General features: G+C 39.8%; 1 protein-coding gene and 2 pseudogenes across 1 annotated transcript; all 3 read left to right on the top strand.

Moving 5' to 3' along the window:
• The first annotated feature begins 14,527 nt into the window (after window positions 1-14,527).
• Window positions 14,528-58,992, top strand: LOC148038133 (uncharacterized). Its single transcript, XM_087669319.1, has 3 exons — window positions 14,528-14,766; window positions 14,897-15,022; window positions 58,159-58,992. The coding sequence occupies exon 3, from the start codon at window positions 58,174-58,176 to the stop codon at window positions 58,933-58,935; it is 762 nt and encodes a 253-aa protein (XP_087525445.1). The 5' UTR covers window positions 14,528-14,766; window positions 14,897-15,022; window positions 58,159-58,173; the 3' UTR covers window positions 58,936-58,992.
• A 1,652-nt stretch (window positions 58,993-60,644) lies between these two features.
• Window positions 60,645-61,460, top strand: LOC148038132 (uncharacterized; annotated as a pseudogene).
• Window positions 61,461-63,107: 1,647 nt separating this feature from the next.
• On the top strand, window positions 63,108-63,885 carry LOC148038131 (uncharacterized; annotated as a pseudogene).
• Window positions 63,886-72,089: the final 8,204 nt, after the last annotated feature.

The following is a 72,089-nucleotide window of genomic DNA, read 5'->3' as shown; positions in this document are numbered from 1 at the left end:
CTCTCTCTCTCTCTCTCTCTCTCTCTCTCTCTCTCTCTCTCTATGTTGTCCTGACTTCGGTATGTGCCCCATGTGTCCCAACATGTTGGTGTGTTGACGTAGAGAGAATCGATATAGAAATATTACGTAATAATATTTATATTAACTATTTATACACATGCATTAGTAATGTATTAACATATATTAATGTATATTAATATATATACTAACATATACTAATATATGCACGTATAATAGTATATATTAGTATATATACTAATATGTAATATGATACCATCCATATATATTAATATATATGTATATCAATATATACATATATCAATTTATTATTGTTGTTATATAAAATATTACTAATACAACAAATATTAATGTATTTTATTTTAATTATTAATATCTTAACTATGTTATTAGTATAATAGATATTATATTATGTAATATAATGCGTATGCATAATTATAATTTTTTATTATATATATCACCAGTCACACACACATACGTACTTTTCCTCTCTCTCTCTCTCTCTCTCTCTCTCTCTCTCAATGTTTTATTTCTTATGTATCAATATACTTTAATATTTATAATAGTGAGAAGTACTGGCGTAGAATTTGTGCAAAGCATTGGGAGAATCTACATGCATCACTATAACCTTCCATGCATATATGCATATTTACTCATACACACATAAACATATATGAGTAAGAAAAAATGGTGAGAGAGAGAGAGAGAGAGAGAGAGAGAGAGAGAGAGAGAGAGAGAGAGAGAGAGAGAGAGAGAGAGAGAGTAGAGGAGAGAAAATGGATATACCTTATAAGACACACACACTTACAAACATGCATGCATGCACATATACAGACACATAAATCCATACATGTATATACATGTGTATATACACACGTGTGTATGCAATTACATGTACATACACATGCATGCATATGAGGCAAAGAAAAATGAGACGCAGGAGGAAATAGAAAGGAGAGACAATAAAATTGATGAGAGGGAGGGAGGGACAGAGAGAGAACCCATTTATGAGACCACATAAATAAACATGCATGCATTAGACACACATAAACATACGTACACATGTATACACATATATGCGTGCACGCACGCACACGCGCACACACGCACACACACACACACACACACACACACACACACACACACACACACACACACACACACACACACACACACACACACACACACACACACACACACACACACACACACACACACACACACAGCATAGGAAAAACAAGAAGAGACAAAAGAAAAAACGTGCCTATGTGTATATGACATATATACACACGTATATACGTATATATGCATGCATGCACACACACACATACAGAGAGCATAGGAAAAAACAAAAGGTTTCGAGGGGTTGCATGTGGCGCATGCCTAGTGTTAGGATAAAGTATTGTAGGATAAGATATTTAGAGATAAGGATATGCAACATGTGGACAAAAGGATCCCATAATGATCCTCATAGTAAATATCTCAAGTATTTAGAATAGGAGCTCACCTACCTCATTTAATATACCATGTATATATACAGATGCGAACAATGAAATCAACAATTGTAGTTTATTCTACTTTTCATACTCTCTTTCCATACATTGTGCATAGTGTCATCTTATCATCTTATCCTCTAGTCTATCGTTTTTAGTATATGGTATCAAAGCACCAGTTCTAGTTGTCTAGCCGATCATATCTTCTTCACTATTTCAAAAATCACAAACCACTTATCTCCTTTCATTACTCTAATGGCTCTCATCAATGCCACTACCTCTTACAACTTTCACATCAAGATTTACAAACTCAATGGCAGTAACTATCAAGTTTGGAAGTTGAAGCTGGAACTCTATTTATCTCAAGATGACCTCTAGAACATCGTCAATGGCAAAGAAGAATGACATGAACAAGAAGGACTGGACAAAGAAGATTGGATGTAAAGAGATGCAGCTGCAAGGATGGAGATTATGATCCATTATGGAGATCAATAAGTGCAACTAGTACCCAAAGCCTAAGATCTTTCCTTGGTCTAACTTCAAAGAAATCCTTGGTAATCCTCATCTCACAAATCCAATTTTCATTAGTCATTTCAATCCTCATCCATTTCTAGAAATCCTCACTACCATCTCATGTGCAATGCTTGTAAAAGACAAGATAGATTTAACAAAAATTACTCAAGAGGACAAGCTCATTTTGTTAGCATTGGAAACTATGACACAAAAGATCAATCAAACACCATCATTAACCGAGCTACAAGTGTCTAGGTACCTCATCAAGACTTGAAAGAAGAATATATCTAGTTCCTAGACTATGGAGGTACTCATCATATGACCTTCCACAAAGAATGGTTGGTGAATTTCAAGGGGATGTCTACTCCACTCAGTGTAGCCATGGGGGACAACATCATCTTACAAGCTAAAGGCTACAGTACCATTCAAGTGGAGGTTCCATCCAACCACAACATTAAGGTACACAAAGTTTATTATGTTCCAAATCTCAAGAAGAATCTTTTTAGCATCAGTGAGCTCACTTCTAAAGCCTCTCTCATTGCTCACTTCTTTATGGACCGCTATATTCCTCAGCTACTTTCAGCTTCTCTCAAACTTGCCAAAAATTAGGCAGGCTTTATACTATTGGTTACTCAAATCTTAAACCTCTTGGTAATGCTTCCACAAATTCCACCTCACTCTCAAGCTCACCTCAAGAGTCTCTTCTAAGGCACTTTCAACTCGATCATGGCTCTCAACATGTCCTCCAATAACTTATCCACAAAAATCTTGTCTTGGGCATCCCATCATCTCTCTCTCAACTTCTCTTCTGACAAGCTTGTGCTCTAAGCAAAGCCACACACCTTCCTTGCTCTAAATCTCACTCGATTACATCTCAACCCCATCAACTAGTACATTCCAACATTTCTCGTCCTATCAATCCTACATCACTCACAAGAGTAAAATATTCTATGATACTAATCGATGATTATTCTAGATATATTGTTGTATATTTTCTCACAAGGAAGTCACAAGTGTTTTCAAAGTTCCAAGAGTACAAAGAAGCGGTAGAGAATAAGCACGAGTTACGAATTAAGGTTCTACGGACAGATAATGGAGGAGAGTACACCTCCAATGAGTCTCAAGAATACTAATAAGCCTTTGGAATTCATCACAAGCTTACCATATTGTATCATCCACAACAAAGTGGAGTTGTTGAACGAAAGAACTGCACTCTGTTAAATGTAGCAAGAGTTATGCTATTAGTGGCACATCTTGATAAAGAGTATTGGGAAGAAGCAATTGCCACAAGCCAACATCATCATTATCTTAAGCTTGTAGGGAGCTTAAATTAGTCCAACCAAGCACCATCAATGGCGCTAGGACAACCAGTCAACAAGCTAGGTTTTTTCAACTCCATACACAACTAATGCCCCTACTCAATCTTTAGCTCCTTCTCTACCTCAGTTCCACTTCCCTAATCACTACCATGAAAGCTCAAAAGTTGAATACTCCTATATCTCTCCATTCTAGCTCAGCAATAACCCACATAAGGCACCTATATTAGCAAGCCAAACAGGACATGATATACTCACAACTCTCTCTATTGATCCATCTTTATTGTGTCCAGCTCCAGAGAGGTTATCTTCACTACCTTCAACTCTTGAAAACCCCCATTTATGATCTTCATATCATTCGGTTCAAAACCAACAAACAATCTTAGAAGCAAAGAGACTTCCTCCTCTACAAGAGTTATTTGAAGATTGGCATGCCTAACTGTAGTATCTTCCATGAATAGCATCACACCCCCTGTTGCCCTCGTTGTTACCAATATCTATCCTCCTTCACTCATTTCCTCTTCAAACCCATTACTCTTTTCAATTCATCTAACTATGATGACGATGAAGTGTTGTCATTTTCCACACTATGCTTCAAGAGCTTGGATGATGTTTTAGACCAAGCAAATATTGCAATTGGCCAAGAGATCCACTCCATGATAGCATTCTCAAGCCACCAATATGTCCTTCTATCACTCAAGCACTTCGAAGCAATGAAGCTTCTTATTGGCAAGCTACCATGACTGAAGAATACAAGGCTCTCCTTCAAAATCACACATGGACATTGGTCCCTCTTCCTCCTGGACAATCAATAATCAATTACAAATGAGTTCTTTGCAACAAGAAGCTCAAACCAGATGGTACCATTGACAAATACAAAGCCCGCTTGGTAGCTCCAAGTTTTGAAGAGATAAAAGGCATACATTATGGAAGTACCTTCTCTCAAGTGTTATTCGTGACATCTTTACGAGTACTAGTTTCCATGGCTACTCAATTCCAATTCCTTTTGCATCATGTAGATGTTAAGACTGCATTTCTCCATGGTGTATCCTAACCATGTTTGTCTTCTAAATAAATCTCTATATGGTTTAAAACAAGCACCGAAGTAAGGTTATACTCAAATTCATACTCATTTAGTACACCATGGTCTTAGAAGGCAAATATTTATGTCCTCATGCAAGGCAACATAATCATTATCCTAGGGCTTTGTGTTGATGATATTCCTATCCTAGCTAACTCATCTAATGCAATGTCAAAAGCTAAATCTATAATATCCTCACAATTTGTAAATATTGATTATGGTCCTATTCATTACTGTCTTGGCATTGAAATAGATCAATCACCTACAAAATCTCTAACTCCGTCCCTCTTCATCTCATTCTCTTTCCATTGCGCAAGACAAAGAAATGGAAACTATATCCTACATGAAAGCACTTGGACACTTAAGGTATTTAATCACTTGTACATGATTAGATTTGTGTTATGCAAGACATATTTTTTCAAAGGCTATTCATCAACCAACATACGAGCATTGGAAGCAACTGAAAAGAGTCTTGAGATATCTCAAGGTCACATCTCATGTGGGACCATGCTTTACTAAAGCACACAATGAGTTTATCTTAAAGGCTTATTTAGATGTAGATTGGGGTGGAGACCTTGATACTAGGTGATCTCTTATAGGACTTATTATCACTCTAACACGTGAGCCCATCTTTTGGACTACCAAGCAACAACAATTAGTAGCTATTTCCATTACTGAAGCAAAATGTCTGGCATGCAATATGGTAGCACAAAAGGTAATCTACATCAAGAAACTCCTTGAATACATTAGTTTCGCTACCACCCTCAGCCAATTCCTATCTTCACTAACAACAAAGCATGCATTTCTTTGGTTTGAGGACCAAAATTGTCTTACACTCCATCACATTAACATGAGATATCATTTTGTACAAGAGTTAGTGGAAAACTCTCATATTATTATGTTCCCTCTTGTGACAATGTTGCTAACTTCCTTACCAAATTAGTTCCTCACTTAAAGCACAAATTTGCAATGCAAATCCTTTGTATGCTCTAAGGAGGGGGACATTATATGAATTCATGGATGGATGTAAATCAAATCTTCATTGGTGTTGTTTTCTTCAGTTGTATACAATTATATATTCTACTTTTTATGGAATCCTTTTGAGGGGGGATGTTAGGATAATTCTGTTATATTTTCTATTTTTTATGAAATTCTTTTGAGGGGGAATGTTAGGATAAAGTATTGTAGGATGAGATGTTTAGAGATAAGGATATGCAACATGTGGATAAAAGGATCCCATAATTATCCTCATTGTAAATATCTAAGATATTTAGAATAGGAGCTCACCTACCTCATTTAATGTACCATGTATATATATAGCTACAAGCAATGAAATCACAAATGTAGTTCACTCTACTTTTTATACTCTCTCTATCTCTCTTTCCATACATTGTGCATAGTGTCATCTTATCCTCTAGTTTATCATTTTCAGTACACTTAGGACCCCCCAAACCTCCACATGTTCACACACACACACACACACACACACTCTCTCTCTCTCTCTCTCTCTCTATATATATATATATATATATATATATATATATATATATATATATATATATATATATATATATATATATATATATATATATATATATATATATATATATATATAGTGTCGACTCTTGTGTATGCCATGTGTGTCTTAATGTGTCGACCTAAATTACGTAATAACATTTATATCATCTAAATATTATACACACACACACACAAATAGAGGAGGTTTCAAGGGTTGCCACATGGCACATTCATAGGCCCTCCCGAAATCTCCACATGTTGTTGATGTGTGTGTGTGTGTGTGTGTGTGTGTGTGTGTGTGTGTGTGTGTGTGTGTGTGTGTGTGTGTGTGTGTGTGTGAACATAAACATGATCGCTATGTTTATATATTATATATTAGTTATAAATCACAATTATTAATATTTTAATTATATTATTAGCATATTTGATATTATATTATGTAATATAATGTGTATACACTATATAATAATTATATATTATACATATCATAACTGCACATACACACACGCACACACTCTTCCTCTCTCACATCTCAATGTTTTTTTTTCTTATGTGTTAATTATTCTTATTAATAACTCTCTCTCTCTCTCTCTCTCAATGTTTTCTTTCTTATCTATTGATATAATTCAATATGTATAATGATGAGAAGCACAAGCCTAGAATCTATGCAAAGCATTGGGAGAACCTACATAACCTAGTTGCATTGCTATAGCCTTCCACAACAAATAAATAGTTGGTCATTCTTACTTCAATGAGCCTCATACTAAGGGTCCTACACACTCCTTAACCTTCAAGAGTGTCATTTCCACCACTCACATAAAAAACTATGATGAAAACCACATTGATCATAGACAAGCAACATCGTGTGTAATGTTGCATAAAAGGACAAAGAAGGATTAAAAAACCATACTTTTAAACCTCGATGCAAAGTACTAAAAGAATACCAATGCGAACATTGAGAGAATCTAGGTGCGAAGCACCTACTAGTATCAACTTGAAAATGTTCAAGAGTATGCAAGTGAATTACTTAAAGTGGATTTAATATTTGCATAAAATTTTGTCCCTTGATACAACTATTTTTGCTTGTGATTGGAAAGATCCACTGTGAACTTTGTATACGACGTGAATCAAACAAGAGTATTCAAGTGTTGTACCTCCCCTAAGACTTTGTTGGGTTTGGTTCTATCACTTGAGTCAAAATTATAACTATCGAGAGTGTGGGAACCAACACCTGAGATAATAAGGTTCCCTCATATGGTGGCATAGACAAGGGGGGTTCTATTTGTGCTTATAATAAAACCATACTAGTCCTAAGGTGGAGAAGAAATCCTTGGCAAGCATAGTGTATCCTGAACAAATTGATAAGGGACTATGTACATCAGCTCCAACTTGCTTAGATGATGTCCCAACTTGGAATTATATAGCATCTTCCAAAAACATTGAGCTTTGCATTCCTATTGACCCATGCTTGTCTTCCCCTTTGCGCAACCTCCACTATATGAGAATAGAGAACTCTATTTGTGTAAGATACTTGCCCCCTAGCTAGGTTAGAGGAGATAATGTTTAGTAGTCAATCGGATAGCCTTTTGAATAGACCTGTTTAGATCCCATAAGATTCATGCACTTAGCTAGTTAGATGACTTCCAACTCCACCTCGTAGTAGAATGTCAAGGCCTCAACCTACTAGGATCGACCTAATATCTATATACTTCCATGATCTGCAACATTCTAGTGCCCACTAAGAAAATGTCACTTTGTAACCCATCAAGGACAAGAGCAGACTTGGTTCAAAGAGAATATGAAATGAGAGGAAGCTAAACATCAACTCCTCTATTATAGCATAGTCATACATCCTCCCCCCTAAAATGTTAGCTAGGGTTTTAAGACTCAATCCTAGGTGATCATAGAGCTTCAACTCTAGCTTATTGATTCCTTGCACCCAACTAATCGGATCTATCCATCCATAGGATAGCATCATTAGGACCATATCTACCCACTTTTCACCCAACACACTCATGTATTCAGTTTGCTAATTATGATCCTACTATGGTATAAGTAGAGATTTTTAAATAACCATAAACACATGTTTCGTTGAATGTCCTTTATGCACGTATACAAAAATAGTTGAAAATAATAATTTTCAAATGTAAAAATGAGTTTTGTGAGGTTTATGTAGCTAGCCTCGTCCAAAACTAATATTCTAGCACCAGGTATTCCGACTCATCCCAAGTTTTGCCCTTGCCCTTACCTAGAATCAGGGTCTATTTGGTGTCTTACCTAGAATTGGGTATATCTGGTACCCATTAAGGTACATTCAGTTGAAGGATACATATGGTAATGAAGAGGAAAATCATGCTAGTGGATCTAGATTGAAGCCTTTTATTGGAGTATCAACACACATATATATATTACAAATAAGAAAAGTTTCTACTACAAGTAGAATCAAGTGGATATCCTTTAGGTTTGTAGTGTTTTTTTTCTTCAAGTGGCGATATTAGAGTTTTGTCTAAATAGTGTTGATAAATAATTCTGATCAAATTTTCAACATCCAAATGTGATCATGGAAGAGTTAGTATTGACATGATTCTAGTGATTTCCACTTAGTTAGAGGGATGCAATGATGGAATGTGAGGTAGAAGCTATGGAATGCAAGAGGGTTGAGAGAGAGAGAGAGAGAGAGAGAGAGAGAGAGAGAGAGAGAGAGAGAATAATATCATAGGGTTATGTGAATACAAAATGAATGGTACACTATTATTTGTTATTGTCACTTATATATGATTATACAATATGTATCTATACAAGGGGTGCCCACTTGGCTATGACCATTAGCCTTTAATCTAACAACCTCTCAGTTAAAGGACAAATGCACCTCTACAGGAGTATAAGAAGAAATTGAAGATACTACCCAATGCCCATCAGTACTCTACGATGTGCACAATTCTCATAAGGTAAACTCTTCATGAGAAGATCTATAGGTTTATCATGCATATGGATCTTGAAAAGCTCAATGCACTTGCCGTTAGGCACCTCCCTAATGAAGTGATACTTCACCTTAATGTCCTTTGTCTTTGTATGAAAGATGGGATTCCATGCTAATTGAATGGTACTTTAACTATCACAATGCAATGCTAATTGAATGGTACTCTAACTATCTCCAACAACACTCAAGTCTCCCACTAGATGAGTAAGCCATATAGCTTTGTTTCGGGCCTCAATCACTACAACATACTTTGCCTGAGTGGTAGATAGGCTGTACATAGCTATGATTGAGAGACCCAACAGACTACACTACTTGTGAAAAGTGAAAAAACATGTAGTAAACCTCCTAAAGTCTACACTCCCTGCAAAATTGATATCTACATATTCAAGAACAAATGCATCCTTCCTTTCAAAGCATATGCACATGGATCTGATGCCATTCAAGCATCTCATGATACTCTTTATTGCCTCCCAACACTTCATAGACAATGCCTGGATGTGAGATACCAATTGGAGATTCTTAAGGAATCTTGGCCATTTTGGCCTTCTTCTCATTTGACTTGGGATTCTCCTCCTGACTAAGTTTCAAATATAAAGACAATGGAACATGGATAGCCTTCCCCCTCTCCATATTGAGACTCTCTAGTATCTTCCTAATGTATTCCTTTTGAGACAAATAAAGTATCTTTTTTGATCTCTCATAACATGCATACGAGAATATGATTAGCATTTTCAAAGTCCTTCATATCAAAGTTTTCATGCAACCCTTTCTTTAAAGCATTCACATCCATGATTAACTTCCTAGCAATTAGTATGTCATCCACATAAAGAATCAAAATCATAATCCTACCATCCCTAACCTCCTATAGACAATACAAATTAGTCTCACTTCCAATGTACCCTTGAGACCACATAAAGGCATCAAAATTTTGATACTATTCCTTGGGAGCACGTTTCAAACTATTTGAGCTCTTAGGCAAGTTACTACTAACTACTCCTTGCCTTCCATAATAAACCCCTCAGGTTGTTGTATATAAGTCTCCGTGCTACAAAGTGGTCCTTACATCCCTAGTCATAGCACTTGGATAATAAGAGGACTCACCACAATCTATGACCATGACATAGCCTAGAGATGGAGTATATATAACTAGTGGTCTAGAAACCCTTGTAGACATGTATAACATTGGCTCAATAGGAGCTCTTGCTATCCCATCTAACTATCCTCTAATAAATGAGGCTATCCACTATCCCATGGCACCCCCATTTCAACATTAGCAAGCTATCTAAGCCTTGTATCATGTGGAACAAGATGTACATTATGCTCATGTACTAGTTGCCCATCCTCTTAGAATACTATTCTATAGATCTCAAACATTTAAATGGGATACTTATGCATTTTATTCTCATTGAAAATGACATAATGGCTACATACTACCTTCTTTGTTTTAGGATCCTACAAGTGATAGCCTATTTCATTTGACTCTCCATAGCCGAGAAAGATATATTTCTTAGACTTAAGATCAAGCTTACTCCACTTATCCCTAGATATAGTATGCATAAATGCCTACAACTGACCATAACTAGGTCTCTTATTAGACCATAACTCCTTTGGTATCTTGCCATCCAATGGCTTGCTAGGAGACTTGTTGGTCAAATGCACTACTATCTTTACAGCTTTAGCCTAAAATCCATTAGCGCCTTTCTCTGCTCAAAAATAGTCATCAAGTGGTTGCCATATCTTGCAGCTAGACCTCAACTAGAATACCATTTCCTTTCAAACTCACTTTGAGCTTCAACTTTTGGGGCCAATGCCACAATGCCTTCCTTGCTTGTCATGCACTTCTTAGTGTGGAATGCCACAATGCCTTCCTTGCTTGTCATGCACTTCTTAGTGTGGAATGCGGGAACCAAGCAATGCTTCTCTTGCTATGCCTTGGTCATTTGCTTTACAAATTCTCCCACAACCATTGGATAACACCAAGAGATGTGTGATTTCTATGACCATGTCAAATGCATTTCTAAGAGCTTCTCATCCTTAATAGTTTGAATTCCAATGTGAGCATGGACATATGCATGTGTGTGTGATAACATTATATCCTCCAGTTCCTTCTAATGCTCAACCTCCACTGCAACATTAGAGAGCATACTATGAACCCTTTCCTAAATAGTCATGTTCATCTTCTCAACCTTTTGAGTAGGATTCTTAGAAGTTGTCAACTCTCTCTTTATACAATAGCTTGTATAAAAGTTCATAAAGGCATGTGAGATGTACTCTCCACCATTATCAAACCTCAAGGACAAGCGTCTTGCCTGACTGATTCTTTGCAAATACCAAGAACTTTTGAAATGCATTTAACATGTCACTCTTCTTGCAAAGAGGATAACCCCAAACCTTCCTTGTGGTATTATCTATAAAAGTGACAAAGTGTGATGTTCCTCCCAATGAAACCAAGGGCATTGGCCCCTGTAAATCATTATGAACCAAATCAAAACATTTTAATCTTTTACTCCCATTGCCTCTCTTATGTGATATTTTTGTTTTCTTTCTAAAGAGACAATGCTCACAAAAACCAAAGCTAGAAGATCTTAGAGATGGAAGATAATGCAAACATCATAAAGCCTTCATTCCATTGATAGCCATGTGCCCCAAATGGTGATGCTGCAAAGAAATAGATGGCTATTTAGTGATAGCTACAACATGGGGTTTAACTCTAGAAACATGCAAAGGATACAAAGTACAAGATTTAGGCCCTTTGGCTACAACAAGAGATCCCTTACAAATCTTCTACACATAATCACCAAAGGTTACCCTATGACCACAATCATCAAGCTACCACTCATTATGTGGGATAATGTAAAATGATGTTCCAAAATCTAGAAGTCAATTTTGAGACATGACATTATCCATAGAGACCAAGAATGCATCACCCTAAGAGGATACATATACAAAACACCACCATCATCCTTGTTGCATGCATTTATCTCCTCTATCTTTACCTTGCTTTTCTCTTCTTATTTGCAATCATCCTCATTTGCCTTTTTGCTTATTCTTTCACTTGCATCAATCCCTTTTTATGTGTCTCTTCTTGTTACAAAAGAAGCATTCTACATCCTTTCACTTGCATCAATCCTTTTTTATGTGTCCCTTCTCATTTCAAAAGAAGCATTTTACATCCTTTCACTTGCATCAATCCTTTTTACTTATTCTTTCACTTGCATCAATCCTTTTTTATGTGTCCCTTCTCGTTACAAAGAAGCATTCTACATCCTTTTTGTTGCGTGGCTTGCTCCTTGACTTGCCTCTCTCATGAGAGTTCTCCCTAGCATTTGACCTTCCTCTCACCATAAGTGCACTGGAGCTCTTTCACCTTGCATTATTCTTTCTATTTAACTCTTCTACGAGAAATATGCTCTCCACATTAGCACTTGTAAGACCACCTATTGATACAAGGTTACTAATGGTGGTCCTAAAGGTATTGCAACTCTTAGGCAATGTGACTAACAAGAGAATAGCATTCATTGAGTCATGAAAGACAATCTTTTGAGACATTAATTGGTTGAAAACAATGTTGAACTTGTTGAGGTGATTACATATCAAAACCCCCTCCTCCATGCGGAGATCATTGAAATTTTTCATCCAATAGACTTGTAAGGCTAAAATGTAATAATAGAATGTACTAGCTCATCCAATTCCTCCATACATCTAGATCCATATTCTTAGGCTTAATCCCATTACATTTGATAGGCATCATCTACTTTTTCTAGACCAATACATTGTGGATTTGCTCTTTTCAATATGGAAAGTTCATACCATCAAGCTTTCCAATATTGAATGATGCCTTTTCTGAAGTTGATTAAGTAGCCATAATGACAATAATATGTCCCACACACCAATGTCCAAGGTATACTCAATTACAAGCTCAAAAGAGACCAACTGATTGTAATAAGAGTGTCCCAAAAAGCCAAATGATGGCTAAAAAGTAGCAAGATGCCAAAACTTAGACAATTACATACTAAGCAACCAAGATATGGTCAATTGCAAGACTAAAAGGATGCAAAACAAGTGTTCACTACAATGGCAAAGGCAATACCATAATAGCTCTGCACTCATCAATGCATACTAATCTTTTTGCAATATTTTTACAATTTCTTGGCTATTAATTTGAGATAAAACAACCTCCAAAATACATATATCTTATTTTTATCATGTGAAATTGATTCTAACTCAATTTGCCTTAATCCAAAGGTTGTATAAAAAGGTTTATGAGATAAAGCACATGCCCTATAACTTTTAAAATACAAAAAATGTAGGAAAATAGCGCGAGTAGCTTGACTCACCAAAGTGGATCAACACATGTTGTGTTTAACATAAATAGCCTCTTGGAGCATTTAACAAAGCACCATAACCCATAGACATCAATATCTCAACAAATCATCAAGTCTCTCTTTGAAGACATATGCTTTTAGTAAGCAAGCCCCTTGCTTCTAGTGACAAGCTGTCCCTCTTGCTTAAGCAAGCTCTGTGCATACATTAAAACTATGTACAAAGAGCTATTCATGAGCATCCAAAGCCAAGCAATTTTGCTTCAATCCAAGCCACTAATGGCTATCCAAATCAATGCCAAGGGCAATTCTAGATACAATGAAGACCATGCAACTACATGGAGGAAAAGGCATAAAAAGAAAGCAATGACATCAGGATATCCCTACAGGTTTTTCAAAGGAGGAGATACAAACATATCAGAGATTGCTTGAGGTTGGATACTAACTTTGTGAGGCTAAACATATAGTTTAGATGTGAGAATCTAGATCATATTTTGGATATCAAGGTAGAGATCAAGCCAATTATTTAGATTGTCAATCTTAGAATAGATTTGAAAATTACCAAGCAAAAAATAATTATTTATTTCAAATCATGCATCAATTTTAGAGCATGAACTAGAAGAAATAGTTGTGTTAGGAGGGCACAAGTAGATCGATTAGGAGGTTTGGATTGATAAGCAAAGAAAATTTGAGGATTTGGATGAAGTTATTGTGGTATAGAAGTTGGTGAAGCTCCCACATCCACTTCGAGAGCATGCTACCACATTGTTTTGACACATAAAAGGAGCTTCATTTTATTATTTCATTAAATAGGGTTTGTTAAAGCTAATAATCTTATTGGTTAATTTAACAAACACCCTTTTTGGGTGACTGGCCAAGGTTGCTTGCGATTATGGTGGGCTTGGATAGGAATATGTTATCCACATCAAAATTTCTATATATGACCATCTGGACTGGAGTGAAGTTGAAAAGTTAAGTTTTTTGGGATTTGATTGGTCCATCTCAAGGATCCAAATTCCTTTGTTTTGTGGAGAAGGCTTGACCTTTGAAAGATGCATCAATTATAAATCCGAAGTTTGATCTCCCACACCTATGCACGTATGCATCAAGGATATATCCAAAGTTTGATCTCCCATAGCTATCTATGTACCCATATACTCAAACCACTTGGACTACAAACCCATTGGCCAAGAAGATCCCATGATGTGGAGTCAAGTTAGTAGTGCGTTGATAGCTCCACCCTCACCCATGACATAGTCTCTTGCTATGCCTTCGACTTACCTTGTAAATATTTTCTTGATATGAATATGAGCTTCTGCCCCCTCAAGATGGGCCATTCTGCAAAAGAGCGTTCTAGTGACGTGTTGAGTTGGTGAAAGAGCTGTGCTGTGCAACGAGTCTAGTGCGCATCTGGAGCTTGGACGGGTCCAAGAGAGGGCCTCGCATGGGTCTTTGAGGGCTGGATCGTCACACTGTTAAGTTCCACGCGGTGCCCGCACGTCTGTCCAACAAACCTTATAGCAAGGTAAAAACAACCCTTCTTAGCGAGACCTCTCTACAAAGTATTATTAATTGATAATGAAAAACAAAAACCTGCTGCTACTATTGCGCCGTTATCGTCGTGGATGATGATCGAAAAGATTCTCTTCAACCAGAACAAGCAAAACGATTGCTTTCTGTGCGTGCCGCTTCCTTCGTTTCTACTCTCTGTGAGCTTGCGGCCTCCTTCCATTCGTGCTTTTTGCGGGTAGAATGCTTCTCTTGAAAAATCGGCATATCAGGTCAATTTCCTATCTCCCTCTCGCTTGACATTTTACATTTTACACTACTGTTAATTTCATCTAGATCTGTGTCTTTGTTTGTTTGTTTGCCTTTCTTTGCGGTAGGAATAGGAAATCGAGCTTTTTGATACGTAAATGTATTCCACAAGAAGGCAGCAGGGATGCAGATGCCAGCATTTTTGGAGAAAATCTGCTGTATTCTCAAAACCGGGGGGTTTGAGCCCTGATTGAACAACAGATGTCTTGGAGTTGTGTAATGCAATGTTTACTGAGATTCGGATTTGATCAACACGATTTGGAGATCCATAAGAATGTGCCTGGAGTAAGCAAAAATAGAGAGGACAATGTCTCACAGGTTTGCACTCTTAACTGTGCAGAGATCAGAACAATCATAGAATGGAGGGGAGTTTGATTGTGTAGCGGGATGATTCTGGAAGTTTTCTGCATTTATGGACTGGCTACACATTTTGCCAACCTTTTTTCCTGGTGACAACTTGGCTTGGCATGGATCTGACAGTGATAAAAAAACCAATGAACAGCAACCTGTAGTGGCCAAGGAATACTTGGCCACTGGATATTGACAATTGACAGTTCATACCCCAAGGGTAAAACAACTATCAAATGATTTCAAGACAGGTCTAACTGAAGAAATTTTAGACATGGGGATTTCCTAGAAAACTTACACATTGGGATCTCCTATAAAACTTTGAAATCTGAGGGTTTTGAACACAGGTGTCCACTGCATCATATTCATCCTCAATAGACTGATGTTGTAGCCAAAAACTGACCCACTTTGAGGTCCCAAACTGAGCTTCAGAAACTTAGCAAGTAGTCTTGCAAATGATTTTTCTTTTTCGGGGTTGGGGGGGTGGGGGGTGGGGGGGAACTGTTGTTGAGCTGAATTTTGAACTCTTGAATATGGACTAGTACTTTCAATAAGTGGGATTAGCATGCAAAAAGGATTTGATTTGTCCTATTTTCTGCCCTCGAGTGAAAAGAGAAGTGTTTTTGGCTGCATGAGGGGTTTGGTTTTAGTACCTTCTGGGATGGAAATCTAACTTGACTCCTTGTTTTTGTGAGAGTGCGTAGCTGAAATGAGAGAAACACAATGTAATTGAAGGAATAAAACTGGCTGAAATTGAAGGTACAAGGCTGAAATATGTCAGGCCCTAAACATCCAAGGAAACAGAAAGGTCTTATCTCATTAGGGATAGAGCATCCAATTCCCACTTCCTGTTGGTGAAGCAGCATGAAGCATCAGTGAGGGTGCTAGTCCAAGGCAGGAGGATGATCAAAATGATGAGGGAGGCTGGCTGAATAGACTGACTAACATGGTGGAGAACAGGCAGTAAAAAATAGCCAAAAGCTGAGCAGCTGTCTGACCAGCCACTGGTGGACCTGCACCAATGCAGGTCAGACCAGTAAAATACAGTCAGTTGGTCATAAAGGTGGCCCCAGCCCCGCCCAACAGTGCCTGCCTGTGAGTAACTGTCCACCCTGCCACATGGCTTTATTGCCTGTCTGGGAGACAAAAAATAAGGTTGCCTAGTGCTGCTTGTATTTGTGTTGAGGAAATACCATTGATAGGAAGAACCTGCGTCTAAAAAGTCTCGGAGGGATAAGGTGACGTAGAAAGACTGTCTTAAAGCTCCTAATATCCTTGTTTGACTCAGATTCGCTGACATGCAAGAGACGACCATTCAAGATACACATGCTTGCCAACATCCTTCTCAAATCCTAGATGTGGTGGAGGGCCAAAGGAGATGGAATGGATCCAAGGGTGGCAGGAAGAGTGCCATTGTTGATGAAGTCCATCAATGAAGAATGCCAACCAAGGAGTATGACCCCCTCTTTGAACGAAAGCATGATGCAATGGGAGGCCACCATAGGCCAATGGGACTAGAGAGGCCTCCAATGGATCACTCCAATTTGAACTCCACTGCCTTGTTGGATACATGTCACAAGGAGACAGATTCTTGCGGAGCCAATGCATAGAGCAGTGAGCGTGCTTTGCAGTCTCATCATCGGGTAAAGGATAGTACAAGCACAAGAAAGGAAAAAAGAAGTTGATGTGAGAGTGTGCAATGGAAGAGAAACACGAACACTGAAATGAAAGAGAAGAGAGAGACAAGAGGAAGAGAAGAGAATGAAGTGATAATTTGCACTGAATTTGAAATGAATGTTGAATACAATGGTGGACTGATTAGTGCCTACATGTAGCCCAAAGCATAAGCGAGGGCACCAAATCAAGTTAATGATGATGGCAACACTGGAGAAGTCTAATGTTGGAGTATGTGCAATCTACAAAAAACCGAGATGAATGATCTATCTCAATTTGGCTGTTATATATAGTGGCAAATGAGCAAATCTGATGTACTTGAATTTGGAGACAAAAAGGATGCAGTCGGCTAGTGTTAACCCCAAGCCGAGAAGGCGGAAGATGTCAGAGTGCAGCGATGCAGAAGCGTGGGACCAAGACTGAGAGAGAGAGAATGAAGAGAGAAGAGAGAGAGAAGAAGAGACAGTGGAAGATGAAGATGCTGTATAAAGTGTGGTGTATACAAAGATATGCAGATATGTACACGGACGCAGTGCACGGGACTGCGTGTCTCCACCTCGACGATGCAACCTGCTGTTCACCTCGAAGTCCGCTGCAGTTTGCATGATCTCCAGCCTGAAATCTGCTAACAGAGATGTAATCTGCACGAATCTCCAGCCTGAAATGTGCGATCAGAAGTGTGGAGAAGACTGCAAAAGATCGGCTATAAATAGCCAGCTAGAATGCGCCAAAAATAGGCAGGTCGGCTGCATTAAATGCAGCCGATTGGTGCAGTACAGTCGGACTGCCACGTGGCAGTCCGACTAGTCAGTCCGACCAGTCCAGACCAGACTTTGAATCGCTAACACCCCCTCTCAGAGCCTGGGCGGGGCAGAAGCCTGAGGGATCTGGCATGTCTCCGAAGTAGAGCCTGGGGAAGCGCCTTCGTAAACAAATCTGCAAGATTGTCCTCCGTCTTGCAGTACTCCACAGCGATGGTCTCATCCAGAAGCTTCTCTCTGATGAAGTGTAACTGCATCTCTATGTGCTTCGTCCGGGCATGGAAAACAGGATTCCGGGCCAAGGCAATGCAACTCTCATTGTCGCATTGCAGCAAAGTAGGACGAGTCTGGGGGCAGCCAAGCTCCTCCAATAATCTCCGAAGCCACACAGTCTCACATGTGGTGGAAGATGCGGCCCGATACTTCGCCTCAGTAGACGAAAGGGCTACCATGGGCTGCTTCTTGCTACTCCAAGAGATAACACCTGCACCCAAGGTAAAACAGTAACCTGTAGTAGACCGCCTGTGGTCCACATCACCAGCCCAATCCGAGTCGCTCCAACCTGCAAGTACAAGATCTGAACCACATGTGCCTGCTGGATAATGAATCCCTAAATCAGATGTCCCCCTCAAATATCGAAGTATCCTATGGGCAGCCTGCCAATGCACCATTTGAGGTTCACTCATGAACCCCGCCAAGAGACCAACAACAAAACAAAGATCAATAGGAGTGTTGAGGAGCCAAATCAATGATCCAATCAACTGACGATAGCGGGAAGCATCTGCCACGGAAGAAGCTGAATGTGAAGTGGCCTTTCAGTTCGGATCCATGGGAGTAGAAATGGTCCAACAATCCTCCATCGCAAAAGAAACCAAGAGCTCCTGTACATATCTCTGCTGAGAGATGAAAATCCCCCTCTGAGATCGATAAATCTCATGGCCCAAGAAGAAGTGGAGTAGACCCAAGTCCGTCATCTCGAACGTCTGATGTAAAGCTGCCTTCGTCTCTTTGACCTTCTGTGCATGATCACCTGTGACAATCAAATCGTCAACATACAACACAAAAAGCACATAACCAGCCTTGGAAGTGTGTACATAAAGCTGCGGATCGGCCTTGGAACGCCAATATCCCAACTATGACTGAAGGAACGAATCAATCTTCTCGTTCCATGCACGCGGAGCCTGCTTAAGGCCATACAAGGCCTTCTTCAACCTGTAGACTTTCCCATCTGAAGATCCAAAGCCAGGAGGTTGCTCGACATAGATCTCCTCCTTCAAATCACCATTGAGGAAGGCCGACTTTACATCCAACTGGTAGACAGGCCATCTCCTATGGCCAGCCAAGGCAAGAACAGCTCGAATAGTCACCATACGAGCAGTGGGGGCAAAAGTGTCATGACAATCAATCCTTGGGCGTTGTGCAAAACCTTTAGCAACAAGGCGAGCCTTGTGCTTGTCCAAAGAACCATCGCTAAGATACTTGGTCTTGAAGACCCATTTGACGCCAATCACCTTCTTATTCGGGGGGCGAGGCACGAGATACCAAGTGTCATTCCTCTCAATAGCCTCCAACTCGGCTTCCATAGCTTTCTTTCATGGTGCGGACTGTAAAGCCTCCTTCACGGAGGTGGACTCTCGATCCTACATAACACGGGTCATGAAACAATAGTTAGAGCAAACAAGCTCCGTAGAATGTGCCTGGTGCCTCCGTGACCACCGCGGACCATCCTGCAGTCCCCACTCCTCAGGGACCCCCTCAATCCTTGAATCTCGGAGTGTGTCATGGGCCCAACGAGGAGGAGGCCGGACCTGTCCTCGTCGCTCTCCATCAGCTGAAGACTCTGGGTTATCCACCGGTGGTAACTCCTCAAGGGTGACCGGTGGAACAATAGACTCTGTATCGGAAACAGAATCGGAATCAAAAGGCGCTGGCTCCAAAGGAACTGTCTCGGGAGCCCAACTCTCCCCTGGATCTCCAAGAATGGGATGCTCCTCACCCGCTGCTATGGCCGGAACCTCCACGAACCGCACATCTCGACTGGTGTACACATCCCGCTTGACGGGATCATACAAACGATAGCCTTGGGACTGAGAGCTGTAGCCAACAAACACCTGTCTTCGGAAGGCTGCTTCGAATTTATCACGATGAGTCTTGGGAATGTGAACATAGGCATCACACCCAAAAATCCTAAAATAAGAAACATCGGGCTTAGTCCCAAAGTAAGCTTCAAAAGGTGACATCCCTTCAACGGCCAAAGTGGGGGATCGGTTAAGGATGTGGACTGTAGTAGCCACAGCCTCGGCCCACAGAAACTGAGGTGTCTGTCGGTGCTCCATCATGGTGCGCGCCATCTCGATCACACTTCGGTTTTTCCGTTCAAGAATGCCATTTTCTTGAGGAGTGTTGGTGTTAGCAAACTCCTGGTGAATGCCTTTATCTGCACAAAAACGAGCAAACTCATTAGAAACAAATTCACCACCCTTGTCGGATCGCAAGGTCTTCAATCGCCGGCCGGATCGGTTCTTCTCAAAGAAAAGCCAATTCTTGAAGTGGGAGAAAGCCTCCGACTTCAACGCCAAGAAATAGGCCCAAGTCATCCTGCTGTAGTCATCTACGATCAACATGAAGTACGAGCTTCCTCTCAAGGACTTGTTCCTCATAGGGCCACAAAGATCCGTAGATACAAGCTCCATCGGGGAAGTAGACCGCCGCGAAGCTTTGTTGGGAATCGCATCCCTATGCTGTTTCCCACGAATGCAGGAGACGCATGGCTGCTGGCTCACCACTATGTCCGGCAACCCTCGAACAAGCTGTCCACGTGACGCCCTCCGAAGAAAATCATAGTTGAGGTGACCAAACCGAGCATGCCATAGCTCTGACTGTGTCTGAGAGGTAAGAAGAAGAGTAGGGAGGGCGGTAGAAGACGTCAATTTGTAGATGCCGTTCTCCTCATATCTTGATGAGAGAACCTTCCTTGACCCACGATCAAGGACTTGCACCGAATCAAACTCCACCAAAAGTCCAAGTGAACAAATCTTATGAACCGAAAGTAGATGATACCCTAAACCTGGCATATGCAAGACCTCTGAGGTATGGGTACCACCACGTCCATCTGGAATAAGCTGCATCTCACCCCGTCCTGCAATAGACACCGAAGAGCTATCTCCAATGAGAATCTAACCACGCGAAGGTCGCAACTAGGCAATACCAACTGATGAAGGAGTCATGTGCCAGGAGGCACCACTGTCAACGATCCACTCTCGAGCCTGGGGAGCTATCATCGCAGCATCAGAAGCATTCGGTGTAGAGTCCTCAATGACAGCTAGATGAAGAAATGCAGCTGATGAGGGTGCAGCCACCGCTCCAGAATCGTTCGTGTCCTTCTTATTGGTGTCCTTCTTGTCTTTGTCAGGGCAATCCTTCTTCCAATGGCCGGTCTTTCCACAAATATGGCATGTGGATTCTTTGTCCTTGTCCTTCTTTGACTTGTTGCCCTCCTTCTTCTTCTTTTGGTCCTTCCCCTTCTTCTGAGAGGCTTGACCTGTCAAGGCTTCCGACTTTGAAGCACGCTGTCCCTTCAATTGTTCCTCTTGGTCCAGGACCATAGGAACCAACTCTTCCCATCGAAGAGTAGACTCACGCCCCGAAGCAATAAGGGCGGAGTAGAAAGCACCGAATCGTGGCGGCAACTGGGACAAGAGTGTGATCGCCATGTCTTCGGAGGAAACCGGCTTCCCTACATTCTGAAGCTGCATCTGAAGCTGTCTAAGCTTGTTGATGTGCTCCCGCAACGAAGAAGACTTGTTCACGGACAAAGTCTGCATCTGCACCTCCAAAGAAACCCGCTTCATAAGGGTCATCCGGTTATACATCTGATCAAGCTCCAGCCATATTTCCCGAGCCACCGTTAAGTGCTCGATGTGGGCTATCATGGCTGTAGTACAAGACAGAAAAAGAAAAGAACAAATCCGGGCAGTCAGTTTGTCCCAATGAGACTGTGCCTTGGCCAACTCCGCACGAGCATCGGAAGAGAGTTTGGACTCATCTCTCACCGAGGGCTGGTCGATCTCCTCCTGGACAAGCTCCGCCAAATCGTAGGACTCAAGGAGGGCCAACATCATCACGCGCCAAATGCGGTAATTGTCGCTATCGAGCTTTTGATCTGCGGGAAGAGCCAGTAAGACAGGCACCTTCCGGTCCATGATCGTCTGGAACTCCAAGTCAATCTCTGTAGACATCTTCACTTGTAATGCCTTACGCAAAAGCAGCCCCCTCTGACTATGAAAACGCATCCTACTAGGGCTCTTTCTTCCGCGTCTTGAACCTTCTTCACCCGTCGGAGGCGATGAAAAAGCAAAACCTGCACTTGAAAGCTGAAAACTCAGCCTTCCTCCTCTTCAAACAGCAGTAAACAGCAGCAAATCCACCAACTGGACTCCTTTCCCGCGCGCCCACGCTCGCTTCAGCCTTGTTCCGATGCGCAGCCCTCCCGCTCGCTCTCGAACGCTGGAAACGCAGCCTTGTGTCGCGATGGAATCTCCTCTTCAGTTTGGTTCTTCACTCAGTCAGCCCTTCTACATTGCTCTGATACCATGTCAGAGTGCAGCGATGCGGAAGTGTGGGACCAAGACTGAGAGAGAGAGAACGCAGAGAAGAGAGAGAAGAAGAGACAGTGGAAGATGAAGATTTGCTGTATAAAGTGTGCTATATGCAAAGATATGCAGATATGTACACGGACGTAGTGCGCGGGACTGCGTGTCTCCACCTCGACGATGCAACCTGCTATTCACCTCGAAGTCCGCTGCAGTCTGCACGATCTCCAGCCTGAAATCTGCAAACAGAGATGTAATCTGCATGAATCTCCAGCCTGAAATCTGTGATCAGAAGTGTGGAGAAGACTGCAGAAGATCGGCTATAAATAGCCAGCCAGAATGCGCCAAAAATAGGCAGGTCGTCTGCATTAAATGCAGCCGACTGGTGCAGTAAAGTCGGACTGCCATGTGGCAGTCCGACTGGTCAGTCCGACCTGTCCAGACCAGACTCTGAATCGCTAACAGAAGAATGAATGAAACGAGAAGGCGGAAGAATGAATGGAAAAGCGGAAAGAAGATGGAAAAGGAGCAAAGACACGCAGGCGGCCTCTAAAGCTAAGCTGGGGCCAAAAGCGTAGTTTTAAATAAAAGGCGCCTCAAAAACTCCAAAAACTCTTGTAAAAGAGTGCCAGGCTCCCTCCTGTGCCACTTGTAAAAGAATAGTTCAATATAGGCCTAGGACATGAAGCAAAAAGAGGGAATTAGAAAAAGGGACCTTGCCATAATGGCCGGTCATGTGAAAAGGGATGGGCGCCCATGGGGTTTTAGGGTTTGTATATATAAAGTTCAAAAAGTGAATGGAAGCTCATTCTTTGGTGTGTGGCTAACAAGAGCTCTTCTCTTCTTCTCTTCTTCTTCTCTTCTTGCTTGTGTGTGCTCTTGAGAGAGGGAGTGTGAGAGTGTGAGGGAGTGAGTTCACCATCTCCGCTTCTCTTCTTCTCTTCTCTTCTCTTCTCTTCTCTTGCGTGCGCGGCTATGGTGGATGGAGCTTGGAGATGGAGGAGGGTTGAGGATGCTTGAGCTAGTATCTAGGATTGTGGAGCTATCGGTGTGTGCGAGAGAGAAGGCAACTCATATCGGCATCAAGGTAAGCTCACTACACTCGGACCGATGGCGCGTCGGCTATGTGAGAGGTAGCCATTAGTGCTCGCTTGGAACGCTTGAAGCAATAAGCGGTCCGTGGGTCTTGGCGGTTGAGCGAAGGCTCCCACAACTAGCAAAATACTGACCAATCAAACTGTGAGTGGATGAAAAATGCTGATTCAATCATGTTAGTAGGTTGACTTTACCCCATCAAAAGACAAAGGTGATGTCTTCACCAATGGTGACAAAAAGAAGGGTGGTAAAAAAAAGTTTCGAGGAGAGTGCTTCTACTACAATAAGAAAGGGTATGTAAGTGTAGATTATCATGTCAAGAAGGCAAATAAGAAGAATGACACTTTGAAAAGTAAAGAAAAGAGAAAGCTAATATGGCTAAAGTAGAGCTGGAGTTATTCATGGCGACTGTTGAGGAAGTGTGTTCCTAAGTGTAAAAAGTATTTATCACACTGACTCATGGGTATTGGATAGTGATGCCTCTCATCATGTGATAAGAAAGAAAGGCCTATATAGTTCTATGGAGCCTCTACAAGAATCCATCACTTTGATGGTTAGGAAGGATGGAAAATGCTGTGTTGAGGGCACAGGTATTATTTCCTCTGTTGTTGCAAATGGTGAAGTAAAAAGACTTTTAAATGCGTTGTATATTCTAGAGATTAAGAGAAATCCATTATTGGTTGCTTTCATAATTGATCTTGGCCATGAAGTGAGGTTCAACAAGATAGGCGCATAAATTCTCGACAGTGTTGTCAAAGTTATCGGCAAAGGAAGAAGAAGGAACAATAAGTGCTCTTATAGTCACCGTCGGTGTGGGCACAAGGAAACTTTGGTATGAAAGGTTTAGTCACATTGGATTTATAGTATTAAAGGAAATGCATAAGCAAGGTATAATTGCTCACCTACCTGCAATGACTATAATAAAGAAGCCATGTGAAGCTTGTATGATGGGTAAGCAACAGAGAAAGGTATTTCCACAAGAAAGCAAGAACAGAGCAAAGGCTCGTCTATAGTTGGTGCATGCTAACAACCTATGTAGCAAGATGCTTGCACAACCTCGGGGGAATCTTCTTATTTTATATTAATCATCGATGACTACAACAAGAAGATATGGGTATCTTTCCTTTGTGATAAGGCTCAAGTTTTTGGTAAGTTTAAAGAATGACTAAAACTTGTTGAGAATAAAATAGGGAAAGTGTGAAGAAATTTAGAACAAATGATGGTGGTGAGTTTAACTCAAAGGAGTTTGAAAACTTTTGCAAGAGCAAAGGGATAAAGCATCAATTGTGACACTTCATACACTTCAGCTAAATGGCATTGTTAAATGTCAATATTGCACTGTTGTGGAAATGGCAAGGTACATGCTTAAGGGCAAGAGATTATCTTACTAGTTTGGGCCGAAGCTGTTAATATGGTGGTCTATATTTTCAATCGGAGTTATACAAACGCTCTCAAGGGAAAAACTCCTCATGAGGCTTACATTGGTAAGGAACCATTTGTCTCATACTTCATAATTTGTGGATGTGAGTGTTATCATATGTTCCAAAGGATAAGAGGAATAACTTAAACCTAAAAAGCACCAAAATATATCTTCTTGGGTTGTAGTGATGAGCAAAAGGCTTATAAATTATATGACTAAGAGGCAAAGAAGATCATAGCGAGTCGTGATGTGGTATTTAAAGAGCAATTGCATACAATGAAGACCATTTGTTTCACACTTAAGAATTTTTGGATGTGAGTATTGTGCACATGTTCCAAAGGATAAGAGGAATAAGTTAAAACCAAAAAGCACCAAATGTATCTTCTTGGGTTATAGTGATAAGAAAAATGCTTATAAATTGTATGACTTAAGAGGCAAAGAACATCATAGCGAGTTATGGTGTGGTGTTCAAGGAGCAACCACATACAATGGAGGAGAAAAAGGCAAGTCCTTTATCTCCAAGTGAAGAAGTAGTCCACTATGAACCTATCCCAAGAGCTATTCCTATCCTTAAGGAGAAGGAAGCATCATCTTCGGATGATGAGGATAAATTTTACTAACCCGTAATCACGCCACCGGAAAAGCCATTATCGCAATGGGTGAAGCAGCTCTATGATCGAAATAATCCTATATCTACATCTATCGAGGAAAACGTTGATGGAACAAGGGGGTCTTAGAGAATAGAAGAGCAAAGAAAGGCTTATGCTCATATAGTACATATGGCCTTGATGGTTGAGATTATGAGAGAACTAAATGAGCCAATTGATGTGAAATAAGTACTTGTAGATCCAACATGGAGAGCAGCTATGCAGTCGAGTATGTTAACATAATGAAGAATGATACTTGGGAGCTGGTGGATCGGCCAAAGAAAGAGGAAGGTTATTGGCACCGAGTGGGTCTAGTGGTAAAGTACAAGGTTGATGGTGGCAGCTTAGAAAAGTACAAAGCCAGATTGCTTGCATATAGATTTTCATAGGTTGAAGGGTTTGATTTTCAAGAATCATTCATTCGAATTGCTAGAATGACCACTATTCGCACAATACTTGTTAGTGGATATGTCAGTTCATGTGGGAGTCTGTGCATGCTAGAGTGGGTTGGGCACATTATAGATATCCTAGGCATTTTATATTTGTCGTTTTCATGGTGTTTGGGGCATTTATTGTTGGCCAACTTGACATCATTTATGGCATAGATTCGGCCTATATATTCTGGTCACTCTCTCCTCCACAGTGTCATTCATCATGCACAGGTTCCAGTGGAGACAGGGAGTCAGTGCTGGTGCCTTCACAGCTAGTGACTCACGTTGGATTTGTATTATCTCATGTCTTGGTATATGGATTCCATTTCCCAAGCATCTCTTTGCTTTTGAGTTCTTTGTGCAATGTTCTTTTCTTTTGCACCATTTCTCTTTTTCTTTGTCTCTTATGTTTAGCAATCTACTACAACAGTTTTCCACGCTTCCATCACTGCATCCACTTTAGACATGGTATTAGATTTCAGGATCAAGGTTCCTGCTGCTGTTTTCCATTGTTTCAAGTCTGAGTTTTGGCTTTCCTGTTGCTGATTGGACCTGTTCTTGAATGCTGGGACTGATTTCCAGCATGATAGCTTCTTCTGATCATTTTCAGCTCGGTTTTTGCTAATTTTCTTGGTGTATATCCTGCCTGCCGTCTGCATTTACAGTTTTTAGGCTGCTTCAGACTTGGGGACCTGTTCTTGACCCTTTTTCTCTTGCGTTTTGGGAACAGCAGGCTTAGGCGACCTGTTTTTATGGAGGTTGACTGCATTTACTGCAGTTACTATGTTTTGCCTTCAGCCTCTGCATTTTGGCTGTTTGTCCTTTTGCAAGGTGGGGCGATAGTGATTAGGTTGGTTCTAGTTGTTTTTTGGTCCGTATTTTCACTTTGTGGTACACTACTCAGCTTTCAAGAGGGTTCATGTGCATCCGGTTGTCATGTTCTTATCACTACACTCCGGTTATTGTTGATCTTTTCTCTATGTGCTTTCTTTACTGCTTTGAACTCATGCAGTCCTTGTGAGTCTATATTTTTTGGCATACTTTTATCCCTGAAGATCCCTTGTCTTTCTTTATCTTCTTTGTAACTCCCTCATCATGGCTCCTCCGGCATCTCCTCCTCATGGTCAGCATATAGACATTATTTACTCATCTACGAGTGTTATGTTGGAGACTTGCTGTGTTGAGATTTAGGTTTCGGTGTGGATGCTATATCTTGGTGCTCCAGATGTTCCGGTTTAGAGATGGTTTACATAGGGAAGAAGAAGAAGTCTCAGTGCTATTATTGTGGCAAGAAGGGACACCTCTGAAAGGTCTGCATGACATAAGTAGCTTTATGGAAGGAGTAAGCACGGATGGTGATGACAAAGGATGATAACTCTCTCAGAGAGTCTTCCCCATCTCCAAGTCCTAGTTTTGGCTCCAGCTATGTGGCCTTGGCAACAGTTGCAGGGGCCTCGCTTCCAGGCTACTAATACATGTGATGCATGACATCCGTCACAACTCTCTAGTGCAAGAGAGGGAGTGTGAAAGGGTGGTGTGACGGGACACTTTGGCGTTTGGGGAATCCATGGTCAGATATGTTTAGCAGTATTTTTTGACAGGATGGTCTTGTATGCTACTAGGAGACATTGCCAGTAGACATTGAGAGTTTTTATGTTTCTTCTCTGTTTTCAAGAGCTAGTACGATTGTCATTGCCCTCAGATTCTCTTTGAGGTATCTTGATGGTGAGCTGGCCACTCTCTTCCTAGATATCCATGGTTCTCTTTTGGTGGTTATTGTTGTATGGACTTCGATGGGTTCTTATTATTGTATGCATGTGCTCTGGTGATGGCGGCGTGTAAGTAGGGCCATATTTGGTAATCTTCTTCAATCATTCCCTTGAAGAACTCCGACCTAATTGATTATCAAACACAATACACATCATGATTTTAGATTTCACATGTGTAGTATTTGACACAAGGATGCAGAATTTTAGTACTTTGCTTAGCATTTGATTGAAAGTTAATCAAATATGTTTGATAGGTGCTAGGTGGTATTCGGTGTTAGATTTGGGTCTAGACCAATTTATTAGCCACTAATGTCAGTGGTGACATTAGAAAATAGGCATTAATTAATTAACTAATGCCAGTCCAAGGGTCAATAACTGCTCAAGGATACTTGGAAGACAAATTGGTCCAACCAATTTAATTATTGACTAGTGACATTAATTTTTTGAGTACTAGAAAAATTATTAAATTAATTTTCAGAATTAATATTCTGAAAATTAATTTAATAAGCTAGATAATGTTGGAAAATGGGATTACAAGGTTGCCACTTGGCAAAACTTACCCATGCAAGTGGAAAAAACATTTTTGGGGGCTGGTGGAGGTTTATTCTAGCCAATTGTGAGAGAGAAGGAGGTTATTAGAGAGCAAGAGATGTTGGTGTGATTTGTAGCTAATAGGAACCATGTTGAGGTAAAACACGCTTTACAGTCGATTAGGATTTTTAAATAGCCCCAAAAGACACTTAATTAATGAAAAACTCAAATTTGGTGCGCAGTTCGAGAGAGTTTCAATGGTTCACCAAAATCCTAGTTTTTTGAAGCAACCTTCAATATCTATAAATAGATAGACTGCCCACCATTCAGCCTAATCCTTTCATGCAGGTTTCTCACTCTACCGTGCAGATTTCAACCATCAGCCATCTACCATCTGCTGTCCAGCCATCACTGGCTGTAGCCTATCACTATCTAGCCCTAGGTGGTCTGTTTTCAGTTGTCACCTTGTTGTTTGGAGGTCTCTATCTATTGTGTCATCATAACACTTGATTAGCGTGTGTTTTCAGTATTTGGTGCCAGGCAATAGGTTGTTGTCATCTCTCCCACCAGGTGATTGCTGCAATACCTACGTTTTTGCTGTCCAGCAAGCCGTCTACATCAGTAAACACCTCTCTTGTTGTCGTCTTAGTTTCTTAACACTCTGGTGATCAGTGTTTGGTATTTACCATATTCTGGTACTCTGATTGGTGGGTTGTAGCACATCACTATCTAGCCCTAGGTGGTCTGTTTTCAGCTGTCACCTTGTTGTTTGGAGGTCTCTATCTGCTATATTATCATAGCACTTGATTAGCTTGCGTTTTTTGCATCTAGTGCTAGGCGATAGGTTGTTGTCATCTCTCCCATCAGGTGATTGTTGCAATATCTACGTTTTTGTTGTCCAGCAAGCTGTCTACATCAGCATACACCTCTCTTGTTGTCGTCTCAGTTTCTTAATACTCTGGTAATCAGTGTTTGGTGTTTATCACACTCCGGCACTCCAATTGGTGGTCACAACACTTGGAATCCGTCTCTGGTGGAGGTTACTCTCCGACATTGCATTGCTTTGCCCTTGGGCATTCTATATACTCTTACATTCATTTACAACATTCATTCACTTTAGAGTTTCTTCTCTGTGTTTGAGTTTTGAGTTTTTGCGTTTAGCTTTTAGCGTTTGAGTTTTGATTGTCTTTGTTTGAGTCTTTGTGTTTCAGTCTTGGTCGTACATGCTGTGTTTCCTTAGTGCAAACCCTAGTATATCTTCACATGGTATCAGAACTAGTGCTTTTCTAAAGAGTATCTTGCAGTGATTGTGGAGGCTAGTCTTTGTACGAGACTCACACGTGACTTTATCTGACTCATAATGTCTTAGGCACCTTCTTATTTGGATCCTATGATGCCCTATCAAGCTTCTCCATCATTGGAGGCTCTAAGAAGGCATTATAGTCTCGAGGAGGAGGTAGACACACCTTCATCTTTACCGTCTTTTTCTCGTTTTGGTCATCTTATAGATGAAGAGTTTGAGGAGTACTTGTGCATCACGTATAGTTTGGTTTACACTCCTCCAATGAGTGTTACTACTCTGTCTGGACCGATTGGTGAGATTGGGCCTCTGGCAATCCATCTTCTTCATCATAGCCAAGCCTTGTGTCAGGTTCGTATAACCCTTTTGAGTCGTGTGAGCCAAAACCCTCTTTTGTTTCTTCTTTTGATGTGCAGAAGCTGGATAGTTTTCAGTATGTTAACTTTAATAGAGGAGACTCTCGAAGCAGATACTCTTCATCAGGTATATCTCTACTGTTTCATTTGAGCAAGTAAACCACACTTCTCAACTCCCTCCCATCTCACCACTATCTTCTCCTCATGAGGTATGTCTCTACCATCTGTTTCATTTGAGCAAGTAAACCACACTTCTCAACTCCTCCCATCCCACCACTATCTTCTCCACATTCCGATTTACTTACACCTTCATTCCAAAACCTTGGATTATATTCCATTTTCGCTCAAAGCACACCAGGGGTTGGATTTTCCATCTCTGCTCCTAACACCTTCTCATTCTTCCTCCCACCATCTATCTACCCTCCATTCGCTCTAGTTGGTGTATCATTAGGGGGGATGCCACCCTTTACATTGTACCTTCCACATACCCCCACTTTACCACATCCTTCCTTTGTGGGACGGTTGTGATGGGACCCCCGTTACTACCTCTGGATGCTCACAATCCCCCTCCCCCCCTCCCCCCCCCCCCCCTTCCCCCCCCCCCCTCCACACGACCTTTCAGATGTAGGGATATCCATTCTCTACTTATGGACTGTTGTGAGTCTTTGTGTTTCAGTCTTGGTCTTATATGCTGTGTTTTCTCAGTGCAAACCTTGGCATATCTTCACAGACCATTTCTATAGGAGCTGACAACAGTTTGGACTCCTCTAGGAGTAGATGACAGCAGGCCAAGGTCCCTCTGGTACTACAGGTGATAGCATACAGGAGGTAGCAATCTTTTTGTGGTCCTAAGCTGTAGGTGATAGCTTCCATGGCTGTTTGATCAGGGCAGCAATAGTTTTTTAGCAATTCTCACAATGAAACTCTGAAATTTCTCTCTCATCCCTGAGCCATCTCTCAAGTTATCTCAGCATTTTTCAATAGTTTGAGTTATCATAGGTGGAGATATTGAAAAATCTTTGTTGTAAATTCTAATTTAGAGTAGAAATTAGGGTTTGACAGCCACCCTCGGGGTGCATATCTAGAATTGAGAGCCTAGGACTTGAATTCCAGTAGCTGAAATTTAGGAATTTCAAGGAGATTCAAGAGGCCAGCTAGCCAATATCAAATTTGGGGTTGAATTTGTCTTTCAAGGAGTAGAGTGAATGTCAATCTCCAAGCAAAGTAAGGAGCAAATTAGTTTGGAGGCTAACTGGTCATTTATGACAATAAGAGGCACTGGGATTGGGAGGAGATTAATGAATCTTAGTTGTACTCCATCCATTTGCAATCGAAGATAAAGAAATACCATAAGGGGTGTCAATTTTGGGGCCAATAGGGTATCTATTATCCAAGATGGTCAAGGTAAACTGTGCATTTCAGTTTATGCTCTTCTATTGATTGTTGTAATTAAGTGCTTGATTAGGTTTTACTACCCTATCTGAGAAGAAAGGTTGGTTGCATGGTTCCATTGCTGGGATATCATAAACTCCCTTGAATTGGTTGGTTCGAGGCACGTGATTGAAGGTCAAAAAGCTATGCTCTAGTGTTGAAATTGTATTCAGCTAAGCATTATAGGAAGAATGTCTTCAAATAGTCAATGTGAAAATTCACAAAGTATTGGGAAAAATGCAATGTCTAATCTTGGACAAGGCACACTGCACGGGCAACAAGTTGAGAATGAGGGAATTGGATAAGAGGTGGGTCCTTCTAGGTCTCTTGAAGATGATGACTAGCAAGAGGAAGAGGAATTTAATGACCAACTTAAAGATCAAGTGAGGTTAGTAGCTGAAATATTTGCAATTTGCAAATGATATTCAGTTTATGCGCCTTTTGTACCCCTTAAAGGAGGGTGGTAAAGGCAAGAAGATAAAATCATCTTCAAGAGCCTTAGGACAGCAAGATGCACTGAAGGAAGAGACAATATAGCAGCGTGATGTTTCAAATGTGTATAGTAAGTAAACAGTACCAGTGGGGCAAGTGATGCATATGCAAGGTATACTTGTAAGTGCCGATTTAATACTGTTTAGACAGTAGGGCATGTGTGCAATGATGGGGCAGCCATGGTATTTTGGTGGTGACACTAGTTTTTATGCTATGGTGGGTAAGGGAGGACTGCATACGGAAATGTATGGCACAACTTCTCATGGTATGCAACAACCAATGTGTGGTGTGCAAGGCCTAATGTATTTGGGTACGGTTGGTAATATGCATAGCCCCATGTATAACAATGTTAGCATGATGCTTGGGAACAAAGTGACAAGTATGACAATGCATATATGCAGCCCATTTTGTTTGGGACTCATGGTATTAATGCTGGTTATGCAAATGCTCCATATAGTGCTGGACATGAGGAAAAATGCAGCTAGTAATGCTTGCATGAGGAAAATGTAGCTATTAATGCATGCAATGTATGGGAAAATGTGTATTGGTATGGTTGGTAGAATGCAAATTTCAATACAATGTCACATCGCAATGGTCCAAAGTATACAAATAAGAATGTTACCTAATGCATTTGGTACTTCTAGCATGCATGTTAGGTACACATGAGGGGCTAGTTAACTGGATGCAATGTTGCATATTAGTTAAGTTGGAATTGTAGCAATGTGAAAGTATAAAGCATTGCAATACTCAAGAGGGAAAAATGCCTAGAATCTAATGGAGGTTTTGGGGTAAGCAAAGTTAGAGATAAAGTCTCCATGTGCTTCTTGGTGAAGTTTCAGCATTGTTTCACCTACAAAAGAACCAGCTAGATGGAGGAGGGTGACCAAGTAGATTATCCTCAGTGATGCATTTTACCTTAATGTCTTTCGATTAGAGCCGATTTTGGGTCAAGCTCTTTTAGGTTCACAATTGAGCATAGAAGGTCTAGAGTATTGTTTGATGCTCAAGGGGAGGTTGTTGCATCTTCACTTTCCTAGGGATGGACAACTCAGTTATGGAGTGAACCTCAGATGCACTTGTCTTGCATCCAAGTTACTGTATGCTAATGGTATTTTTACCATTGGGATCATTATTCAATGTACTAGTCACTGCGAGTAGGTATGCAGATGTGTATGATTTTGTATCTAGGCTTTGAAACTATACATTTGCAAGGTTGCTAGCATGTATGGAATACATGGAATGTACATTTGGATGTGATGTGGATTTGCAAGGCATGTATGAGATACATGGATGGCATGCAATATACGTTTGCAGGTAATGCAAGAGAAGTATAATTGTACAAGTTACATGTGGTTTGCAGTTGATGTGTGCCTTACATGAGTATCATATAGTGCATCATTGCGATGAGGCACTGGTTTGCTTAGTTTATGTATTACAATGCCTTGGTAGTGAGAACAACGTTGGGTTTTGATATATGGATGCATCTCTTATGGTTCTGATAGTAGTTATGATTCGTGTATGGATTGTAATTGGTTTAAGTGATTGGAATTTCAAACATGCAGAGGTCATGAGCTTGGTTATGCAATAGGTGCACATGTTGTTTGACTACGATGCTAGCATGTATTTTCAGTAGTGGCAATTGATACTTTGGTATATTGCACTGCAATCGAGGATGATTGCAAGGATAACAAGGGGATGGGTCACGAGGACGCAAAATTTTAGTACTTTGCTTAGCATTTGATTAAAAGTTAATCAAATGTGCTAATGTGACTTGCACATGTGAGGTATTAGGTGGTACTCGGTGTCAGATTTGGGCCTAGATCAATTTATTGGCCACTAATGTCAGTGCTGACATTAGAGACTAGGCATTAATTATTGCTAGTCTAAGGGTGAATAACTGCTCAAGGATACTTGGAAGATAAATTGGCCTAGCCAATTTAATTATTGGCTGATGAAATTAATTTTCTAAGCACTAGAAGAATTATTAAATTAATTTTCAGAATTTATATTCTACAACTTAATTTAATAAGGTGGATAATGTTGGAAAATGGGATAAGAAGGTTGCCACTTGGCAAAACTTACCCATGCAAGTGGAAAAAGTGTTTTTGGGGGCCAGTAGAGGTTTATTCTAACCAATTGTGAGAGGAGGAGGAGGTTGTTAGAGAGCAAGGAGATGCTGTTGATGTGATTTGCAGCCACTAGGGACTATTCCTATTGCAGGCGATAACAGTTCGGAGCTCTCCAGGAGCAGATGACAACCACCCAAGGTTCTTTTAGTGTAGGTGAATGCACGCAAGAGGGAACAACAACCTTTCTAGTTGTCCTAAGTTGTAGATGACAACTTCCATGGTTGTTTGAGGAGGCCAGCAGTTTTTCAGCATTTCTTGCGATGAGACTTTGAAATTTCTCTCTCTACAGCATTCTCTCTCATCCCCCAACCATCTCTCAAGTCATCAATATTTTTCAGCATTTTGAGCCATTAGAGGTGGAGATATTGGAAAATCTTTGATGTAAATCTTAATTTACAATCGAAATCAAGGTTTAACAGCCACCTCATGATGCGTGCTTAGAATTGAGGGCCTAGGACTTGAATTCTAGTAGTTGAAATTTAGAAATTTCAAGGAGATTCAAGAGGCCAACCGGCCAATATCAGATTTGGGGCTGAATTTGTCTTTCAAGGAGTAGGGTGAAGGCTAATCCCTAAGCAAACCAAGGGGCAAATTAATTTGGAGGCTTGTTGGTCATTTATGACAGCAAGAGGTACTTGGATTAGCGGAGGAGATTAGTAAATCTCAATTGTACCCCAACCATTTGCAATTAAAGATAAAGAGATACTAGAAGGGGTGCGAGTTCTGGGCCAATAGGGTGTCTATTGTCCAAGATTGTTAAGGTAAAGTGTGGATTTCAGTTTATACTCTTCTATTAATTGTTGTAATTAAGTGCTTGATCGGGTTTTACCACCCTATCCGAGAAGGAAGGTTGGTTTCAAGTGGATACAAACTTCAAAGATCAAAATCAAGATTTATTATTAAAATTTATTCCATTTATAGATAATCAACAAATATATATTATTTTTAAAATTTAAAATTTAACCTTGGAGTGTGAAAGGCAATGTGATGTGCATACAAGAAGCAAGCGCAACAGGATTGGTTTTCTCCTCTTGTGGATATCAGGAAGCCTGGAGGGTACTCTGTCGTCGTATGTGAGGTACATCAAAAGTAGATACCCCAATCTCCAATATGCTCTAGACATGGGAGGATGAAGGTGTGTTAGTAGAGTATTTGTCAGCTCATGTGTGAGTCTGAGCTTGATCTGGGCTGGGCATTTTTATTAGGTATTTTAGGTATTTTTTTGGTGTGGCATTTTATGCCAGTGGAGCATTTTTATGCACCAGTCGGCCAGCATTAATGCTGTCCGACCAGCATTATTGCTCCCCACTTTTTCAGCCTATTTATACTTAGTGCTCCTCCTCAGTCAGTATCATCATCACCTTCACCATCTGCAGACTCTGTGGAGAGAGGAGCCAGTGCCAGTGCCAGTGCCCACGCAGTCAGTGACTCACTGTTGTATGCGACTGTCTCGTATTCAGATATATGGATTCCATTTCCCGTGCATACATCTGAGTTCTCATCTGTATCGTGATCTTTTCTTTTCTCTTTTTGTCTTGTGTTTCAACAGTTTATTTCAGCACATGTTTATGCTTCCACCGCTGCTCCACTTCTGACATGGTATCAGTTTTCAGGATTTGTGTTTCTGCTGTATTTTATTGCTGATTTCAAGACTGTTTCCCCTTTTCTGCTCAGGCGGCTGCTGCTCAATACAGGCGACCTGTTTGACTTGCGTTTTTTGCAGTCTTACCATCGCCTGCTGCCTACGCACCCTCTGCTGCCTGCGTTTTTCATCTGCAGCTGCTGGCGACAGTTTTCTACCTGTTTTCCTCCAGTTTACAGCCTGCATTTTGCTGATTCAGCATCTCTCGTGGTAGGGTGACTGTTAATTCAGGCCGTTTTTGCTATTTTTGGCAGTTTTTGATTGATTTTTTGACTTTCTGCAGCAGATTTTGTCTTCTATTGATCAGATTTTGGGTTATGTTGCATGTGACCTCTCATTTTCTGAAGTCTGTGCTTGTATTTTGGCTGTGTTTCCTCTCTCAATTCCATCTCTTCTCTACTTCTCTTCTTATCCTCTCCATATGGCTCCTCCGTGCACTTCCACTGATGATAAGTTACATGGACTTGATTATCTCACATGGAGTGCTGTCATGAAAGCTTGGTTTGTGCAGAAGCAGTTATGGTACATCGTCTGTGGAGCTATTGCTCAACCTCTCCGTCCTTTTTCTTTTCTTGAAGACTTTGATGAGGACAATCATGAGGAAGCGGTGCTCACATGGGACTCGGACGATGCTCGTGCTTACTCGGCGTTGCTTCGGTGTATTTCTAAAGCGGTCTTACCGGCGGTTACCTCTTGTAGGACATCTCCTGAAGTATGGCAGAAGTTGCAGCAGATGTACGAGGCACCTTCCACCATGCGGGCAGTCACACTTTATGGCCAGCTCCAGCAGATGAAGTTTGAGCCGAAAGATACTATTCAGTCTTTTCTTCTTCGTGTTACGCAGGTACAGGACCAGCTTCGGCACATGCAGTTTGCTCTTCCCGAGGTGCATCTCGTCGGGACGGTCCTCTACAAGCTCCCCCCGGAGTTTGATGGAGTGGCCAATGCTTTGCGGGCGCAGATATCATCGACTCCTGTCAGTTTTACACATATGACCTTGATGCTTCTTGAGCATGAGACATCCTTGAGATTACAGGGGCGGCTTCCGGCACATTATGGAGGTGAGGCTTATGTAGCTTCAGAGAGGGGTAACGGGAAGAAGTCGAAGGCCCAGTGTTACCACTGTGGCAAGAAGGGACATTTGCGGAAGGACTGCAAGACGTTAGCTGTTTCCAGGAAGGAGCAGAAGACGAAGCGGGATGTTGACTCTACCGATGAGTCCTCTCCTTCATCCGACTCCAACTCCGATCCTTCGACCAAGGTGAAGTCCAAGGCGCGGAAGGGATCCTCTTCTTCGGATTGCGGGAAGGGCTTGGTGGCCCCTTCCTTGGCTGCTTTCTAGTGGTGGTGATGAGGTCATCCCTCACGACTCTCTTATGCCAGAGAGGGAGTGTGTTCAGATGGGGCAGCCGCGCCTCATCTATACTTTTATACAGGTGCACAGGTTCCAGAGAGGGGCGTCCCTGACGCATCGACTTCAGTCTGGCGGAATCAAATCCTGGAGCTGGGATTGATATCCAGGTTCATGATGAGCTGGTTATCTGACCGAGATCGGGAGGCTTTCGTCTGGAGCTCACATGAGGGGACACTTTGGCAGTCTGGCCAAAGGCGGGGAATCCATGGTCACCTATGTTCAGGGGCATTTTAGACAGGATGGTCTTGTATGCTACTGCGAGATATTGGTGATGGACACAGAGACATGCTATGATCTTCTCTATTTTCAGGTGTTTGGTACGATCGACATCGACATCAGGTTCTCTCCGAGGCACCTTGGTGGTGGCTTGATCACCCACTGCTTGGGTATCCATGGTTCTACTTGGTGGTTCTATGTTGTATAGTTTCTGATCCCTTTTCCTTGTACTATTGTATTGTATCAGATCACCCATGATCTGAGAGAGGGTGTTAGCAGAGTATTTGTCAGCTCATGTGTGAGTCTGAGCTTGATCTGGGCTGGGCATTTTTATTAGGTATTTTAGGTATTTTTTGGTGTGGCATTTTATGCCAGTGGAGCATTTTTAAGCACCAGTCGGCCAACATTAATGCTGTCCGACCAGCATTATTGCTCCCCACTTTTTCAGCCTATTTATACTCAGTGCTCCTCCTCAGTCAGTATCATCATCACCTTCACCATTTGCAGACTCTGTGGAGAGAGGAGCCAGTGCCAGTGCTAGTGCCCACGCAGCCAGTGACTCACTGTTGTATGCGACTGTCTCGTATTCAGATATATGGATTCCATTTCCCGTGCATACATCTGAGTTCTCATCTGTATCGTGTTCTTTTCTTTTCTCTTTTTGTCTTGTGTTTCAGCAGTTTATTTCAGCACATGTTTATGCTTCCACCGCTGCTCCACTTCTGACAGGCGTAGCTGTAGCCGATATCTGAGAAGGTGCAGCTAATGCTACTCGTGGAATGGGTGTAGTGGTATCAATAGCCACATGTTGCCTCGATCAATCTAAGGAATCTTATCTACTACATGCTCCTCAAGCTCTCACCTCTTCTTAGGTATTGGTTGTATGCAAAAGTACACCTCTTTTCCGTCCTCTCCTAAGAAATGAGTATATACCTTATCAATCCTAGTTGTGTGCCCATAAAGACATAGCTTGCATGTCCATTGATGTGCTCCTACGAGCAGGGTGCTCAACGTTCACTTCATCCTACCATGACTAATCTCTAGGTGCATTGGTTCGGCCTTTGGAGAAACGAGCACCAATCATTTTTGTAATGAGCGAGCGAGAGAGGCTATGAAGAGAGGTTGCGAGGAGGATGAATCCAAGCGAAGGGTCAACCATCAAAGGCTGAAGCTTAAAGGGTAGTGGGTTGAAGCTTGAGAGAGAGAGAGAGTGTGTGTGTGTGTATGTGTGTGTGTGTGTGTGTAAGCACTGCATAGGGCCTTAGGATTAACAAGATGGGTCATGGGGGGCACACTATAGGGCGGGTACTAGGCAAGCAACGTCATGTGGAGTGACAAGTCAAACTATGGGGGCGACGGGAGGAGAGACCGAACTATCAGGAGCAAAGGCGGGGTTTGCAGCCAAAGGCGGAAGTGTCTGGGTCAAATTGCAGTGCAACATCTCCAGGTAAGTGGCACATGACCTGCTAGAGCAACCACCCCGTTCTTGACATGAAACGGACAGCCTGGAATATTCCAGGTGGGAATGTTGTGGGATGCTGGGCAGGGAATGTTCCAAGCCTAGGGAATGCGTTTTCCATTCTTCCCGTTAGGGAACTTTTTGGCACTCCAAGCCCCTGTTCTACCTGTTCCATGTGGCTATGACTTGGCTGCCCAAACCCCGAGGTGCCTTAGTGCATTCGCACTAAGTCACTTTATAACTTTTGTGACCAATGCTACTAGCGCCTTTTGGATGTCCAAGGATATAACACTTCTCCTCTTATGAATGATTGTTGTCCTTAGCAATATCCTGAGGGATGAAGCAAGGAAAATGACTCTTCAATGAACAAATAGACTCCAAGTAGCCTCCACCTCCAGGCGGTTTTCCTACTTGACGAAATACTCAAGTAAGGTCAAGTCTTTTTTCAATCGTTCTTTCAAATGACTCACGTGGAACACAGGGTGAACTCGGATTTCTGAAGGTGAATTCAACTCATAGAATACGCTACTTATCTTCTTGGTAATCTAGAAAGGACCACAATATCTCGAAGACAATTTTTAGCACTTGCTGATAGTCGTTGAATTGAAGTCCTTTGGGATTTTAAGGTAAATCCACAAGTCCTCTCTTGAGAAGTATTGTGTTGGTTACTATAAAAGGTGGCACAATCTTGGGTTGTTTTAATGCTTTTCCTAGGCATTGCCAACATCTTCTCCATATCGTCCAAAAAGTCGACTATGGACTGGATTTTCATCCCCTTGAGCTCTTGTGGCAATCGGTGGTTTCAGCTCATAACTATACATAAGCATTAACAGACTATAAACAATAGCCAAATGCTTAGTACTATTATAAGCAAACTCAATCTGAGGAAGATAATGCTCCCAATTAGATTGCCTATAGGAGACATACACGTGCAATATATCCTCCATGGTTTGATTTGTTCTTTTGGTCAGTCCATTAGTTTCAAGATGTTCTGAAGACAAGATGGATAATCAACTTTCTAGCTTTCAAAAAACTGTCTGCTAGAAATGGCCAATGAACTTGGAATCCCGGTCATTGACTATTTTATTGGGGTAAACCATAAATTCTATAAAGATGTTCGACAAGGAGACCAACCAACTCTTGGGCTTTCATGGTTGTCTTTGTGGGAATGAATTCAGCCATTTTCGTCAGTCGGTCGATCACAATCCAGGTTGTGTCATGACCTTGATTCATATAGGGTAATCCTACTACAAATTCCATAGAAATGCTAGTCCACTCTAAAGGATTTAACATCCCTGCTTATTTGTGCTGTTCAACTTTATTAAGCTGACACTGCGGGTACTCACACATATAAGGACTCAATTGCAGTCTTAATATATGGCCAATAAAAATATTGAGTAACCAAGGCTAAACTTTGGTGTATGGCGTGGTGATCACACAATGAAAATGCATAATAGGACCATGAGTCCTATAAATAGAACTCAATTGTCCTAACCTTGAAGTGCCCTTAGTGCATTCGCACTAAGTCATGTCATGACCACTGTGACTGATGCTACTACCGTCCATCCGGATGTTCAGGGATATAACAGAGGAGGTATACGTGGTTCAGCCACCAAGGTTTGAGGCCCCTCATTCGAAGAACAAAGTTTGTAAGCTGAAAAAGGCATTGCATTGGTTGAAACAAGCCCTCAGAGCATGGTACCAAATGGATAGATTAGTTCTTTTTAAGCTCAAGCTTCAATAGATGTGCCTCAAATGCTAACTTATATGTTTACAAGGATGGTGAAAAGTCTATAGTAATTGTCCTATATGTGGATGACCTTATTATTATAGGTGACTATAAACAAAGAGACGATTTATCAAGCTCAAAAGGCTTTGAGCTCCGAGTATGAAATGACAGACTTAGGCTTGCTGTCCTATTGTTTGGGGACTGAAGTCTAGCAAGAGCCCAACAAAATCTTCATCTCTTAGAAGAAGTATGCATGGGAGATCTTGAAAGCATTTGGTACGATCGAGTGTAAGGCGATAGCTATAGCTATGGAGAGCAATGAGAAGTTATCCATTGAGGATACGTCAGCACTAGCAAACATTGGTCAGCATTCTTATCCACTTGTGTAACACTAGGCCAGATATCAATTTTACTGTTGGTGTTTTGAGCAGGTTCTCAAACAAACCATGACAAAGTCCTTGGAAAGTTGGGTTATGGGTGCTCAATACTTTTAAGGAAACTCTTGGCTATGGTATCACATATAGTTTCAGAAGTTCTCTTGTGGGGAATTGTGAGTCAAACTGGGTAGGGAATGATAATTCCAGGAAGTTAAATTTTGGATATTGTTTCTCTTTGGTTGCAGGAATCTTCTCTTGGATTAGTAAGGAGCAACCAATTGTGGCGTTGTCTTCTACCAACACAAAGTACAAGAAGGCAACTTGTTTTGTTGCATGTGAAGCAATATGGTTAAGGCGGATCTGAAACCAGTCTTTCTTTTTGGAAAGGGTGGTGAAGACCTAATGAAGCACTTAGTTACCGCAATGAACAATTTCACAAAATTGGAAATACAAACTTTACCATACAATCTCGGACATTGGACACTTTGTTGGTCCCAAGACTGGTGCCTGTTGTGGTATTTCTTTAACTTAAATCACAAATGCAAGGAGTACAACCAAGATTCTTCAATCTCCTCTGCTAATTCAATTGCCCTTTGTTGTCATAAATGACCAACAAGCGTTCTTGTTAGTTTGCCCCTTGATTTTCACCGAAGACTTATCTCAAATTGACCCTTGGCTGGCCAAATGCTGCTCCAAATGAGTTGGGATGGGCTGGCTCTTGAAATCTCTAGCAATTCTTCAAATTGTAGCTGCTGATTTCAGTCTTCACGGCCTCTAATTGCTGGCATGGGCACCAAGGTGGTTGCTACACCCTAATTTCTGCCCTAAATTAGGATTTATAGCATAAATTTTGATGCTATCCACCAAATCTGGTTGAGATCTGCTCCAAATGGCGGAGAATTTCTGAGAATAGATGAGCATAGGCTGGAGAAGGTGAGAGAATGTTGTGGAGAGAGAGATTTCAAAATTGCCCATGATGTTGTTGCCTATTGTCTGAGGACTAGAAACTGTCGTTGCTAGCCATTAAATGCTGTTGCTAGCTCCTGTAGGGACCATAAATGTTGTTGCCTGCTTCAAGAAGGGTATTTATTGCAGTCATTAGCCTTTGAAAGCTCTCCCACAGTTGGAAAACTGATCAACAACCTCTTCTCTCTCTCTCTCTCTCTCTCAGTTTGCATTCATAGAATGAGCCTCCAACAGCCCCAAATAATCTTTTTCTCTCTTGTATAGGTAGTTTTGCCAAGTGGCAGCCTTCTTAATCCATTTTCTAGCAATTTTCAACCATTTAATTAATTTTTAAAGTTAATTATTTTTTAAAAATATTTTAGCCCTTTGACCTTGCCCAATTCATAAATTAGTCGGCTAGGCCATTTGCAATCCGAAGTGGTCTGAGACCTTAATTGACCCATAGACGTGCATTAATTAATTAATTAATGCCTAGTCCCTAGTGTCACCACTAACACTTATGAGCTAATTAATTGTCCTAGGGTTGACACCAACATTCATCTAGAACCTAGTTGACATAACTTGTTACAACTTTTTTCTTTGACACCCACTGTTTCCTCAGGGTCCTTGGCTTGTTACCATGAAATACTAGCTTGCACATCACATATGCATCTCAACACTGCACATTTGATTATTAAATTAATTAAATGTCATTCTAGCATAAGCAAAGACTTCAAAAATTTCACGTCCCCTTAACAAGATCCTATAGTATATGGGCATACAGGATGAAGATCCAACAGTGCTAAGATGTGACAATTAGAGTTGTATCATCATTGCTAAAAATCCAATGTTTCATGAGCACACCAAATATATGACTAGGAAAGGTTCATAATATGGAAGGTCGGATAGGTTAAATTGAGTGTCTTCTCAAGCTATAAAAAGAAGACCCCTCTAAAGCCATCATCAATCTATCTTTCACCCAGTCAAATTTCTTCTAGCTAGCCTTAAGCTTTTCACCTATCATTTATCTAGATCTCCATTGACGGAGCCATCTTTGTATTAGATTGTTTGGAATTAAATACGTTTTTGTTCTTCTCTTATTTGCTGTGTACTTTCTCTTACTTTGCTCAGATTTTGAACATTGTGCAATATAATTTATACAACTGGCTGGTTGGCCTTTTGAAATTTTCTAAAATCCCCAAATTTCAGCTATTGAATTTCAAGTATTAGGCTCTGAATTTTGAGTACTCTTCTCAAGGTCGTTGTCAAACCCTAATTCCTACGGTAAATTAGGGTTTACAACAGTGAATCTTTGAACTTTTAATCTGCAATGGTTGAAATAGCTGAGATTTGTTGAGATGACGGCTCCAACAGTTGTTCTAGCAAGGCAGCAACAAAGATCAACCAATTCTCTACAATAAAAGTCTGAATTTTCTATCACCTCAGTATTCTCTCTTATTCTCTAGCCATCTCTAGGCACTAGGCATTAATTAATAGTTTAATGCTAGTTCAAGGATCAATTCATGCACAAGACCACTTGGGAGTCAAAATGGCCTAGCCAATTTAATTTATGGATGAGCATTGCTAATTTTCTAGGCAAAGATTAATTTTCAGAATTATTAATTTTGAAATGTAACAAATCTTTTGTATATCAATTGTTACGAAGTATATGAACTGTTACGAAGAAATATTGGCTCAATGATTTCAAATTTATTTGATGCTCATGTAGGTTGAAATGTGAGTTGAAATGTGATTTGTATTATTTAAGTGTTTCAAAATATGATTAAATGTTCATCTTTCTATTTAAGGGTCGTCAATCAGAACGCCTTGTAATTATACTTGGGTCGTCATTGATGAGATGCCCAAGAGAAATTAAAGGTTTAGTCAAGCGGTCAGATTGACCAGAAAGCTCAGAGGACTAAGACTTTTACACTCAAATAGTCACATTGATTAGAAGCCATATAATGAGTGGTTTTAGAAAGTGAAACCAGATGCTCATGATCAAAGAAATAAACCATGAATCAGTAAACCTATATAATGAAGCTCTCCAGAAGCTAAATTTGGCGTCTCTTAAAATTTAGGAGATTACTATTTTTGGAAGTTGCTAAAACGGAAATTCTGTCCACGTCAAAGGCGTTAGAATTTCACAAGGAACAATTTTGTCTTCATCAGCTATCTCAAATTCTTAACCATTTGAGAAATTTTTAGAGTAGAAGGTTTGGAAGCTTCTTTCTCTAGAAAAGTAATATGTCATTTTCAACAAACACTTGCCATTTTCAACAAGTGTTCCTATACTTGTCATTTGTAGCCTCTCTTTTCTACTTTTGAGCACTTAATCCCTATATCTATATATTGGAGGTCTCTCTCTTTATTTGGAATAACCTCTTATGCTGAAATTTCAGTCACATGCTTTGTACTCTCCTATCTATCTCTCATCCAAGAAGCACTTTCTACTTAGCTTGATCTAATCCAAGCTCTGTAATGAAGCATTCAACCAAGAAAAGAAATCTAACTAAAAACTGGAATAGACATGAAATAATAAGAGAACTATTACACCAATACATCTTGCGATGTATTAATGATGAGAGTTTCCAAAAATACATGACAGCCATGGCTGATGCTTCATCTAGCAAGAAGGAAGCTAACAACAAGAAAGTGAACCATAAAACTTAGTGAATGAGCCAAAAGATGTCTTCTCTTAGCCTCTTGTCTTCTTTATCCTAACCCCTCATTTCCAAAGTTAAGAGCACATTTACATAGGCAAGGGCTGAATTTACAAGGGTTGGAAATTACTAGGTATGGAATTAGCATGATTCCAAAGTACAAAAATATCAAAGTATTTTTCCTTCATGACAAACCATCCAGTCCTAAGATGGTTTTGTCCTCAAAACCAAGGATAAATGGACCAAATCCATGCCAAAGATGATAGTAATCATGCCCATGTAGCTCCGATATGATAGGAAAGCACTTTTCATGTAAGAGAGACCTTTATGTATACCAAACTGTCAGTAAACTGGCTACTGTCCAAACAGGGCTGATTTACAAAAACTGTCATAACTTTTGATAGAGTGGTCCAAATGACATATATGAGGTATAGAAATGAAGTATACAATCCCTAGTATCACCCATAACATCAAAATCAATTTTTGATAAAGTCAAGTTAGTTTTATTGCCGACAATAATATCTCATAGCAAGCTATCCCTGCACAATCCTTGCACAGTCTGTCATGCATCATCCTGTAATAACCAAGAAAAATCATTTACATAAGTGGATGATTGCCAAGAAGATTCCTCTGTAGGTAGGCTCTTCCACGTAATGAGGTACTCAGTAAGAGTATGATTTTTGAGCACTTTTTCTCTCTTTCCAATAATGCTCTCAGGTTCATATATAACAAGTCTTGCTTCATCCATTGGTGGCAACTCTTCCAATACCTGCACATCAGGTCCAACATACTTCTTAAGCTGTGAAACATGAAATACATCATGTATTCTAGTGGAAGAAGGTAGTTGGAGCTTATAAGTACGCTCTCCAACTTTGTCCACTACTAAATATGGTCCATAAAATCTGTGAGCAAGCTTAGTGTTCCCACCCTTCAATGAAGCATACTGTGTCTTGGGCACTTTAAGAAACACCCAATCTCCAACTTTGAAGTCCAAATGTCTTCTCTTCTCATTGGCATAGGCTTTCATTACTTCTTGTGCTTTCCTTATGCTGTCCTTGCATTGTCTCGTGAGCATCTCCATCCTTTCCAACTCTTCCTTTGTTTGGGGGTTGATATCTTTATGAAACAAAACTGATGGAATTTGGACTTTGTATTTATAAAGTGCTTCAAATGGGGACATACGTATGCTCATGTGATACGTGTTGTTATAGCAAAATTCAACAAGGTGGATCCAACGATCCCATAAAGCTTGTGTGTCATGACAATAATGCCTAAGGTACACTTCCACGAAGTGATTGACTCTCTCCGTTTGCCCATCGATTTGGGGGTGATAGGCTGTACTAGGAGTGAGAAAAATACCCATAGAAGAGAATAGACTTTTCCAAAAGTTGCCCATGAATTTTGTATCTCTATCCGATACTATTCTCATTGGCATACCATGCAGCTTGAACATACCTTCCATAAATTGCTCAGTCACTTGCCTTGCTGAATATTGTATTTTGGTTGGAATAAAGTGGGCTGATTTAGTCAATCTATCAACAACCACATAGATACTATTCCATCCATGACTAGTAGTAGGTAATCCCTGTTATAAAGTCCATGGAAATATCGGTCCATTTGCTCGTAGGAATAGGTAAAGGCTGAATAAGGTGGAATCCTTATTTTGTTGGCACTCTAAACACTTAGATACATGCTCCTTGACGTCCTTTCATAAACCCTTCCAATAAAAACTCTTATGGACCTTGTCAAAGGTCTTGAAAAGACCCAAATGACCAGCCATTGGTGATGAGTGTATCTCATGGAGCACTTTCAGCTTGAATTTACTGTTAGGAACCAAGTACACTTTACCCTTAAACCATAAGAGTCCATTATGCACTTTGAAATTTGGAAATTCTTCATCATGTCCTTGCTGTAATTTCTGTAAAATCTGGGCAGCATGCTCATCCAACACATATTCTTCTTGGATGTCGTTTATCCAATCCTTATAAATTGTAGACACTATAGATAAACTGCATGCCCACATTCTAGATAACGCCTCAGCCACAACGTTATCCTTTCCAGCCATGTATGATATTTCAAAATCATATGACTGCAAGGTAGCCAGCCATCTCTTTTGCTTGGGAGAAAGGTTGGGCTGTGAGAGAAAATACCTCAACACCCTATGATCACTTTTGACTTTAAAATGTGTTCCATAGAGATAATGATGCCATTTCTTGATCACATGTAGAATAGCAAGCATCTCTTGTTCGTACACATGCATCTCCCTCTCTTTATCATCGAATTTTCTGCTCTCAAATGCAATGACACCATGCTCCTGAACCAAAACAGCCCCTAAACCTCTACCACTAGCATCCGCGTAGATGGTAAAAGTCTTGGAAAAATCAGGGCAAACTAGTATTGGTATTGAAACAAGCAATTGCTTCAACTCATTAAAATTCTTGTCGGCGATTTCGTCCCAAAAGGCGGCCTTTTTTAGCCGATCGGTAAGAGGAGCTGCAATATGAGCATAATTCTTCATAAACCTACGGTAAAAGGATGATAACCCAAGAAAGCCGCTTAAAGAAGTGGCATTAGTTGGAGTAGCCATTCTTTGACGCATTGCACCTTCTTAGGATCCACTTTGATTCCATCTTCTCCCACTATATAACCCAAGTATTCAACTTCCTTTGTCATGAATGAACACTTAGTTGCCTTGGCAAATAGTTTGTGCTTCCTCAATATATCGAAGACCTCTTTTACATGCTGTAAATGGTCCTCTTTGTTCTTGCTATAAATCAAAATGTCATCAAAGAACACCAAAACTATCCGAAATAGCAAAGGCTGAAGTATCTTATTCATAAGAGATTGGAATGTGGCTGGAGCATTGGATAAACCAAAAGGCATAACCATGAATTGATAGAGGCCTCTTTCCGTCCTAAAGGCTATTTTAAACTCATCCCCTTCCTTCATGTATATTTGATGATACCCCGATCTCAAGTCAATCTTGGAGAACACCTTAGCATCCTTCAATTCATCTAAAAGGTCATCTATTTCTAGGTATTGGATACCTATTCTCGATAGTGACCTTGTTAAGATCGCGGTAGTTGATACACATGCGAAAAGAGCCATCTTTCTTCTTTACAAGATTACCGGAGAGGCAAAAGGCGATTGGCTTGCCTTGATGAGACCCATTTCTAATAGCTCTTTCACTTGGCGCTTAACCTCTTCCCTTTCCACTTTGGAGAGGCGATATGGTGGTTTGTTAATAGGCTTGGTGTTGGGCAGCAAGTCTATAGGATGATCTACTTCTCTTTTGGGAAGAAGAGAAGTAGGTGGCTGAAAAATATCATTATAATCCTTCAACAACTTGCAAAGACATGGATCTATGTCATTGGTAGAAGGAGAGGGCTGATCCTCATCAATCTTTGAAAGAAAAATAGTGAACATGCATGCCTTTGCATTTATCTCTTTTTTTATCTTCTTGGGACTGATCACCTCCATTTTCTTCTCAACACCATGTAAAGTTACTTGCTGTCCACACCATTGAAATTCCATTTTCAACTTGTTAAGATCCATAGTAAATCCGCCCAAAGATTTCAGCCAATTGCAGCCAAGTATAATGTCAATGGGACCCATTTCTATTGCAATCAAACTCACTGATGTAGTGCACAATGGAGATAGAGTAATAGGAACATTTGGGCAGCATTGATTGCTATTTTCAAAGTCTCCATTTGCCACTTGGATTTTGAGGGAAGAAGGCATATCATGTGTACTCAATTTCAGCCCATTGAGTGATTTGGAATTAATGAAGCTATGTGTGCTGCCCATATCAATGAGTATGTGAGCGGTCCTTCCATTGATTTGGCCTTTGAGGCGTAGGGTATTGTCTCCTCTTGAACCACTCCATGCATCATTTGATATGGAACATAGCGATGGATGTAAATCAGTCCAAGAATCATCCCTGTAATGACCGCCCGGATCAAAAGGAAAGCCATCCATTGGGTTATAAAACTCATCATGGATACTCTCTTCATTTTCATGCATCTCTTCTTGAGTAGTAGAGCCTTCAAGCTGTGCAAGACTCCCCTCAATAGGTTCAGCGTCAAAATCATCTTCATAAATCATGCTAACCTTCAAATTCTTAGCCTTGCACTTGGACTTATGGTTGGGTGACCATTTCTCCCCGCACTTGAAGCATAGTCCTTTGGCATACATTTATTTGAGCTTGTCATTAGACACATACTTGCCTTGGATAGGGGCTAAAATTTTGGCACTAATATCAGTCCTTTCTCCATCAAACTTATTTTTAGCATTAGATCTGAAATTGCTGCCCTGCTTTGGTCCGTAAACAATGGGGAAAGTTGGTATCTTGCTATAAGTATTGCTGTGAACATTTATTGGCTTCCCACCATGCTGAAAATCAGTCCTTACATGCCCATAATGGCCTGATGTCTTTGGGGACCGTGTAGGTTGAAAACTCTTATATTTCTGCCCATAACGCTCAGCCAATTGAATGGCAGCTTGCAAAGATGTAGGCTTCATGGCTCCAACTTCGTATGATAAGGTAGACTCCAAACCAAATATATACTTGTTCAATTTGGCACTATCGGAGACTCCATGAACATACATTGAGAGGTTTAAAAACTGATTTGAATACTCTCTAACCGAGAGACCACGTTGCTCAAGGGCGTACCATTTCTTTTCCAAGCGCTCTTTTTCAATGGAAGAGACGAAGACTTCAATCATAGCATTCTTTAGTGCTTCCCAAGATAAGAAGTCATGCCCAATTCTTGTCATATATCTCCACCAAGTATGTGTATAGCCTTCTAAATGAAGGGCTGCAAACTTCACTTTGGCATTTTCGAGCCTTAGATAAAGGAAAAAGTACATCTCCAATTCGTCAAACCACTCCTCCAACTCCGTGGGTGAAGGATTCTCTCCTTTGAAATTTGAGATGACAATTTTCTCTTTATACTCTCTCTCATATTGAGGTGGCTGCCCATTATGGTGCTGCTGTCCATTATGATGCTGCTGTCCAAAAGAGTTACCAAATGAGCCTTGCCTAGGGAATTCATTATTCCAAGTTCCTTGTGCATATGGGGTTTGCTGTCCATACTGCATACCATAACCTTGTGGCTGGAAATAATGTCCTTGAGGCTGAAAATGAGTGTTGCCCATATTGGAAGGTTGTCCATGGTACCCTTGATGTTGTCCATGCATAGGAGTATTAAATGGTGGTTGTTGCCCACTGTTTTGTTGAGGCCAACCATGATTGGATAAGGGGCTTGGTCTATTAGTGAGTATGAGAGTTGTGTTGTTGTTGTCCTTAGGAGTTTGGGGCTAAATTCACATGCCCTTGTTCATGCCCACCAATATTTGGTTGAGGATAGAATTGCTTATAAAATGGATTGCAACCGTGGATGCCCTCTTCATGCCTAGAGCTTGCTTGAATCCTATCATGTGGATCTTGTCCATGTGGCTGAGAATAGGCCTTTGATTGATGGGGCTGAGGCTGAAATGAAGTGGGCTGAATAAAATCTTTAGTCTTTGATGATTCCCCAATCTCAAATTGTCCTACTACCTTTGGAGTAGAGGGTTTGGGTTGCTCTTCAGCCAAAGGAGGGTTTGGAACATTAGGACGAGCTATAGGCAACATCTTTTCACTAAAGATAGCCACTAACTTGTCAATACCCATCCTCATATCATCAAGGCCTGATTTCATGTCTTTAATATCATTTGAGAGTTGTTGTAGACTGTTAGAGTTCATGGAAGCATGGGACATCTCAACTCCATTCGTTGGTTGATTGATAGGAGAATGAGTGGAGCTTATATCAACCTCTTCATTCTCATAATGCATGCGGTATATAGCTTCTTGAGGGGTTTCATGTTCATGTTCATGTTGGTATTCTCTCAGCTCTTCATTGATGGTCTCCAAAATAGGATCCCTTTTCTTATTTCTTGCCATGAGTGTCCTGTATATACAGCAGAAGAAAACTCAAATATCTTGAGTTCTAGTGCTCTGAATAACGAACTCTTTGGCTCTGCTTGAAGCTTGAGAAGTCCCCTTTCTAACGAGCTATCAAATGTTGAAAGTAGTTGAATACAAAAAATTCTGTAAACAATTTACTGTAGCTGTCTGGAAATTCCTGCAACATCTGCCAATACTCTTAAGCTTGTAGGAGAAGAGTGTTGTTGTTGATGAAGGAATCTCCCACAAATAGAGCTTGACTTCAGCTTCAAATCCATCCAAGAATTCCCAAATCTCAAGAATGCTCCATAAAGAAATAGGCCTTAACTTCATTGTGTACCATGGTTGCTCCAATAGCTTCAAGAATAGTTGATGTAGGTAAAATTCTTCGTCTACTTGTTGTAGAGCTTGAAGGACCAATGAAAAAAGCTCCAATGTAGTGTGTAGACTCCAAAATTTGAAGAGAGGAGCCAAAATTTCAATGACATTGAAGGTACATGCTGTCCATTACCTTCCCTTGATCAATGTTAGATCAAAACTCTCCAATGTTGAATCAATGTTGATGAAGACTTGAGGGCCAAATGCTTGAGGATGCTCCATGGATGATTTATCACTAAAACCCCCTTCATTTGCTTCAAGAATTCAGAAATTCTTTGGTGCTGTCCCAAACAGTCATATCCAGGGTTTCATGAGAGAAGGGAAAGCTCAAAATGGAGGAGGTCTTGTAGAAGCTTGAAAGAGACCACATGCTAATAATAGTAGTGACCATTGTCATTCTTCAAAGGGCATCATACTTCAGATTTTTCACCGTGGTGGGGAAGTGTGTCAACAAACGCGCAGAGACATACTCGTATACAACAGGCAAAAAATTAGAAAAGGTAGTCATAAGACTGCTCTCTAAGAAGCTTGTGAGGTCAAGAAGCAAGCTATGGTGTCCATTTGCATGATAGAAGTCAGGAAGAGAAGATCAAATCAGTCTTTGGCCATGGATTCATGAGGACAGCTTGAAAGGACTCCAACTTAACCTTCACCAAGTCTTGTAACCCTCAGTTTGTCCCACTTACTCCAATTTTTGGTCCAAAACTTGGTCACGACCTGCCAAATTGGTTGGAGCCCACCATTTTCTAGAGGGTATTGCCAAGAACCTCCATCTTTGAGCTCTGTTTGTAGTAGATCTTCAAATGTAAACCCGGTTATGAAGAAACTAAGTCCTGCCACTCAAATCTAACTGCGATTTTCACTCCCTAGTCTATGTAACTGGATCAAGTACAAGAAAATGACTGCTGATAAAAGGATCTAACTAGTGCTCTGATACCAATGTAATGAAGCATTCAACCAGGAAAAGAAATCTAACTAAAATTTGGAATAGACATGAAATAACAAGAGAACGATTGCACCAAGACATTTTGCCATGTATTAATGATGAGAGTTCCCAAAAATACATGACAGCCATAGCTGATGCTTCATCTAGCAAGAAGGAAGCTAACAACAAGAAAGTGAACCACAAAACTTAGTGAATGAGCCAAAAGATGTCTTCTCTTAGCCTCTTGCCTTCTTTATCCTAACCCCTCATTTCCAAAGTTAAGGGCACATTTACATAGGCAAGGGCTGAATTTACAAGGGCTGGAAATTACTAGGTATGGAATTAGCATGATTCCAAAGTACAAAAATATCAAAGTATTTTTCCTTCATGACAAGCTCTAAAGAAGAAAATTAGCTCGTTGCTCAAAGTTTGCAGAAATCAGGGTTTCAAAACCCTAATCGCAGCAAATCAGCCCTTTTGTATATGGTTTAGGCACTTGGTACCCTTGCTTTTGTTTCAATAAATTCCTGTAAAGGGAAAGGGCTAGTTCCCCTCTCAATGTGGTGCCTACTCTTCTCTCTCTCTCTCTCTTCTAATTTTCATGGTGATAATTGATCGAGTTGGTTAATGTCAAAGTATTGTCATTCTGATGTTCTTCTCGGTGCTTACATGAAAAATTAATTAAATGGCTTAAAAATGCATTTACAAGGTTGCGAGTTGGCAAAACTTGCCAATGCAAGTGAGGGAAAGGCTGTATGAGATTGTTGGAGACTCATTCTAGCATGGTGGAGGTTAGGAGAGGAGGAGGGAGAGTCGTACTTTTCCAACCTGGAGGAGAGAGGAGAGAGCTTTGTTGCTGCAAATATTCAGTCATTGGTGATTAGCCTAGGTATTGAAAATTGTCAAAGAGCTGCTACCAACTGATCAAGAGGCCATTAGAGATAGGCGACAGCAATTTTGAGGCCCACAAGGATAGGTCGTTGCATGTGGGGATTGTGTTAATGGTGGGTTGCAGTCAATGAGTCATTCACAAGAGGGTAGCTTTATATTTCAGCTAATTTTGGTGATGACACTTTGAAATTTCTCTCTCTACCTTTCTCTCTATTCTCTAAGCAAATTCATAGCTTCATTCAAGAGATCTCAACCAAATTCAATCACGAGAGGGTGCGATTGAAGAAGTTCTATAGCTAAAACCTAATCTACAACAAAAATTAGGGTTTGATAGTGATCTCCGGAAGATTTTTTAGAAATTGGGGCCTAGTACTTGAAATTTGAAAATTTCAGAGAATTTCAAGAGGCCAACCAGCCAACATCAAGTTTGTGGCAGAGTTTTTCATCCAAGGAGTAGATTGAAGACCAATCCCTAAGCAAACTAAGGGGCAAATTGATTTGAAGGCTTGTTGATTGCTATGGTAAGCAAGATGTATTGAAGATTAAAGGAGAGATTTATTAAAGATTGAAGTAGATCAAGCTGGATCTTAGTATACTTCAACCTTTAGCAATACAAGCTAAAGAAATATTGCAAGGGGTGTCAGTTTTGGGACCAAACGGGTGACCAATGTCCAAGATTAAGTGGTAGCATTTATATTTCAATTTATGTGAATTTTATGCTTGCATAGTTAGTGCTTAAATAGATTATTTACCACCCTTTGAGAGAACAAAGGTTGGTTTCATGGTTCTATTGCTAGGATACCATCAACTCATTTGAGTAGGTGGGCCCGGGCACTTGTGTGAAAGCCAGTGTGATTGCATTTTACTGTATTTGTGATTGATTGAGTACAACAAGCATGTCTTGAGGTTGTGAGATAGGATGGAGTAGAGATGATGGGTCTCAATTTGAAAAATTCACAAAATATTGGGGGAAAATGCATTGCTTGATCTTGGACAAGGCATGCAACATGGGCAATAAGTTGAGTATGTGGAAATTGGAGGAGAGGTGGGTCGTTCTAGGCCTCTTGAAGTTGATGACCAAATCAATTGAGGATAGTAGTTGAAATGTTGGTGAAATTGGCAAATGATCCTCGGTATACATGCTTTTTGAACTCCCCAAAGGAGGGCATGTCCTTTGCTGTTATAAATGACCATCAAGATTCTTCGATCTTCTTTACTAATCCAAATGTCCTGTGCTGTCATAAATGACCAGCAAGCCTTCTTGTCAGTTTGTCCCTTGATTTTCACCCAAGACTTATCTCAAATTGACCCCTAGCTGGCCAAATGCTACCCCAAATCAGTTGGGATGGGCTGGCTCCTTAGCAATTCTTCAAATTACAGCTGTTGATTTCAGTCTTTGCAGCCGCTAATTGTTGGCATGGGCCCTTAGGTGGCTGGTAAACCCTAATGTTTGCTATAAATTAGGGTTTATAGTGGAAGTTTTGCTGCTGTCCACCAAATCTGGCTAAGATATGCTCCGAATGGCTGAGAATTTTCGAGAATGGATGAGTATAGGTTGGAGAAGGTGTGAGAATCTTGTAGCTATATAAAGCCTCAAAGGGTGACATGCCTATACTCAATGTGGTATGTGTTGTAGCAAAACTCTACAAGATGAATCCAATGATCCCATGCATTTTGTATGTCATGGCAAAAGTATCACAAGTAAACTTTCAACCACTTGTTGACTCTTTTAATTTGACCATTGCTGTACTTAGAGTTAGTTTTGTTCCCATGGAAGTAAAAAGGCTTTTCCAAAAATTCCCCATGAATTTTGTATCTCTATCAGAAATAATCTGTATAGGTAAACCATGAAGTCTAAAAACTCTTTCCATGAATTGATTTTCCATGTGTTTGGCTAAATACTGAACTTTGGAGAGTATAAAATGGATTGATTTGGTAAGACAATCAACCACAACAAAAATACTAGTCCAAGCTTGTGTAGTGGTAGGTAATCCTGTAATAAAGTCCATCTGATATCAATCCATTTACCATATGGAATGTGTAATGGTTGAAGTAGACCACTGGACAATAAATTGGAATTTTTATTCTATTGGCATGGTAAGCACTGCATCACATATTCTTTGACTTCTTTCCAAAGTCCTTTCCAATAAAAGCATTTATGGATCTTATCAAAGGCTTTAAACAAACCAATATGCCTTGCCAAAGGAGAATAATGAATCTCTTGTAAGATCCCTTGCTTAAAAGATGATTGAGGAGTCAAATATACTCTGCCTTGGAACCAAAGAAGTCCATTTTGCCACTTGAAATTGGAAAATTCAGATTCATTGCCTTGTTGTAATTTCTTTATGATGTTGGCTGTTTGCTCATCTAATAAATATTCTTCTTGTATGTATCGGATCCAATCTTTGTAGAGAGTAGAAATAGTAGAAACGGAACATGCCCACATCCTAGATAATGCATCTGCCACTACATTATCCTTACCTACCATATAAGAGATTTGAAAGTCATATCTGTGTAATGTAGCTAACCACATTCTTTGCTTAGGAGATAAATTTTAAAGAATCTCTTTAGGTCTTCTCCAAGAGCTCCAAAATTAGTGAAGATTAACTACAGGAAACCCTGACTAGTCACAATTTAATTGTACCAAGTCTTGTAAGCACATCTTAAACTCTAGTTATCGTGGATGGTGCTGATAACTAGATCTAGGTTTGAAAATGACCTTGCCAAGAATCAAATTCAAGGCTTTGATACCATTGAAATGAGCTTAGCTTAGATTGAATTAAAATAACAAGAAATTCAAGAAACAACTATTGAATCAAATGGCCATAGCCATGCCATAGAAGAAAATGTATTAAATCTACAGCACAATGAAGCCATAGCTAGATAATATCACAGGTACAATAAGAATCGTGGATGAGAGGCTGCTGCAAGAAATCCACCTCTTGCTATGGTGGGCATTGAGTATTCACCTTCAATGTTGGTGGGAAGGCAAGAACCCTCAAGCTCCAAGAAATGGAGAAGCTTACAAATGTGCTAAAAGATGTTTACAATGGCACACTCTTGCCTTTTTATACTCCAATCTCATATAAGCTAATTTCCCTTAAGCTAAAGGGTACAAAAATTGTTTTATTACAAGAAGTTATCATGGCACTTCTGTTGGCCTCAGATGAATCAAGAAGTCACTAGTATGTGAGGGGATACATTATGCCATACAAGTCGTAGGAAGTTATAGCCATTGTCTATTCCAAAATTGCTTTGTTAAGAGATTTCAATGGATTTCATAATTGTCTATCCAAAAAGCAAAAGGTTTTAGGGTGATGCTATCTTCACCAGCGTGGATGGGTTCAACAAGTAGGTGAGGTTCTGGCATATCCTGGAGCAACTTCTTGAAGTAGGAAAAGTTGAGAAGTTCTATGAAACCTAGGAGGAAGCCCATCCACCCTCTAAGCTAATCAAGGAGCGTGTTTGCTTCTAAGGGGTACATATGATCAAATAATTGGGGCATCTAATTGAAAAAGAGATTTAAACGAACCTAACCTAGGAAGGATGGTTTGTAATAAAGCTAATAAATGCCTTGTAACACTTAGTCAATAGGAGAGAAGATTCATTAGGATTTAGGATGGGCATAAAAGGTTAGAATTGTTAAGGATGCTTATCTTTATGGCCATAATCGATTTTCCTCTTGAGGACTCCTATTCTTAGACCTCCCACCATAGCTAAGGGTTGAGTACCTTGCTCCACCATTGCAAGAGGTGTGTATCTTGCTATCATTTCCATTGGGTCCTCATCAAGTGACAAACAGGCACTGTTCTTGAGGAAGATCTCATCCATGGGTGCAAGCATCGGTTTTCTTGGCCTTACTCTTTCATTAGTAGTTCACCCTTCTAGCTTTCTAGCCTTTCAGCTTTTTAGGTCTTTTTCAATTTTCTTATTAGGTTTTAGTTTTTTGGGCACAACGACTTTTCTAACAAGGCAGAGCTCACATGATGCTAGATTTGAAAAAGTGTTTGCATATCTAGGATATTGAGCTGAGGTGCTTTTGTAGAGGTCACAATTTTCTATTTGTGCAAGTGTTTTTAAAAAACACATTTGGGGAATTGGCCAAATATTTGGCATGCAAAACTGATTTTGTTGAAATTCATGGTAAATGCTTGAGGAGATACCCCGCAAAAAGCAACAAAAATTGAATTAACATATCAAGTGTTAGTAACAAATCTGGGTTTTTGCATTGTTCATGTGATAGGGTTTCTGCTTTGTCATCAGTAGAGACCCTAATTTTGCAGACAATGCTTATCTCAAAGAGAACACATACAAAGAGCTCATATATGCTTCAATTGTCATTCAAATGCAACCTGTGATATCCGAGTCCAGTGCAACCTGAATTTGACATTCAAGTCTAATGTGAAAACCTCATCCGGTTGAACCATAGATCCTTTAGGCCCTTTAGGATCAATACAATTGTAGCTCATTCAACAGATTGGGTTCTACGCAATGGATCTACAGGCCAGTCCATGTAATTCGTTCATGAGCTGATCCAATAAATCGTGGGTGGCCTCTTTATACTTTTCTGAGCAATCCAAGCCATAGTCCATCCAAAGAATTTCTGGAGCTTCGTGGTCAATAAGCCATGGAACAGAAGATATGTTACATGGACTAACATTGAATGTGGATTGTGACAAGAAAATTCAAGTTTGGTGCACTTATGAAGGTCCTGGTAGGGGTGTGTTTTGAGGTCATCACCCGATGGCACAAACAGGTGGCAATGCCACCTTGGCAGTTGACCATGTCTCAGGATTCATGAGCACATAGTATGCAGGTTGACTCAAGCTAATGAGTTTAGGTTGTTGCTAGTATAACATTTCGGTAATGGTTACCTTGAATTTTTTGTGCCTATAAAAAGGAGTGACATCTGCAAACATGGTCTTTGTTTACTTTTCATTCAATTGGAAGCCATGAAACTGAGGCTGGCTGGTACTGCAAGTGCCTGAGGTTTGAGATTTTCCCTGTGTGGAGAGTGTGGGAACAGGGGAATTGACAAAGATTGCAGCAGCAATGAGGTGGCTATAATGACGACATGGCTGCAATGGTGCTAATATGGTCAATAGATAATGATGTGATTATTGGTCAAAACCTACTCTCTCTAACTTGCATGTTCGCCAAGTCTATTTTATGAGACCTCTCTTACATTTTTGAGTACTTCTCAGAGAGTTTAGAACCTCCAGTAGTGCATTTTACTTCTTCATCCTTGGATGTATTGACAGCATCACACTTTGAAGGTTCTCCTCTTATTATCAATCTTCGGCTTTTGCTCTCTTTTGGCATGCTTCTCTTCATTTATAAGAGTGGTTGTATGCTACTCTAGGTCTAGGTGAGTTTTGTATGACATTATCATGTAGGATGTAATTTCAGTCCAATGTTCTCAACTCAGACCTGGGTCCCTTCCTGGTCAATTGAAGTCTGCAGACCCTAGATTGATAATGAAAACGTGTGTGGCAATCAATGCTGAAATCTTGGTAATCTTTTGGGACTTTTTGCAGGTGACAACAGATAGAATGACAGACATTGATTCAGCTGACAGTCTGCATGATGAAGGATGCTCAAAGAGTTCAGTTGAGGATGGATTAGAGTGTCCTGTCTGTTGGGAAGGATTCAACAATGGCAGCAATTTACCATACGTCCTGTGGTGTGGTCATTCTCTCTGCAAGAGTTGCCTTTTAGGCCTCCAATGGGCAACTGTGAAGCTTCCTGTTGTGCCAGTCCAGTTACCTCTTTTTGTCTCATGCCCATGGTGTCAGTTCTTGTCCTGCAGGCTGGTTTGGAAGGGCAAGCTCAAGTACCCTTGCAAGAATTTTTTCCTTCTTTGGCTAGTAGAAAGCCTTAAAGGTGAGGCAAAACATTTTTATGATGGTTCAACTTCCAGTGATAAGCTCCACAAGGGAGCTATTCCTACAACACCTTATCAGCATGCCTATGATGCTCATGGGAATCCATATACCTTTTCTAATCAAGTATTTGCTTATCCTGCCCGGCAAGTTCAGTCTCTGCGCAGCGATGATTATGGATTTCAGGAGTCATCAGATGTGTTCTTTCTGCAGCGATGGTTCAAAAAAGTCATGGGTGTGTGTGCTCATTTGATGGCAAAATTTATGCTGCTCTTGTTGGTTATGTTCATCCTGTTCTGTGCACTGCCATTTAGCACCATCATCTTGGTGGCTTATTTTGCAGCCACTTTGGTCTTTGCTTTTCCATCCTTTCTCATGTTGTACTTTGCCTTTCCTAGTTTGAGCTGGCTGTTGAGAGAAATTGTAACTTGATGCCTTGTTGTATATCTCAAGCTGAATACTTAGATCAACTATTAACTTCAGGGACGATTTCAGTTCATTTAATGGTTTGAATGATTCTTAGTCATCACAAGTATTTTCATGAACTGCAGATAAGTGCAGCATATCATGAGTAGTTATGACGTGACAGATTAAAGGTTAACGTCAATCAAATTTTTTGCAGAAGGTCTTATTATATTCTCTCTCTCTCTCTCTCTCTCGTAATCACGTGGCTACCCTATTGGTAAGTCTCACTTATTTTATCAACTCACTAATCCGGCTTCAAATCTTGCCTTTTCCTGTACCTATACTAAATGACTCTGTGGAATGTAGGAGTTGAACCCAAGACCTGTTGGTCACCGCGATTTCAACTTAACCAATTGAGACACACCCATACGGTCGGTCGGTCGCTCTCTCTCTCTCTCTCTCTCTCTCTCTCGTGGGATCTAGGTACCCCCCCCCCCCCCCCCCCCCCCTTTCTCTCTCAAGTTACAGTGCAGACAAAGCATCTCTCGTGCTTCTAATTGCTAAATGTGCGAAGCACCAATTCCACATGTGGTAGCAATTGAAGTTGCATGATTTTTTCAAGTATCTCTTGGGATGGCCCTTGGGAGGACACAACAATAATATAACCTTGCTACAAGAAGACACACATAAGGCGTCTTGATTCTTCATTCCTATCCAACCAAGTGCCTCTTTAAACAAAGAATACATTCAATCATCGTGGATAGAAGTCGCAATAGTACATTGATGAATGGTGGTTTGTGATTACCTTTAGAGCTGCCTTCTCATTTTGATGGTTGCATAACACCTTTACTAATAATTGTGCATAAATGGTTAAATTGAGCCTTTTATAAGTGAGGCAAGCACAAATAATTATTTTTACGTAGACGTGTTAAATTGAATTTACTAAATGACTCACATGTATGTTTTTGAGAGGCCAAGTGCTATAGCTCCTTCAACTGTAGTTTGTCGCCATCAACTTTCCATGACATAACATATCATTAGCAAGCATTAGGCTTATGGATGATGCTAATGCCTTTTAGGGAATTACGGGTAGTAGATCTAACCTTTTTAAGTTGGTCAATAAATTGTAGCTAAAATTGAAATCCTTTATAAGATTTGATATATAATATGTATATCACTAGTCTCTAATATGTATTTAACAAAAAATATTATAATTCAAGATTGAATCCAACATTACAAGTTTTGAGATGATTTTATATCTTCAAATGGCAAAAATTAAAACTTTAAATGCTTCCATATGATCTTTGTATCTTCCACATTCTAATCTTCTTGCATGGTGAAAGTTTACATCGAGTGACAACCAATTCAACACAATTCCCTAGCAAATTTTATGTATGTATCCAATGGAACCAATCCATGGAAATTGTTTTGACTTCTAAAGCAGTGAAGCTAAGCTTTTCCTAGGAAAACAACACTTCACATTTTCTAAAAGTGCTTTTGATTAGCTACCCAATCTTTGTCCTATTGTCTTTGTGCCTCATGTAAAAAATGTCCTCTTGTATAAGAATTTTCAGCAACACTAAGAATGATCACAACTGCTCTCAAAATGTTCAACATTTTTAGCTTTCCACCCATCCTAGTCACCTATTCTAGAGAAAATGAAGGGTAGGATGAGCCATTTACTCAATGCAACAATCTGCATTGAGGATGTCTTGGGACAATCAGCATGATAAGGGATGCTCAAGAGTTCAGTTGAGGATGGAATAGAGTGCCTTGTTGGGAAGGATTCAACAATGGCATCAATTTACCATACGTCCTGTGATGTGGGCATTCCCTAGAGTTTCCTTTTAGGCCTCTAGTGGGCAACTGTGAAGCTTCTTGTAGTGCTAGTTTGGAAGGGCAAGCTCAAGTACCCTTGCAATAATTTTTTCATTTGGCTAGTAGAAAGCCCTAAGGTGAGGCAAAATATTTTTATGATGGTTCAACTTCCAGTGATAAGCTCCATAAGGAAACTATTCCTACAACACCTCATCAACATACCTATGATGCTCACGAAAATCCACATACATTTTCTAATCAAGTATTTGCTTATCCTGTTGGGCTAATTTAGTCTCTATGCAGCCATGATTATGGATTTAGGAGTCATGAAATGTGTTCTTTCTGCAAAGATGGTTCAAAAAAGTCGTGGGTGTTTGTGGCTTATTTGATTTCAAAATTTATGTTGCTCTTGTTGGTTATGTTCATCCTGTTTTGTCCACTGCCATTTAGGACCATCATCTTGGTGGCTTATTTTGTAGCCACTTTGGTCTTTGCTTTTCCATCCTTTCTCATGTTGTACTTTGCCTTTCCTAGTTTGAGCTTGCAGTTGAGAGAAATTGTAACTTGATGCCCCGTTGGATATTTCAACCTGAATGCTTAGATCAATTGTTAACTTCAGGGACGATTTCAATTCATTTAATGGTTTGAATGATTCTTAGTCATCACAAGTATTTTCATTAATTGCAAATGAGTGCATCATACTATGAGTAGTTATGAGTACTCGATGTGAGCCATGTACGCACTAAGGCATATATGGATAAAAGGTTAATGTCAATCAAATTTTTGCAAAAGGCCTTATTATATTCTCTCTCTCTCTCTCTCTCTCTCTCTCTCTCTCTCTCTCTCTCTCTCTCTCTCTCTCTCTCTCTCAATCAAGTGGTTACCCTATTGGTAAGTCACTTATTTTATTAACTCACTAACCTGGCTTCAAATCTTGCCTTTTCCTGTACCTATACTAAATGATTGTGTGGAATGTAGGAGTTATAAACCCAAGACCTGTTGGTCACCACGATTTCAACTTAACCAACTGAGATACACCTATTTGCTCTCTCTCTCTCTCTCTCATGTGATAAGGCAATGGATGTAAGGTTAGTGTAAATCAAATTTTTGTAGAAGACCTAGGTACACACACACACACACACTCTCTCTCTCTCTCTCTCTCTCTCTCTCTCTCTCTCTCTCTCTCTCTCTCTCTCTCTCTCTCTCTCTCTCTCTCTCTCTCTCTCTCTCTCTCAAGTGATAGCGCATACAAAGCATCTCTTGTGCTTGTAAGTGCTAATATGTGTGCAAAGCACTAATTCCACATGTGGTAGATCTTCAAATCCTTTCGAAATCCTAGCAATTGAAGTTGCATAATTTTTTCAAGTAGTGACAAGGGATGTCCCCTGGGAGGACACAATAATTGTATAACATTGCTATAAGAAGACACACATGAGGCATCTTGATTCTTCATTCCTATCCAACCAACGGCCTCTTCAAACAAAGAATGCATTCAATCATCATGGATAGAAGTTCCAATAGTACATTGATGAACGTTTGTCGTGATCTCATTTCTATTGTTGCATAACACCTTTCCTAATGATTGTGTATAAATTGTTAAATCAATCTTCTCATAAGTGTGATAGGCAAGCACAAATAATTATTTTTACACGTGTTAAATTGAATTTACTAAATGGCGTCACATGTATGCTTCTAAGAGGCAAAATGCAATAGCTCCTCCAAACCTCTCGCCATTAGCTTCCCATTACATAAAATATCATTAGCAAGTATTAGGCTTATGGATGATGCTGACACCTTTTTGGAACTTACGAGTAGCAGATCCAACTTGTTTAAATTGGTCAAGAAACTATAGCTAAAACGGAATCCTTTATAAGATTTTATATATAGTATACATATCACTCTAGTCTCTAATATGCATTTAGCAAAAAAAGTTATAATCCAAGATTGAATCGGGCATTACAAGTTTTGAGATGATGTTATATCTTCAAATGGTAGAAATTGAAACCTTAAATGCGTCCATATGATCTTTGTATCGTCCACATTCCAATCTAGCAGTATTCTTTTGCAAAGTGAAAAGTTTACACCGAATGACAACCCATTCAACACAATTCCATGCCAAATTTTATGTATGTATACAATGAAACCAATCCATGGAAATTGTTTTGACATCTAAAGCAAGGAAGCTAAGCTTTCCCTACAAAAACAACACTTCACATTTTTAAAAAAATATTGTTAAATAGCTACCCAACCTTTCTCCCATTGTCTTTGTCCCTCATGTAAAAAATGTCCTCTTGTATAAGAATTTTCAACATTTTTAGCTTTCCACCCATCCTAGTTACCTATTCTAGAGAAAATCAAGGGCAGGATGAGCCATTTACTTAATGCAGCAATCTACATTGAGGATGTCTGGGGACAATCTACATGGTGAAGGATGCTCAAAGAGTTCAATTGAGGATGGATTAGAGTGCCCTGTTTGTTGGGAAGGATTCAACTATGGCATCAATTTACCATACATCGTGTGGTATGGTCATTCCCCCTGCAAGAGTTGCCTTTTAGGTCTCCAATGTGCAATTGTGAAGCTTCTTGTTGTGCCAGTCCTGTTAACTCTTTTTGTCTCATGCCCATGGTGTCAGTTCTTCTTGTCCTATAGGCTGGTTTTGAAGGGAAAGCTCAAGTACCCTTGCAAGAAATTTTTCCCTCTTTGGCTATAGTGGAAAGCCTTAAAGGTGAGGCAAAACATTTTGATGATGGTTTGACTTCCAGTGATAAGCTCCACAAGGGAGCTATTCCTGCAACACCTCGTCAGCATGCCTATGATGCTCATAGGAATCCACACAGCTTTTCTAATCAAGTATTTGCTTATCTTGTCCGGCGAGTTCAGTCTCTACGCAACCATGATTATGGATTTCAAGAGTCATGAAATGTGTTCTTTCTGCAAAGATGGTTCAAAAAAGTCATGGGTGTCTGTGCTCATTTGATTTCAAAATTTATGCTGCTCTTGTTGGTTATGTTTATCATGTTTTGTGCCATTGCCATTTCACACCATCATCTTGGTGGCTTATTTTGCAACCACTTTGGTCTCTGCTTTTCCATCCTTTCTCATGTTGCACTTTGCCTTTTCCTACTGTGAGCTAGCAGTTGAGAGAAATTGTAACTTGATGCTCTACTGCATATTTCAAGCTGAATGCTTAGATCAATAGTTAACTTCAGGGACGATTTCAGTTCATTTAATGGTTTGAATGATTCTTAGCTGCCACGAGTATTTTCATGAACTGTAAATGATAAGTGTAGCATATCATGAGTAGTTATGAGTACTCAATGTGAACCATGTACGTGACAAGACAAATATGGATGAAAGGTTAATGCAAATCAAAATTTTACAAAAAACTGCCTTACTATATATTCTCTCTCTCTCTCTTAATTAAGTGGCTACCCTATTGGTAAGTCTCACTTATTTTATTAACTCACTAATCCGACTTTAAATCTTACTTTTTCCTGTACCTATATTAAATGATTGCGTGCAATGTAGGAGTGAATCAAAGACCTATTAGTCACCATGCTTTCAACTTAACCAACTGAGATAAACCCATTTGCTCTCTCTCTCTCTCTCTCTCTCTCTCTCTCTCTCTCTCTCTCTCTCTCTCTCTCTCTCTCTCTCTCTCTCTCTCTCTCTCTCTCTCTCTCAAGTGACAGTGCATACAAAGCATCCTTGTGCTTGTAATTGCTAATATGTGTAAAGCATGAATTCCACGTGTGTGGTAACAACTGAAGTTGCATAATTTTTTCAAGTAGTGCTATTGGGATGGCCCCTAGGAAGACACAACAATTGTATAGCATTTCTACAAGAAGACACGCACGAGGCAGAGGTGTCTTGATTTTTCATTCCTATCCAACCAAGTGCCTCTTTAAACAGAGAATGCATTCAATCGTTGTGGATAGAAGTTGCAACAGTACATTGATGAACGTTTGTCCGTCATTATCTTCACAACTGCCTTCTCATTTCTATAGTTGGATAATAACTTTCATAATAATTATGCATAAACTGTTAAATTGAGCATTTCATGAGTGTGACAAGCAAGCATAAATAATTATTTTTACGTAAATTGTTAAATTGAATTTACTAAATGGCATCACATGTATGCTTCTGAGAGGCCAAGTGCAATAGCTCCTCCAACCATAGTCTATCGCCATTAATTTCCCATGACATAAAATATCATTATCAAGTATCAAGTTTATTGATGATGCTAACACCTTTTTGGAACTTATGAGTAGTAGATCCAACGTAGTTAAGTTGATCAAGAAACTGTAGCTAAAATTGAATCCTTTATAAGATTTTGTATATAGTATAGAAATCACTCTAGTCTCTAATGTGTATTTAACAAAAAAGATTATAATCCAAGATCAAATTGGGCATTACAAGTTTTGAGATGATTTTATATCTTCAAATGGTAGAGATTAAAACTTTAAATGCTTCCACATTATCTTTATAACTTCCACTTTCCAATCTAGCAGTATTTTTACAGAGTGAAATTTTACACCCAATGACAACCAATTCAACACACTTCGCTAGCAAATTTTATGTATGTATACAATGAAACCAATCCATGGAAATTGTTTTGACATCTAACGCAAGGAAGCTAACCTTTCCCTTGGAAAACAACACTTCAGATTTTTGAAAAATGTTTTTGATTAGCTACCCAGCCTTTCTCTTGCTTTGTTCCTCATATAAAAAATGTCTTCTTGTATAAGAATTTTCAACAACACCAAGAATGATCACAATTGCTCTCAAAATTTCCAACATTTTTAGCTTTCCACCCATGTTAGTCACCTATTCTAGAGAAAATGAAGGGAAGGATGAGCCATTTACTCAATGCAACAATATTCAAACAATAAGATATACTTCGAGTGGCAAGTGAGCTTTCTATATATAGAGTGCACCACCATCCCTTGTTGATCACCACATATCCTTTACTTTTCTATTATTACTTATCACATCTCCTTCCCTTTAATCTTTACCTTGGGATATCCACTAACATTCCATCAATGCCTTCAAGAATTGTTTCTTACTTCTCAAAGGAGAAATGGGACAACCATCTTAGTCATGTTAAGTTGATGTTCATCATATTGTTCATCAAATCTAGCATTCCAAGATCTTCTAGGAAGAGATGCTAAGGATAGTTACATTTTACACATCTATGTTATCACATGACTTGAGTGATGACATACTAGTGATTGTGTTCATGATTGTTCTTGTAAAGAGGAGATCTAATCATACTTACACAAAATATAAACAACTATAAAGAGTCTTCAACATCAGAATGTCTTAGATTCACTAAAAATATTTATAAGAAACTTCTATATAGAAACTTGAACTCACGTTATGCAAGTTTGGATAATAGTGGCTACCTAAAGTAGATCTTCTCAATGATAAGTAGTCATAAGGTGTTATCACATCTCTAAATGCATGAGCAGTAGACCAAGGGCAAGACAATAAAGAGTTTTTTCTCCAATTATCACTCAAACCAAGTGCACTATGCTTACAAAGAGCTCTTTCTCCAATTATCACCCACACCAAGTGCACTATGCTAGACTTCATTGATTTGTTGCTTGTTGCGAGCCCTTGTTTTGCATCCACAAGGGTTCTTCTACCCTTTTGTTCACCCAATTAAGGCTCATATATGGTTTTTGACATCTTACCTTGCTCAACTTAGTGCTTAGAAATGCACCCGTGCATATGCACACACACAAACAAGAATAAGAAGCTCAAGAGCACACAATCAATAAGTTGATATCATTAGATGTGCTAAGTAAAAGGTTGCTAAGGATCCCTAGTCTACAATCTCTACTCTATATTAGGGTTGAAATCATGAAGCTTGAGTTTCTTCTTTGAGTAAGAAGTTGGATTGGAAGCATATGAATGAAGAAGACTCTATGAGCTATCCCTCAAAGATCAAATATCGATATTATGTGCCGAGGATTAAAAATTTTCTATCAATTTTTGCACTTATTAAGATTGGTTTCAGGGGCAAGTTTGTGATGACATATGTGCTTATTGTATAATTTAATTATTACAACCAATTTATTTTGCCATGGTTTGTATAATCCATGCAAGAAAAGTATGCAAATACCACAATGTGTAGTTTCAAACATGTATGCAAATACTACAATATGTAGTTTATAGCCATCTAAATTGTAGCAATCTATTGTGCTTGCATACGGATGATGTTGGTGTTTGAGCTGTCATATCTTACAGCCCCTACAAAACATGTACATGGAGCATATTACAAAAGTGCACAAGTAAGATTGCCCAAGGAGGATACAATGATAACTCATTACATATCATCCTTGGTGCATTGTGATACATGTGGTTCAATGAGAAAACCATCATTTGGCCATTGTCTCTATTTGTGTTTTTTATCAATGATTACTCCAAACATACATGGATGTATCCACTGAAAGAACAATGGGATGTTTTCAAATGCTTCAAAGGTTTGGTTGCTATGCTTAACTATGTAGAAAGAGGAGTGTGAGACTCTTTTTGGTTAAAAATCACTTGATACATTTTAAACTTAACATAGGATAAAGCATCAATGTACAATATTAAAAATCACTTGATACATTTTAAACTTAACATAGGATAAAGAATCAATATACGATATTTTAGTCACCTTAGCAAAGGAAGGGTGTGTGTACGCGTGCACATGAGTGTAGGCACACAAGCAAACACATGCATACACATTGCATTCTTCAGCTTACAACAAGAAAGAGAAGCATGGACTCTTAATGGGAAATACTAGGTGCTACAAATAAGTCACCTTTCACATGCCATCTCAACAACTCTCCAAGAGTTAATGCTTAAGCTCATTCGTTGAGAAAAGAGAGGAGAGAGGGGGAGAGAGACATATAGAAGAAAAGAAGAGAGAGAAAATAAGAAGAAAAAGAGATAATTTGAGCATAGAGAGAGAATTATAGAGAGAGGAAAGATAAAATTTAAAAGAAAGAGAAAAGAAAAAAATTAAAGAAAGAAGAAGAAAAAAAAGGAAAAAAGATGAGAGAGAAGGAAGAGAGAGAGAGAGAGAGAGAGAGAGAGGGAGAGAGAAGAATAAGAAGAAGAAAGAGAAAAAGAGGAAGAGAGATGGGGGAAAAAGAGAAAAGTATTTTTTAAATTTAAATATTTTTTAAGAGAGAGAAGAAGGAGAGAGGGGGAAAGAGAGAGAAAATATAAAATTTAAAAGAGAGAGGAAGAGAAGAAAAAGATAAAATTTAAAAGAAAGAGAGGGAGAGAAGAAAAAAAGGAAAAGTAGGAGAAGGGGAGGAGAAGAAAAAGAGAGAGAGAGAGAGAGAGAGAGAGAGAGAGAGAGAGAGAATATAAACATAAAGAGATAATTATATATAAGAAAAATATAATATTTACATACTTTAAGAGAGACTGGGGGGGAGAAAGAAAGTGAAAGAAGAAGAAGAAAAAGAAGAAGAAGAGCGAGAGAGAGAGAGAGAGAGAGAGAACATGTAGAGAGAATCATAGAGAGAGGAAAGATAAAATTTAAAAAGAGAAAGAGAATAAAAAATAGAGAGAGAACATGCAGAGAAAATCATAGAGAGAGGAAAGATAAAATTTAAAAAGAGAGAGAATAAAAAATAGAGGAGAGAGAAAGAGAGAGAGAGAGAAGAAAAATGCAAAGAGAAGATAAGGGGGGATGAGAGAGAGAGAGAGAGAGAGAGAGAGAAGAAAAAAATTAAAAAGAGAATAAAGAGAGAGAGAGAGAGAGAGAGAGAGGAAGATGAAGAAAAAAAAGGAAAAAAGAGGAGAGGGAGAGAGAAGGAAAAGAGAGGAGAGAGGGGGGAGAATAAAAGGAGAGTGAGAGAGAGAGAACCAGGAGAGGAGAAAAAATAAACTAAAATAGAAGGCAAAGAGAAAGACAGAGAAAAAGAGAGAGAGAGAGAATTAAAAAATTAGAAACAGAGGAAAAATAGGAGAGAGAAAGATGAGAAATGGATTATTGAGCGAAAAGCGCGTGTGGAATGCTAATATATATTAATACACCTCCATACAAAAGTGGGTTAAAATATTATTTAATAACTAGTATCATTTGCCACATTGTTGGTCATATGATATCTGTTGTCTTGATTTCTTAAAAAAGTAGGTCAAAATTCACAATATAGCTTTCATAATCTCCACAACAAATGTTCAATACATCTTCACAATTTGTATGGTTTGAATTTGATTTTATTAAACTAGGATGATAGAATAAATATTTATTAAGTGTGTCCATGGTGGTTGTGATGGTGGGGGGAGAGGGCAATCTAGCTTGTCGTGCCAAGGCTATCATTGAGATATGGCAGTTGGGGGAGGGGAAAGAACACCTAAGGAGATGTGGTGTGTTAGTTGGGCTATGGTGGATAAGTTGCAGCACAAGTGAGCTACTGCTAGAGGGAGATGGTAAGAGGAAGCAAAAGTAAGATGGCCAAGGAAGATGACGAGATGGAAGAACCATTTGCAAGAGGAAGCAAGAAAGTGAGAATATGAAAAAGGAGGTGGCAAGAGGAGGTGTAATTGAGATGGCAACTGAGCTATGGTTGGCAAAGAGCAAGAGAGCAAGAAAGCATTAACTAAGGCTTGTAATGCACCAATTGGTGGACACCCACCCCCTCTCTAGACTTGTGCAATTCTTCGAACTAGACTCTGACATGGACATAATACTTTTACACCACAAGGATACATTTTGCAAAGAAATGAAAAATAATATATTTGTCATTTTTTTGATTGGCTATGAAGGTGCACCTTGGTCCACAGTCACTTTACAAACTGGGTGGGGGAGACTCCCTATCTAAAAGTGGCGAGGGAGTAAACAACAAGTCGTGTCCTCTCTCGATGTATGAAGAATTGTGGATGTCCAATCCCCAAATAAGTACTTTGATTGGTTAGCACTTACAAAGTGGGTATCCACTATCTCGCAATGAAGCCTCATACACCATGCATGTGACATACTTGTCATGTGCGTGGTGATAAATACATTTCTAAAATATATTAATGAGTTAGTTTATGCACACATATACAAATCTCTCTACAGTCATGTATCTTAAAGGCAAATGAAAACAAGACCCGTTGACTGGAAAATCACAACTATCTCATAAGCCCCACCTCAACGAGTGATTCCACCTTTGTTACCAAGTTATAAACGTGGTGTTTTAGAGTGTACTTGACTGTAGCAAGGCCTCATGGGATGCCTCATATGTCACTCATGTGCCCATGCTTTCAAGGAGTATCTCCTAGTTCATCCCATCCGTTAGCGAGTTGGTCCCATCCAAACTATGAAGCAAGCGACAAAATCATTGGCAATAATAAGAAGCAATTAAAGCAGTTAGACTTGCACCAGTCTTAAGGGGGGCACACAATCAATAGGCAAATCGACCTTTCTCGATGGGCAAGGTTTAAAAATTGAGTTGGAATTACTTTTCATTAACAATAATAGTCTGAATTAGTTCAACATGCTCAAATGCACATTGGGCTATGGATTCTAACTTTTGAGGGTCATTAAGATCCTAAGGCCTTCCTAAAAAAGACATTAGGGAAGTTTTGAGGTCTTGAAATAGCCTTGTAAGAAATCCTTGAGATTATTTTTTTTGGAAAAATCATTTTGTGGTTTTTTTAAATGTATATATTTTTTATAAATAAGCAAGTCTAAAATCACGAAATGTCACAATCATAACATACTCATGACTTACATCAAGCCTAGAAATCTAGGCATTTGTAAAAGTAATAATGATTGGGAAATAAAGATCCTAACATTTAGTCGTAAAAGTGACAATGAATACTTAGCTTGGATTTTTTAAAAACTAGTTCCCTCTATTCTCATTGCCTTCTTTCTTTCTCCTTCTCCTTGCTAGGTAGTGTCTTTCACATTCTTTTTTTTTTTAATTCACATAGTTTTCTTACATTGATCTTCAAATCACATCCTTACTGGATCAATCATCCAATAATCCTTATATTGCTAGTAAAAGAGCTCTTTGTCATCTTCATATTGAGCTAGAATGTGAGTATGAAACCAGCCTGGAAAAGAACAAAACCCACCATCATTTCGGAGTCCATGAAGCATGTGTTGAGATTTCAAGAAAAGAAACATCTTGATCTTTGGTTGAGTGGAAGTTTTTATCCCAAAGATCTTATAAAAAATAGCCAACCTCCTTCCTATAACTGCTCGTCATTGATAGTGTTTCTTGGTGATGATTGTAATGGTTTTTAATGATATACACCTAATCTTATTATAAAGAGATATGTTCTTAAGATTAGAGAATCACTTATTAACAAAACATAGAAATGAGTTGTTGCCAAAACTAGGATTGTTACATACAATGGTACAGGTTTGTATGGCATTACAAATAGTTAATGAAAAAGGATAGGGGTGCTTGAAACTAAAAAATAGGAAAAAGGAATAGATTAGAATTAGGAAAGAGAACACGAGTGGAAAATAGGCTACATGAGGAAATGAGAAAAAAGAGGGGGGGAATGAGTAGGATGTTAAAATGATTTTTGGAATAATATAAATATATACACATAGATACATATATAAAACTTACCATCTATATAATACTAAAAAAGGGAGGATTTAAGGGGTACAAAGTTAAATACATGGAGGGGCTTGTGAGAGTAAGGAGGGTACCATTCATATACTGTGTCAAAAATCAAAAGAATTGAGCAGAGCTTCAGTCATCACCAGTGTGTGTCTTTGTGTGAGCATGAGAGAAGGAGTGAGGTTGAGGGTGTGAGGCTTTCGCAATGGTATTTTGAGCTTGAACTAGGCAGCTAGCATAGATCAAGCTCTTGGAGCAAAAGGACCATGCAAGGATCGTGAGGCTATCTTCACCTTTGGATCAATATGACTACAAAAAAAGGGAAAATGAAGTGTGTTCGTTATAATCTTAGAATCATTAGTTTGCTTGTGAAAGGGAGCAACGGATCGAAGGTTGGACTCGAGAGCTATGGCGGGAGAGCAAGAGCAAGAAAGGGAGAGACTAGAAATGGGAACTCCAATAGTCACAATGTGTGACTGGGCCTTCCTTTATTCAAACTGTCACTAAAAGAATAAAGAATTAAGTGACGGTGACGGGCACCCGCCACCTGCAATGTGCAGTGGCGGTGACTGTCAGTGTAGTAATACACGGGCGGCTAGGCAGAGGCGCCTTTACCCCCAACAACCTCCCACTTAAAGGTGAATCTGCCCCAGTGAGGAGTGAAAAGAAAAAAAAAAGACAGTACAATACGTACACATGTACAACAGGATGAGGAAAGACGTCATCTCATCCCACGCCCATCAACCTCCTAAGAAAGGCAAAGCACTCTGTAGAGAGGCTTTTCGTGAGCA

This window comes from Lygodium microphyllum, chromosome 3, assembly GCF_053477565.2.
Source record: "Lygodium microphyllum isolate KBCC chromosome 3, Lygodium_microphyllum_v1.1.10, whole genome shotgun sequence".
Taxonomy (NCBI): Eukaryota; Viridiplantae; Streptophyta; class Polypodiopsida; order Schizaeales; family Lygodiaceae; genus Lygodium; species Lygodium microphyllum.
The sequence above is the reverse complement of the archived record's forward strand: the minus strand, read 5'-3'. Positions and strand labels throughout refer to the sequence as shown.

Excerpts from the sequence above, each read along its gene's own strand:
- LOC148038133 (XM_087669319.1), top strand. The coding sequence starts at position 58,174 with ATGACAGACATTGATTCAGCTGACAGTCTGCATGATGAAGGATGCTCA.